This window comes from Puma concolor, chromosome F2 (genome assembly GCF_028749965.1).
Source record: "Puma concolor isolate L17-30 chromosome F2, mPumCon1.1.hap2, whole genome shotgun sequence".
Lineage (NCBI taxonomy): Eukaryota > Metazoa > Chordata > Mammalia > Carnivora > Felidae > Puma > Puma concolor.
The window spans coordinates 46,465,810-46,526,757 of record NC_141684.1 but is presented as its reverse complement, the minus strand read 5'-3'; the positions used below and the strand labels follow the sequence as shown (position 1 = coordinate 46,526,757).

At 36.4% G+C, this 60,948-nt stretch overlaps 1 protein-coding gene across 1 annotated transcript; it reads right to left on the bottom strand.

Annotated features, from left to right (window-relative positions):
• Window positions 1–1,011: 1,011 nt before the first annotated feature.
• CALB1 (calbindin 1) lies at window positions 1,012–24,635 on the bottom strand. Its single transcript, XM_025922712.2, has 11 exons — window positions 24,329–24,635; window positions 23,715–23,791; window positions 19,427–19,501; window positions 9,984–10,067; window positions 9,813–9,869; window positions 6,547–6,624; window positions 4,260–4,315; window positions 4,137–4,176; window positions 3,955–4,008; window positions 3,035–3,106; window positions 1,012–2,704 (listed from the first exon to the last, which is right to left on the bottom strand). Exons 1-11 carry the CDS (start codon window positions 24,405–24,407, stop codon window positions 2,591–2,593), a joined length of 786 nt encoding a protein of 261 aa, XP_025778497.1. The 5' UTR covers window positions 24,408–24,635; the 3' UTR covers window positions 1,012–2,590.
• Between the last annotated feature and the right edge of the window lie 36,313 nt (window positions 24,636–60,948).

Genomic DNA, 60,948 nt, shown 5'->3' with positions numbered 1-60,948 from the left:
GTTTTTTCATAATTGGTTGTTAAGGAATCTTTCCATGCATGAGGGATGGAAGGTATTCTAACACATCGTCGTCTGTATACCTTTTGCACATGGGTTGATAATGTACCTGGAATGAATTTTGTTTGTAATCTGAGGGAGGTGTGCATAAGCTACCTTACATCTGCCCTGTCAGATTCCTTTACTCTCTTCCGTTTTCTGCTCCAGGAGGCAGGCCCATTACTTAGAAGGAAGTGTGACTGATTTAGCTGAGCTATAAGAATTTCTTTCCCTGATAGAGCTCAGGAGTTCAAGTTCACCATGATAGGCCAAGTGCTAGATTCATGACCACTATTCCTATGGGCTTTCTAGGAAGTGACCCCAGATATCAGACTTTTATCGCTGTTGTTTTCCTTTTAAAAAAATTATATGTATTTATTTTTGAGAGAGAGGAAGAGAGAGAGCGTGAGTAGGGGAGGGGCAGAGAGAGAGGGGGACACAGAATCCAAAGCAGGCTCCAGGCTCTGAGCTGTCAGCACAGAGCCTGATGTGGGTCTCAAACTCACAAACAGTGACATCATGACCTGAGCTGAAGTCTGACGCTTAACCGACTGAGCCACCCAGGCACCCCTTATTTTCTTTTTCAATACTACAATGGTAAGAGTGCCAAGCCTGCCCTCATTTTGGTATATACTTTGTAATTAACAGCTATTTTCATCTGTCATGAACAGATGAATGTAAGAAATTCTGTATATTCCTATTCCTTTGGAAAAAATCTTTCACAAAGAACTATTTGATTATGTCAGTTGGGCAAAAAACTTCAAATATTTGGATTTTTTGGGATTTCTTTGTTTGTAAATCTTATTGTTGGAGGCTTCTCTTCATACGACATACAATGATTCACTGACGCAGGCAGATCTACATTTATTTAGATTTCTTAGGCCATAATAACTTGAGCATCCTACATTTCCACCTGGATTGATTACCAGTTACATGTCCACTGACTTTTTGAGGAAGAAGCAAAAATACAAGCAATGAGTTATTTTCCTCTTTATTCTTAGTCGTTAAATTCAACCTAAGGTCAGTGCTTCCATTTACACACTAGAAGCAAAGCCAATCTAATACATCATTTTGATAAATTTTATTTTTTGACAGATCTATTTTCTGTTCATCCTTGAGGGAAAGAGATACCTCACTTTTATTTTGTCGTGATTTCTATGAATTGAGAAAAGTAGTGCTGAATTTATAGAATTGGGGACATTTAAACTGATCTAGAACCATTAATTCTTTGGCGGTAACTTTGTAAATTTCATAAAGACACATAACTCTTAGCTCTCTGCTTCACAATCAAAGAATCTGAAGTCACCAACCATTACATGTCAGGTGTAACCAGTATAGGATATTCTAGCTACAAATATATGAAACTGACTTGGATGTAGGTCAAAAGAACGTTTTAGAATCTCCCTTGCTAAGTATGATAAATGATTACATTAGTATTTCTCTTCAGATGTTATTTTTAACTAATTTGAAACTATTTGCAGATAGAAATAGAACTATTTTGAATGCTGATCTCAATATGAAATATATGGGATTCACAGAATACACAAGATTTTTGATGATATAACATTCAACAATCAGGGTGCTATGAATTTAACATTAAAAGTTAATTATGTAGTAAAAAATAGAGTTGTTATAGCTAGAAAAAAATATTTTCAGAGGCAGCAGATACCCTTGGTGGAAATGGACAGTCCTACATGGAAAGAAAATCCAGGAAGTATGCAAAGTAGACACCAGGATACTCGGCATATATAATTTAATCAGAGATCACACAATATGACATAAAAACAGCAGTTGACTAGAATAATTATAATTTGCAACACGTGAAAACAGTTTAGAAAATGGATTAAGGTCATACTCTCTGACAGTAGGCTTGTTGGAAATACAGATGTAGAATCAGACAGATTTATGTTTCATCTGGTGCTACTCTTCCTTGTCATCAAATTAACTTGAACCAATAGCTTGGTATGGATTCAAGCAGTAGACGTGTTGTTGATTAATTAACTAAGTCTTGTCTAGTGAGACTGTTAACCTCATAGAGCCACAAATAACTAACTATTGATTGATATTTTGGTATTTTAGATGCAAAAGCACATTCCTCCTAATAATGGGAAATACAGCTTAAGACTATGTTGTGGGACAGACCTATGATTGTCTGAAGCGGTAACTTGTTAGGTATAATTCTCCTATTCAGTGACAAATGTGCATTTACACATCAGAGACTAGAATTTTAGAGATTAATCCTAGTGGAATTTTTAGGGAAATCATGTCCAACTATATTTGTGACAGCAAGAATGTGTTCAGTTATTTTTTGTTCCCAGTTGGGTGTATTGGCTGGCCTGAGCCTAAGACGTTCTTTTCCAATCATGTAGTTACAAAAACTGTACATTACAAACAGTGTAGAAACAAGCTGAAAAGAAAGTGCCACACATCCTGGGTAATTAGCTATATGCAGTTAAATTTACAGATATAAAAGAAAATACAGCCTACTCCCTTATAGTGCACAGTTATTTTTTAGATACAATGTATCGCTAGTAAGTGGTCATGGTCATTAACTCTAGTTGTCTCCAGCACAGAGAATGAGAGCAAGATCCGTTCGGTACAGCTTTCCTCCATCTGATAAAGCCATTATGCTCTTCTTGTATGTTGGAATATTATTAATATCCAGGTCCTGTATAGAACATAGATGGCATTGTTATCCAGTTAAATATGGAAGTTAATTAACCACTGTCAAGTGATAAAACATAGGATGAAAACTGCTTGCTACATCAATCCATTAAGAGCTGGATTGAAATCTTACACTAAAGTGAATAATCACAAGGTTGTTTTAAAATATATTTATCACACTTACGCTGATTTAGGCCAGTGCCAAACCAGGTTAAGAATTGAATTCTACTGCTGTTGCTGTATAAATCTTTAAAGTAGACTTCCAAAAATGGATGTGTGGTGGATGGATCCTTATAGTCTGCCTAAAAAGTAAGTGGCATGGTAACAAAATTACCTGTTTATTCTTCTCACACAGATCCTTCAGTAGAGCATCCAGTTCATTTTCATCTATGTACCCATTGCCGTCCTGAGGGAGCAGAAAAAAGCCAGTTTACAACCAACTGAACAATAATGGGGGATGTAATAAACAGAAACAATCGAAATCCTCAGAAATCTCACTGGCAGATATTCCAATGTCTTCATGTCCGACCCTCAAGATGCTTAATTGCTCCCGAGGTCCAAAATACATGTGAATTGCCTCTCATTCAACACCTTACATTTATAAAACGCTTTGAACTTTTCAAAGCACTTTCAGATTTAATATTTCATCTTATGTTAACAATATCACCTCCTGTTGAAGTAATTAAGTGGTCATAAATACGTTCATGTGAATGAGGACCCTGAGGCCTGGGGAGGCTATGTGACTAGCCTGATGTCACAGCAGGTAGTGACAGAGCTATGCTAGAGCCCAAGAGGTCAGATTTGGTCCAGAAGTAGAGAAATTAGAAGAAAATAAAGGACGTCAACTATTGACATTACTAACAAACTTTCCTCACGTGCATGATGTTACCATCTATCACATGGTGGGGAGGATTTTGCTGGATGTTTTCAACTAACTTAATCCTCATTCCACCCTGTAAAGTGGGTATTATTATCTCCTGTTTACAAATGAGGAAACTGAGGTTCAGAGGAGTTTGGTGTCTTATTTAAAGCCGCAAAATAGATAAATTACAGCATGAGATTGGAATCAAGATTCGTCTGATTGGGACATACCATAATACATTTCCTGTGACAAGAATGAATTGGCTGAGTAATTTTAATAGCTCCTTTTACTTTTAATATGGACCTTTAGTTTGAGAGATTTTTTTTTCACTGAAGTGAGCATTTTCCAAACTCTCCTAAACAATCAAATTATAGATAAAAATGAACTTTTACCTGATCATATAACTCAAAAGCTTTATTGAACTCTTTCCCACACATTTTGACTCCCTGGGTGATAGAGAAGAGAGAAAAGGTTAAAATGCTACTATTGTATTTCATTGTGTTTCCCTTGGCAAATCCCCCACAGTCTAACTTTCCAAGGAAAATAATATTTACAGTAGGGAAAAGAGAAATACCTGAAATTTCAGAAGAAAATTCTCCTGTACTGGTAGTAACCTTTTGAGAGAGAAATATTAATAGATGAGATTTTCCGGACAAGGATCAACTTATTATAATATCCATGTATTTCCTAAACTCACCTGGCCATCTCAGTTAATTCCAGCTTCCCATCATTATTCGAATCAAATAATTTCAGCTGAAAGACAGAATATTATTGTGGTAGCCATTGAAGAATGATTTATTGCAGGAAGGAGAAGAAAATTAAAAGTAAAGCACTGTGAGTTATCAATTACTTATACAGGCAGCAAAATTCTAGAAACTAGCTTTTATTAAGCTTTGAGTGTAAATTTTTAGTTCTGTAAGTTGGGTCAATTGCCAGAGTATCTCAGGACAATGTAGAATTGTCAAACAGAGCAATAGTGATCTTAGCTAGATTCTAGAATACCATCATTTATTTTTCTTGCAAGTATGTGTATGTATCAAGATGTGAGAGAGAATGTGTCTGGCAATATATAGCACACCCTCAAACTCTCCAAAGAATGATATGAGAATAAATATTTGTTTCCTTCTTTTAGAGCATAAACTTACAGAGAGAAGCAATAGATTTCTACTGAAGAAGAATGAATACATTCTTAGAGAATAGAGTTTTTGCATCATTCTCAATTGTTTTATTTACCCTCGGATACTAGCTACCTCCTCATTGCACTTACATGTACATCATACACCAAGACATGTCCAGATATATAAATACACTCCTACCCTTATTCAGGAAACATTCATGTTTTTAGAAAGTAGCAACTACTGCTGTACTATATTACATGGAAGGATTATAGATGAAATGTGTTAAAATATATAAAGTTTGCACATTACACATGTGAAAAAGCAACACTATTTTGTTTTTAAAGAAAGGGATGTTATCAGGGTCATAATGGATATAGGTTTAGTGAAGTCTCTTTAGGGAGAAAAAGAAGAGTCTATGGTTTCAGATGTTCTAACATGCCTTGTAGGAGACAGATTTTTTTTCAGGGTCTGATACTGACACATTTTACACTCTATTGACCATGAGTCCTAATATTGTCAAACTGTCTACCAAGACATTGGACTTGATCACACAATTTAGTGTCCATAGGGGAATATTTCTCAACATATGTATTTAAATTTTAATTAGTTCTTGATTAATTTGCCTCTCAGATTTGAACTGGTTTATGACATTGAATCAGATACGCCAGGCCAATCCAACAGGGGGGAAACTCCCATCTGAGTGGTTTTTAAAAGACTGCTTCAAATTTCCACCTGGAAGGAGTCTTTACTTTAAATAGACATCCCATAAGACTGGCACAAAACAGAAAACTGATAAATGTAGGTTATTGTCCATTTCCAGAAGTTATTCAGATCTGTCCACTGTGACACATTTGTATGCTAATGCTATGACAAGTAGATAGAAAAGGATACTTCCTTGCAATGAAAATTTTTAATCGTTTTGAAATTAAAGATTAGTCTCACTCCATAATCTCACTGTATAGTGAATAAGACAACAGTAAAGTTCTAGTGTTTTTCTTTTCCCTACATCAAAGTAGGTGGATGGGCTGAAAGTAAGCCTCCGTTACATCAAATATAATCAAACCTTTTATAAGATGACTTTCCAGGGTAACTAAAAAGTCTAACCCCTTTATCAACCTAATATAACATAATTTTTATAATATACACTTATATTTTATGGGTTTTTATTTTAAACCTGTAAGAGTTTACTGTACGTTTACAGTACTTAAAGCACATATATGTACTGATATGGATAATTTAAAATTTTGCCTGAATTTCAAAAACTAATTAAAATGTTTCCAAAATAGTGGTCCATAGTTTAATCAGTTTGGCAAAGAATTTTCTTCATAGTCTTAATTCTGTGAGTCAAAATGAAGAAACTACCCATTTGAAATTAATGACCTTCATGGGCTGGATTATTCTACCTAGAACTTCATAAATGTGTTCATTCCTAAATCATTAAGGGCTTATGTGTTAAGCAAGTTTCTTGGCTCTATTATCAATATTCTATAAGAGGTCTTGGTTATACTATTTATCATAGCATCAGGCTCAGGGTACATTTGGAATGCCTCACTCAAAGTTTGGTGATATAGTTACACTGGCTTTGTAAGAAAAATGATGTTTTATAGATAAAAATTACCCAGTTCCACAAGAAAAGAAATACTCGTGTTGATTACTTATGTTAAAGCCAATGATAAGAGCTCTCACTCAGCCTCACAAGGTGTAAACTTCCTGAAGTATTTCACTTTTCAAGTGAAATGATACCTGTGTGCAAGTGATGACCATACCATGGTTTATTTCATGTATCCTCCATAGCCTTGGGAATTAACAAGAACATAGTAATATTTCACAGGCCCTGGGCTACAGTCTCTCCAAGATCAGTCTTACCATCAGGTCTGTATACTCAGCTAGTTTTGTATCATCAACAGTCTTGTTTGCTTTTTCCAGCAGGTCCTTTAGAAAGTTCTGTTAAGACAAAGAACGCTCAGATAAATGTCATCAGTAAACCACAGTCTGCTTTCATTTCAGGCTGCCCTGAAACGGAACATCCCAAGAATGCAAAGAAGGCCTCTTTTTGAGGGTAGAGCTGGGCGAGGAGAAGACCTTAGAAGGGACATTATTCTACACGGTTCACGTGGCATTCCAATGATGCCGCTGCCTTTGACAGGTACATCTGCCTTATGTGTTGTAGTCTGTGTTGCACTGCTTTTGTGACTTCAGTTAAATGAGTATCTGGGTTGTGCACCGTGTAGGAATCTGAGTACAAGCTTGTACACCAACCAGCCCAATGGATGCATTTCTACATAATGTTATCTTCACAAAGGCGCGTATGACTTTTCTAAGAAACACAAGGGCCCCTCTCTATGCCTTTGTAATGGGAGTCAAAATTCTTAGTGAGCCAGATGGAGAACTACCTCTAATTTCTAGTGGATTTTCTTCCCTTGCAAGCTGCATTTTCACATCAGCTTTTGACTACTAGGAAGCTTGTTTCACTGAAGGGCCAGTCAGTTAACTTTTAGGCTTGATGCTGTCCCAAGCACCTTGGAGAGAATGCTTCAGCTGGCTGTTCAGACTAAAACAGCTGGCCACAGATGATATTATCTAATCCTTGAAGGATATATGAATCATATTAAAATAGAGATTATTGTGGGAAGGATGAAAAAAGATGATTATTAATTTGACAGTTGGAGTTTAGGAGTGAGTTTACTTTAAAAAAAAAAAAGAAATAAAAAGCTTTATGAAAGCCACATAAAAGTGTTAGCACTCAGGCATATGATAATCATTTTGTCTAGTGCTGTTCATTTGCAACTTCTTTATTATTTTCAGAAAATGAATTAAAGCAGTTATGGAAAACTGAGCAAATACTATGCTTGGATATTATTGAAGGATTGGGTATCTTTGGTTCTGTAGTGGTTTTTCTGTTTCCCAAATGTACCAGTTCTGCTGGGCTGATTTAACTTCATTCTTTCTGAGAAAGGAGACCTTTTTCTTTGTTTGATTAAATTTATTTTCATTTCAAGCATTGCACTTCAAAGCCAAAGTGAAGCATGGAAAATTCAAAGTTATCTATTGGGGGTGAATTTTATTTTTGAGCCTTATGAGCCTTTTGTCAGAGATTAATTGGGTTAAAAAGCCTCATCAGAGACTAAAATGGTGGTCACAAAAATAGCCTGGGAGAAACCTCGGGACGCTGAGATTCAAAGTCGTGTCTGAGAGCAAGTGATGTTTTACTCTATTATGGATCTTAAAATTAGCTTTCTTGAAAGATCCATTAAAAAAGAATGCCAACTTATCTTTAAAATTCCCCAGAGAGGAGGACTTCTATTTAGAATCTCTTTCTGAGAATAAAATGTAGAACAAAGAAGGTCAGTATTGGAAATGAGCTAAGGTTTTCATTATGAACTTAAAAACGATTATTTTTTTGGTCCTGTAGAATAAAAACATAAGTTTAATTGTCACCTTGTGAGCTCTAGATTGTTGTGTTGGACGTTTGTGTAAAAGACCTTGTTTTCACATTTAAAATGTTTATATTTCCAAGAAGCTGCTGTTGAGTGTGTTTTAGCAATTTTACAGTGGTACAAACATCCTAGTTCCATCTCTAAAACTGAATGTGAATGGGGCCTCTGGGTGGCTCAGTCCGTTAAGCGTCTCTTGATTTTGGCTCAGGTCATGGTCTCACGGTTTGTGAGTTCGAGCCCCATGTCGGGCTCTGTGCTGTCCTTGTGGAACCTGCTTGGAATTCTCTCTCTCTGCCCCTCCTCCCATCTCAGAATAAACAAAAATAAAAAACTTTAAAAAAAAGAACTGTATGTGACTTAAACCCTGTTAAACCATGATGAGGAAATGGTATTTGATATTCCTATCTCCACACAGGACGACAGGAGAGGTAGCTCTTGATGCCTGAAGCTTGGAAGTATGTGGCGTTGTGGGGGAGAAAAAACATCATTAACATTGTCAGATCGTCTAGATTCTTTTCATAAGCAGCTAGGTAACTTTGAAAAATTATCCAGTCTCTGTAAATTTCACCTTCTCTGCGTGGTGGGAATGATAATACCTGCCTTGCAAGTTTTCTGTGAGGATTAAATGTCAAAATTCATTTCAAGTGCCTAGTACTCTACCAGCCACATAGTACTGAGCACCACATAGGTGCTCAGTAAGTATCAATTTGCCTCCCTTTTAGTTATTCTGTTTCCTGCAGATAGACAAAATAGGGTCTTCTGGACTGAGAAGTCTTGGAGACGATTTGAGGAAGTGAGAGAAAGATGTTGCCATACTTCTGAAAGACTAGTAAATTACTGAGTTCGTGAATAATGTATTTTATTGTGCCTTGTGAATGTCACAAAATCTTTCATGCACAGAATTTTACTTGAGCTTCACGATAAATCTGAGAGGAAGGTATTATTACCCCCATTTGAAAGATGAAAAATCAGACAAAATAACTTGATTTCTAGACCACTTTGCCTTCTCCTTTGTATCTTCTTCCTCCCCCACCAGCTCCTCTGTACGTTTGTGAGAGGTAAGTTCCTAAATTCACTTTCAAAGTTGCAACTTTTCAGAAGTGGGATCGTGCGAGGACTCTGTCGTTCTTGTTGAGAGGCAGAAGGTGGTATGGACTGTCGAGGGAACTTGGAGGCAGAGAAGTCTGGGTTTAAACACTGCAGCCCCGTGTCTTCATTCAGTGTCGCCTTAGCGCATCACTAAACTTCTCTTTATCTCTTTCCTCAGGAGCGTAGTACTAACTTCAGAACTCAGGTGGAGATTAGGTAAAAGAATGTGCAATAGTCGTTTCTCTTTCTCTTGAGAGAGAAATCTCTTTATATTAGTTGTTTAATTTGTAAAATAAAATGGCAAATTTCAATGAAAAGGAGTGTCTTCTTTGGCTTAGTATCCTGTTATATCTTGTCTATCTAGTATAACAATTTGTTTGCACCACAGAAAGTGCTAATTTCTTTTGCATTGCTGAACAGAACTGAAGACGTACTTGAAGTCTCTTGTTTCATCTGGTACTTCATTAACAATGTGGAAGAGTGGGGGAAAGTGTGCCGTTGCTCAACAGTTAGTTGCTTTCGTGAGAGGCTTTTTAAAATGTTACAGAGTTCATAACTGTATTTAAAAGGAAAAAGAAAGCCTAGCACACGTATTTATTTGCTTACCTTAAGCTCCTCCGTTTCTATGAAGCCACTGTGATCAGTATCATACTTTCTCCATGTCTGTAAGTAATTTGGGATAAGGAAAACCAAACACATTAAAAAAAAAAAAGCCACCGTTTTCCTGCGTTAAGTAGCTTTCTGAAGACCTCCCTCATTGACAGGGCTCTGTTTTACCTTCATGAATTCCTCACAGGACTTCAGCTGCTGGCATCGGAAGAGCAGCAGGAAGTTCTCTTCTGTCGGTAACACGTGAGCCAACTGAAAAAGTTGTGAAAAGTTGTTGTAAAGAAAGCAAGCCTCTGTCATTACTTCCTGCTTAGTTCTTTTTGAACATATTTATTCGAAGCAGTTTTATTGCTTAGAAAGCCGGGAGAGGAAAAACGTTAGGAATGACCTTCCCTTGCTGATACTTTGTTCCTACACAGAGCCGGTGTCTTTTCCAATGCTTGGGTGGCCTTGCCTGTCTGGATGGCTGGCTGGTCCGTGTGCGCCCAGAAAGCTCAGATAGGACTGGTTGGACCACTCCTCATCTGAGCAGATTCATCCCGGCCTTCACCTCTTCTGTGACACAGAGCAGTCTTGTTCCTCTCAGGGCGCATATAATGTGGGGTACATACATGTCAATGTGGGGACGTACGTGTCATGTAGAAGGAAAGAAACTATGAGAAATGTGAATGTAGTGGAAAGGAAGAAAGGGAAGCAATGAATTCCCGGGTCTGAGGAGAAAGCCTAGAGATGCGAGGAAGATACACTAAAGATACTTGTAAGGCAGTGGAAAGAGAGGTGGGAAGACAACTCAAGATGAACAGTGGAACTAAACAGAAAGAGGGAAAATCTGTTCTTAAACTGTTGGTTTCATCCAAGAGGGTGCCCACTGTTGGAATCCAGGGCCCGGGTTTATGATCTCCATTTCAACACTATGACCTGTCTCCTTAGATCTCATTTCATAACTTCAGTTCTCTTGCTCCCCTCCTTTTTTTTTTGGAAGATAAAAGGGCTCCAGATCCCATTTTAAGATGAATGTAATCTATCTATTGCATGCAGGGAGGGTGGGAGCTGGATTGATGGCCTCACTGCAGGCATGGGTTCTATTCTTGGCTCAGCTGCTAATTAGCTGTGGTCCCCAGCAACTCCCTCAGCCACCTCTGGAACTTAGTACTCTCATCACTACAATAAGGAATTGAAGTAGAAACCAACATCTCTTAAATGTACTGGGTTCAAAAGGACTTTGAGAATCTTGTAGAATCACTACATCTTCACCATTAAAGAATGAACCTACACAAACTATATTTCATCTGATTTCCAGAAGTTGATGATTCACTTGAAATTCAGGCATGGACGCTCATCCCTGGATTTTAGCCCAAGAACCTGTGGTATGGATCAACTTAAGTTCAGTAAAAGCTCCAAAATTTCTACTAAATTATAGGAAAGACTAGCTCCCCACCCCCTCCTTTAAAAAGTTTCATCCACTGAGGGGTATTAAAAAATAAAATTTAATAGAAAACATATCATTCCAACTTATTTGCAAGTAACCTCTGCTTTTTTATGCCCATACAATATGTCCTTTCACTTGTTTTTGGGTCTTTAAAATGATACCTCAAACCAGATCCATTCACTTTGTAGACACTACATATGGAAGTGAAACTAAGAACAGACCCAAATATCTTACTAGAATATTAATATGACTCAGTCAGAAAACGTTTCTTATTTTGAAACAAAGGTCACTAGTATAGTTGTATATTAACATAAACATTCATTTAGGGAATAGGAAATAGCAAATAGCAATTCTTCTATTTATTGGTATGTAACTTGTCAGATACCACTTTGTAGGTTGTCGGACCATCCATTCCAGGAGGGCAGAGGCCACTCTTTGTCTTCATCTGCTGAATGCCCAGTGTGTGCTCAGCCATGCTTTATGCCTGACATAAATGCTTGTGGATTGGTTGATAATTTCACTTCATTAAAAATGCCTACTTAGCATGACTTATAGTATTCGTTTTTACGGTCTCCATTGTAATTTTCTATATTGCTTGTATTTTAATAACTCAGTATTTTGAACACAAAATAATTTTTCTGAAAAAATTACACTTATTAAAATCCTCCAAATTCATGAAAACAGAAAAAAAATAAAAGAGTGAACTAGCAAGCAATTACAAAATGTAAAATAAGGGAGAATCTTAACCATCTTTGTTTTGAAAATTAAAGTTCATATAACTTGCATTAAGTTTAGACGTCTCTAGAATGTCAAATGTAGAGATGGTAAAAATTGTTCTCCATATCTAGTATAAATGTATGTTTCTTTTGCCATGACATTTTGGTCCTACTTGGTTTCATTATTTAAAAAAATATAGATTGAAACTACATATGACATATTCAACCTATTAGTTTGAACTATTAATGTTAAACTGAATATAGAGCCATCCCATTTTATAGACATTAAAAAGGAGTCTTAAACATGTAAATGATTATAATAAGACATTACTATAAGCTAGCCATTAAAAGAGACACAATGAGGTGAGCCTGGGTAGCTCGATCAGTTAAGAGTCCGACTTCGGCTCAGGTCATGATCTTAAGGTGCATGGTTTGAACCCTACATCAGGCTCTATGCTGACAGCTCAGAGCCTGGAGTCTGTTTTGGATTCTGTGTCTTCCTCTTTCTCTGTCCCTCCCCCACTTGTTCTCTCTCTCTCTCTCTCTCTCTCTCTCTTTCTCTTTCTCTCTCTCTCTCTCTCTCAAAAATAAACATTAAAAAAGTTATAAAACAGATTGACACCGGAATAAATGTGAATAGGATGTAGGTATAGTGAACACAAAGAAATCCTCTTTTTTTAAAGGTGTGTTTCACAATGTAATGGTCCTGCTATTGATGTTTCCATCAACACACTGTGCATCAATGTTCAAATTTCAGAGCTGGGTGCAGAAGCTCTCCAACTCTGGTGTCTAAGAGCGTATCTACAAAGTGTGAGAGGTCTTTTATTGAAGGTGTCAAGTAAGGCTGCTTTATTCTCAGATTTGCTAAGTCTCTGCGGTCTGTGCAAGTATTCGGTACTGCCTGTTCCAAGGTTTTTGCTAATTTCTTAATTCTTGGGCTACCTGCCTGCTTTTTTATGAACTCTCAAAACTCTGTTGTGGGTTGGAAAAGAGAGCAAAGAATAATTGAAGGGGAACGAATAGAAGGCAGACAGTTGTGACCAGAAACCCTCAGAGCTTCAGTTGTGAGAACTGGTTACTTGTCACTGAGAGTTGGGAAGGAAAAGTGTATTTGCCTGTCTCTCCTAGATATAAATGCAGACTATATATGAGGATAGTGTCCGTGTCTTATTTACTGTTTCTCTGCCTAGAACCTGCAAACATTTCAGTAAATATCTTACTAAACCTATGAGTGAAGGCAATTGACTATGGTCTACTGTCAGCAAAGGCTGTATATAAATAGAGATTTCCTTTAGAGATAATTCAAACAACTTATTACTGAATTATGGATAGAGATTGGGATGGATATTGTGGTATTCCACCCAGAGCTCCCTTTAGGTCCTGACAGTGTTACTTTGAGAGAGCCTTTGGGGGTGACTTTGGGAGATTATCTAGGCTGAAGAGAACTGCCTTCCCAAGGAGACAGTGTCCCAAGAGTGATCCACGTGGAGATAAAAAACAAAACAAGGGGCGCCTGGGTGGCGCAGTCGGTTTCAGCGTCCGACTTCAGCCAGGTCACGATCTCGCGGTCCGTGAGTTCGAGCCCCGCGTCAGGCTCTGGGCTGATGGCTCAGAGCCTGGAGCCTGTTTCCGATTCTGTGTCTCCCTCTCTCTCTGCCCCTCCCCCGTTCATGCTCTGTCTCTCTCTGTCCCAAAAATAAATTAAAAACGTTGAAAAAAAAATTTAAAAAACAAAACAAAAAACAAAACAAAACAAAAAACCACAGCCCTGTCACACAACTTGGGACTGGCCATCCCAGCTTTAGAGCCCACTGTAGCATCAGCTAAAGCCTCCGTTGAGACTGTATCACAGCCCCTAGTTTCTCTCTGCCCAGTCCTGTTCTTTTCATTTCCTTTCAATAGGTATTGGTCCCAAGAGCATTTCTGAATAAACTTCCTTAAACTGCTAATTTTCAACTTAGATCTGCTTCCCAGAGAACTGAACATGTCACAGGGTTTTTTTTTATTTTTTTATTTTTTTTACATCTTTCTTTTATTCCTAGGTATTATGTAGAACTCCTGCCTTACATTTTGAAGTAGGTTGAAAGTCCTTGCTATAGCTCATGTAGCTGTGATTCAGAACCTATTAGGCACTGCACTGGATGCTGGGGATTCATAGTCACTGCTGGTAAGAACCTTATAGGGAGGCAGATAATTTCAAACATTTTCCCTACAATTTCAGAAAAGTAGATATAGTGATAAAGGTAAGTGTTAGGTGCAAGGAGAGCACATACGAAGGGCAATTTTTACTAGAAACCTAATGCCCGAGCTAAATAAGTCAAAGCACATATGAGGCATAATTCTTAACTCTTGAAGACATTCATGGTACATGTTAACCTCCTTCAGCACATATTAACAAAGCATTCACTTCTTTCATTTGGGAACCAGAGAAGTATTTTTCCTAGGCAATTAAGTGACTCCAGGAAATTTGGAAGGCAAATAATCTTATATAAATTTAAGACAAGTTGAGTTTAACAATTAGAATATGAAAAATTATATAAGAAGTGGGAAAAAGGGTTGGCATTCAGAAGAATGGTGTAGATTTTTAGTTTTTTTTTTTTTTAAATATATTCTAGCAAATATATTTATTGAGCTTTTACAGTGTGCCAGGGTTGATCCATTTGTTTGACATGCTTTATCAAATTTGATGTTGGTCCTCCTATACCATCCCTGTTTACAGACAAGGAAACAGAGGCAGAATGGATAAATGAACTGCTATCAGACAGTTTATAGTTTGAGCCAGGTTTGAAATCAGATAGTCTGACTTTCTTCACTTTTAGGTCCTCGTCTGTAACCTTCATCACCCTCCATTAAAATCTTCAATCAAAACGTTTTCCTAATCATTTAAAAACACGTAGCCAGAGGGAAGTTTTTAATCTGATTTCATTGTCCATCATTTCCCCAAATTCTGAGGTGGAAAAGTAGTCTGCCATGAAAAATTACATTCACTAGAGCTCAACTCATATGCTCAAATCCCACTGTGGAAGAAAAGAGGGAAAGTCTACAGAAGTGTCTGCTTCCCTCGGAGGGTTGTTACAGTTTTAGGATTAAAATAGCTTTTAGATCTATTTTTTTCAGTGGATGTACTGACCTGGACAAATAGAATAAAACTGGAGAGGATGGTATATTCTCACATGTTGCCCAAGGGATCAGGTGAAAAGCTTACATATTTGATATCTATCTAAGGGAAATATCTTATGCTTACTAGAAATTTCTTCTCTGGTGCTCACGTTATCTGCTGAATCATTCAGCCTTCCTGTTTTAATTATTTTAATCAGCCTTCTCTGAAATAGAGCTATTAGTCTGAATAAATTTAGAACAGTTTTTTGACTGTCATGGTATTTGTTAAGTTTTCTCAGAATTTCAGTGCTGCTGTTTTCAGTTCGTATTAGGAATCTCTTTATATTTGTGTGAATTTTAAAATCTATTTAAAGACATGAAATTTAAAAGTCCAGAGGAAAGATATCTATATATTACCCTTCATTTTAAATATTTCTAGATAGCAAAAGTGTGTTGTTGGCAAGGTCAGTGCACTTCAGGACAGAACTTTGAAAATTAATCACTATATTTTCTGATCTTTTGAGCAATGTATTTCACTTAAAGCCAAATCACTTTAGCCCATTTCCAACAGGAAAGCAGACTACCACATGAATATCATTTGGCTTACCTTGATTAGATTTTGATGAGCCCATGAATACACCTATTAAATATATAGGCAAATCTACTTTCTTTTCCATTTGAACACCAAAGTTACAGTATCTTGACACGAGTAGGTAGATTATCACATATTTTGGAAAACATGGGGTTTCCCTTTCCCGGCTAGGATTTGTGTGTTTGTGTCCCATATTATATATAGGATTTCTTAGCAAGTGATATACGTCAAGTTGAAAAAAGAAAAGATGAACTCCATTTTATACAACTTCCTAGTGACACTAGAGGGCATGTTATAAATTCAGGCATCCCCTACCCTTCCCATCCCGGTTTTCTGCATGTAATCTGCAACTTTCAACTTCTTTTTTCCAATGATTTTCAGAACCTCTCTTTACTCTCTTCACTCCTACTTAACCACCCTAGACTGAATCAACGTGCCTATGAACTCCTGCATTGAGTACTCTTTCTGTTCTCCATTCTATAATTTTCTTCTTTTCAACTAATTACCACTCCACCCCTCTTCTTACACCATGGCTGATAACTCAGATTAATGAAAAGAATTCTGAAATCCGAGTCCAATCTAGGCTTCTCTGCAGGTGTTGTCCTTCCTGCCAGTGGGACCTTGGACACATCATTTAACCTTTCTGGATTTCAGTTTCTTCATCCTTAAAATGAGGGTTTTTGGCTAGTTATTCCCAGGAGTCCCATTCAGCAAAAAATTCTGTGTCCTGGAATGTTAAGTGAGACACATAAGAATTTATTAGAAGGTTTTCTCTTATTCTGCTTCAGCTGATCTGAAAGTTTTGTCCAAATCATGTTTCAAGTGCTTTGGTCTGGTAACTTCTCTATACTTTGTGCATCCTGTTCAATTGGGCTAAACATAAAGCCTTGCCATAAGAAACCAACCTACTGATGATTGAAACTATTTTCTTTTCATGCAGAAAATTCACAGATCATTTATTAATTAAAAAAAAAAAAAGGCCAACCAGTTTAGAAGAAATTGGCTGGTTTCTGGCTGTTCCCCCATTTATTTCTTATTTTTTCCTTAACATTAGTCAAATTCTTTTGAAGTCTCAGGTTCCCCAACTATAAAAATAAACCTTCATATTGTATTTAGGCTTACTTTATTTTGTTGTGAGGATCAAATGAGAGAATGTATTTATTTAGAAATTGTATATTGTCATACTAATGTAAATTTTATTATTGTGACTGCTATAAAAGTTCCTCAATTCTTTATTTCAACCTTCCTTAACTTTATCCTCTTCTGTTAACTATCTTTTCCCACACATGCAACCTTTACTTTCTACAACAGTTTCTTTTTTTTTTTTTTTTAATTTTTTTTTCAACGTTTATTTATTTTTGGGACAGAGAGAGACAGAGCATGAACGGGGGAGGGGCAGAGAGAGAGGGAGACACAGAATCTGAAACAGGCTCCAGGCTCTGAGCCATCAGCCCAGAGCCCGACGCGGGGCTCGAACTCACGGACCGCGAGATCGTGACCTGGCCGAAGTCGGACGCTTAACCGACTGCGCCACCCAGGCGCCCCTCTACAACAGTTTCTTATCTCAAACTTCTAGAGAAATTTCTTTCCTCATACCTCCAGGACAATGCATCTGCTAGTGACCCCTGGATACTCATTCAAATAGGACTTCAAATTATAATTCTTAAGTGATTGTATCATAAATAGTAAAACCTGGATTCAAAATAGATTCTTTTAGTCCTTTAAAAAGTATAAAATGCATGTGAATTGGATCCATGCTTTTTTATAATACTGTTTAATCTACTGTAACTGAAGAAATTAAGTAAAATAAGTAGCTGCGACCATTGGAGTCTTTCAAGGTGAAATATATTAAATATAAAATGATGGTCCTTCCTCTACTGGAATGATAAAGTGTACCAAACTCTGAGATAGGCACATCTATAATTTCACTGATTTTATTTATTTATTTATTTATTTTTAAATTTCAATTTAAGTAAATAAATTTTATTTTATTTTTTTAATATATGAAATTCATTGTCAAATTGGTTTCCATACAACACCCAGTAATTTCACTGATTTTAGATTTTCCAACTAGTTTTAAATAGATTTGCCTCATATCATTTATGTTCATTTAAATGTTATTTTCTTGTCCTCAATGATTTCATACCTTGATTAGTTGGCCTCTATGTCAATCTGTAAGTCCCAGTACTGTTAATTTATCTATTTATATAGTAATGAGTTACACATAGGCAAAGGGGAATGTGTATACTCCAGGGAAATATTTTAATTACAAAGATAATAATAGTATGTCCTTCCTTAACTCCGTTTGTAGTAGCTGCTTGAAAATAAGTATTTCACACTGACATGAAAGATGTCCTATATGATCAAGTATTTGAAAACCAGGTTAATTCTCTTAATCAAAGGTAAATTATAACTACATGTTGTTGGCAGCCAGAGTACATCACAACCTAATCTATTAAGAATATTATAATAATATTATACTTTTGATATGGCATATTTTAAAATATGACCTTATTAATTTTTCTAGACAAAGCTGTCCACTCAATTTCTCTAAGAGGTTGCAGAGATAGAGTAGCTGGGATACCAGAGTTTCAAAAAGTACAAGTAAGTGAAGCAACAGCTCTTGCACAAATCTGAGAATGTGGAAGAATTGAGGCATAATCAAAGTTTTGCTTCCCTGATTCATAAAAAATATTTGTCCCCCACAGAAATAGTCATTGTCAGAAGATAAGATTTGACACCCACAGCTATACTTTTAGAGACTCAAGGGAAATCCTTACCTATAACACATCATAAAATATTCACTAACTTTGTTTACCTCTTGTGTTTTTATTAAGGTCAATTGCCAATCTAGAATAGAATTTCAGGAACCAGGATGCAGCTTTTGCCATCGTCATAGGGAATACAAATATGTCACTTTATATTTTAATAGAAAATTCTACACTAGGGGCGCCTGGGTGGCGCAGTCGGTTAAGCGTCCGACTTCAGCCAGGTCATGATCTCACGGTCCGTGAGTTCCAGCCCCGCGTCAGGCTCTGGGCTGATGGCTCGGAGCCTGGAGCCTGTTTCCGATTCTGTGTCTCCCTCTCTCTCTGCCCCTCCCCTGTTCATGCTCTGTCTCTGTCTGTCCCATAAATAAATGAAAAAAAAAATTAAAAAAAAAAAAAAAGAAAATTCTACACTATTAAATAAAAATACCATTAAACAATGCACTTGGTGTTTTATCCAAGTGAAACAGGGTAACATAATGGCATAGGTACTCATACAGAAGTCTGGGACCTGGGCTTCTAACTGTATCGATGCCAGCAAATATGCACATGACCGAAGGCAAATCATTTCACCTCTCCATATCTTGGTTTCATAATGTATTAAATTTAGGCTCTGGATTAGGCAAACTCTAGGTTCTCTTTCATTTGTGAGCATTTAAACTTTTTTTTTTTTAATTTTTAGAGAGAGTATGAGTGGGGAAGGGGGGAAGGGGGAGAGGGAGAGAGAGAATCTCAAGTGGTCTCCATGCTGAGTGTGGCGCTTGATCCCACAACTGTGAGATCATGACCTGAGCCAAAATCAAGAGTCAGACACTTAATCAACTGAGGCACCCAGGTGCCCCACATTTCTGATGTTTTTTATTTCATAGTTTTGAAAAGAAAAGAACATGTTACTTAGGCAAAATAACCCTCTCCAAATTGGTCTTGCCACATCATGTTTGAGTTGGTCGCAACTACAATAAGCTCACTTATTAAAAGTAGATCCGAAACATGCATAAGTTTCTTACCTCTACAATTCCTATTTTTCCATCCTCTCTCTGCCCATATTGATCCACAAAGGTTTTCATCTCCGGTGATAACTCCTAAAATTATATAAAAGTAGGTAAGAAGTTTATTTAAATAAAATACCAATTATGCTTGTGATGGTGTTAATGATATATGCAAAAAAAAAAAAAAAAACACCTGGAATTGAAACCATTTATAATTATGCATACCAATTAACTATTCTCATGAAAATTAAAGGCATAGCTGATACACAGTATTTACTGGTTTCAAATGAAAGGGTTACGATGATCACTTCTGATTCAATCACTGAGTTATTATCTTCTATTACTAGTTTTGAGAATATGCTATACTTTGAAAATATAGTCAGATTTATTCAGTTCATAACTGTTAGTGAATTCAAATATAATGATCACTGTTGATTACTTTAAACATTGCTTGCTTCAAGAAACGTTCTTTTATATTGCTCCAACTAATTGCCCTATAACATTGCCCTTATTTTAACATGTTTTATCCATGGAAAGTAATAATAGGTATTTTCAGTTTGGACAAGCAAAAAATGTGAATGTTGAAGAGTGACTCACATTGTCACTCTTCAGTGTTTCCAGTGTCTTCTGTGTTTCCAACATAGAAGTGGCATTTATTGATTAAATAAATTGAAAAATTAAATAAAAAAAATAAGTCAGATAAAAAAATGACTTGACCAATTTGTACTTTCATTAGAGACAGACAATACTGATGACCTTATTATAAACCATTGGTTATATGTTTTGGATCTTTGCCTCCAAGAATAACTTAGGGAGCATTTTCCAGGGTTTCCTTGTTTCCATTTTTTTCTGAGATGTTTTCTCTCCCATGTATTTTAGTATGAGAACACATGTTTAATAGTGACAAAGTGAATGCTTGGATCTCATTTGAATTATTTTTTTCTAATCTATTGCTTACATAATCTCTTCACATATTGACAGATTAGAGGGCCGTGAACTGTAAACTAGTGATCTGAATATAGAACTAGTATTCAGGAAGTTGCATTTATACCCTTGGGTCTCCAACATAGCCCATTTTAAATAGCCCTGTTGCATTAACTGAAGCCTATTTAAAATAGGTCAGCCTTTACTAATGTCCTATTCTATGTCCTTGGGAAAGTATATTAAACTCTCAGTTTTTGTTGTAACTAACAAAATGGTGGTATTATCTATCACATGAGTTTGCTTTAGGGATAGATAGGTTAATACAGTTTAAGAGTTATATTTAGGCTAAATATTATTACTATTAGTTGTTATAGAATCCTTTTTGAATTAAAGTGAATATCTTTAGTAGAACTGAGGTAGTAAATAGTAATCAAGCAACTTAATTATAATGTAGTCTTTAAAACAAAATTCTTCTGTGGATTAATTGTAACTTGCATTTATTAAATTTTATTACAGCAACAACTGTAAGAAAATGAAAGCATTTACCTCTTGGCAACAATGGGACTGTCAGTTATATTTTATGCACATACCTTAAGCAAAAACCAAAGCATTTGATTTTAAATCTTAAAATTGTATAGTACCACTAGTTTATCTAGCAGACTTTTTATTTTAATGTTTATTTATTTTTGAGAGAGAGAGAGACGGGGTGGGGGGGGGGTGGAAGGAGAGAGAGAGAGAGACAGAGCATGAGCAGGGAAGGGGCAGAGAAAGAGGAAGACACAGAATCCAAAGCAGGCTCCAGGCTCTGAGCGGTCAGCACAGAGCCTGATGCAGGGCTCAAACCCACGAACTGTGAGATCATGACCTGAGCTGAAGTTAGACGCTTAACCAATTGAGCCACCCAGGTGCCTCAACTAGCAGACTTGGCATTTAGTTTGTGAACTTCTTGGGTTGTAACTATGTCAAAAATCTATGTTTTAAACAGTGCAAAATGTAATGATGATGACAATAAAATAAAGCTTTATAAAAATTAATGCAAATTTAAAGACTAAATACTGTGTTTAGTGTAAAATGTAGTTTTCCAACATATTTTGGGTTGTTATATTTCATTAATGTTATATTCACTTATAGTTAATATCAGTGAAATGTTTAAAATTTCACATTATTAATCTGAGAAACCAAACAATGTTTCTATTAATACAATGAAATTTGTTATTCTGTGGCCAGAAATGAAAAGAAACCTGGTTTTTAAGGTTGGTTGTTATGTCCTAAAAAAAGAGAAGAAATATGTAAAGGCTTACTACAATGGGGTCAATAGTATAGTGAAATATTTGTCTAGTACATGAACCTTTCAACCTAGATCTCAATTTAGATTTTAACTATGCAAAGCCTGTATATATATATAACCCAGAAAAAATGCAATAATCAAAATATTAAGCAACTTGATATAATCTTGTACCTGTGCTCAAGTCTGTTATGTTTGGATTAATATCTAATATATAGAATTTCTAATATTCTATTAGAGACTGGACAGTAGAAAAAACTTTAAAATCTTTAGAACTGCAGCATGAAGTTATTTATTTACCAAAAAAGTGCAAATATTAAAATGAGAAGAGGAAAAGAAACATCTGAAAAACTATAGTTTCTAAGTATTTGAATTTCTAAATTGAAAATAAATCACAATGTTAAAATCATATCTAGAAAAATTAAAATACAATCATTTAGCTGCTGGGGGCATCTTACAATGCTTTAATTCAAAATTTTATGGCTAGTAACATTTTCCAATCAGATATTTTAAACATATATTTTTAAATGAGAGAAGGAATTGTTTTTGCTTTATTAGTCAAAGATATATAGAGCTGTGATAATATTACAGGAATCTATATGTGGTAATATATATAAGGAGGGGAGGGTATGGAGAGAGTATATAAAACATTTTCTATTTTATTTGATCTCATTCTATTATACTTTCAGGTTCATATAATATTAAATTGGGGTAAAACAATTCCCAGTGTGTTGATTTCGTTCATGCTTTAGCAATTGATAGTTCTGCAATACATTATAATACATTTTAGAGTCCTCTGTTAGTCTTTTGAATATGTTGTATAGAGCTGTGTATCACACAATTTTCAATTTAGATAGGAAAAAAAGGTAATTCTATTAGTTATTTATATATTTATAAGATATGTAAATAAGTATATATATATATATATATATATATATATATATATATATATATATCAGTGCTTAAGGTGTTGATCTGCTAAAGAATCACATACACCTATGTTTTCCTCTAAAGACATAAAAGATGTATCTAATCTGTAATGTAAAATCTCTTTCTAACCAGTAGTTAAAAGCCAAAGATCATTAACATCTAACTAGCCCAAATCCAACAGTCTTTGGAAATGTAGTCTTACATAAACTCCAGTACATTAGTAAAATTCTTATCCTATTTTCCTCTGCATAATCATCTCCTCTGTATTCTCAAGCTGGGTATATTTTAGTTTTATGCTGACAACATCTTTTCTTAACAGGTAAATTTATGCCCAAAAGTAAGTCATTCATAATTAGTAAGAACTGTCATTTACTTAATTACCTATTGCTTAAATCACAAATATAGCTTGTTTACAAGACCCCATTAATTGTTTCCCATCAGAATATAACTTTGCTTTTTAAAAATACATGAAATTCTTAAAATTGTTTTACTTGTTACATCTCTGACTTTTGGGTTTCTCCCTCTCAACACAAATCAATACCTTTCTTGTTAAATTCTTGCTCATTATTAGGTTGCAAGTTGTTCAACTTTGCCCCAGTGAGAAAGATCAAGACAGAACATTTTCTTATCTGTCCAACCACGTCAACAATAAGTGGCAATAGAAAAAGAGATCCATAATCTGCAGATCTGTTTCCTGACCACCAAGGGGCAGAAATGTGTTTTTACCCCCCACCTCTCATGGAGTTAAGGAGAAGTTAAAAATGACCTAATAGAACTCAATCGAAGAGGTGGTGATCTGCTAAAAGAGCTCATGCACCCACATTTTCCTTTTAAGCATTATTAAAGCACGTACAAGTATAGAATCTATATTTTAAAAGCTCTGATTTCAGATGTAAGGTTGTTGTTGTTGTTGTTGTTGTTTCCCCCTTTAGGGGATTTCTTTTTCTCTCCCTCCAACACCCCCCACCCCCTAAGCCTGATCTCATCTTCCCCCCTACACAATTGGGAAAGGCGCTTTTTCTCTCCTTTCTCAGTCAATAAATCTACATCCCCCCTGTCTACATTCCCTGGAAACCACTTGATCTCGGTGGCTCATTATGAAAACTCTAGAATATTTATATATCAAAGGTTGAAGGTCTTTTTCCTCCGTTGCAAACTTAAACCTACCAATCCAGCCTTCTTCCGTGCTTGCTGGAGCTCCTGAATCAAGTTCTGCAGCTCCTTTCCTTCCAGATAGCCACTTCCTGCAAAGACAAAGAGGCACCCAGGTATCAGACATCTCATTCTGAGTTTCATCCCCTTTCAATTTCCATGACAGCTATTGTCTGGCCACCCGCAAGGCTCTCTCTTGCCTCTACATTGATTAACCCTGAAAGGGCGGCAGCCCTGCGCTCTGAGTGTCAAAGTTTAGACCCACTAAAGGCAAAGAAGGATGGTAAGGATGTTAAGTGTAGCCATAGAAACTTTGGGGTGCAGCGTCCCCCAATCTCTTCTCGCTCTCTCACTTTTCCTCCTCGTCCCCTCCCCCTCCCCCCCCCCCCCCATTTTCTACTATTAACGTTCTTGGAGAGGAAAAAAAGTTTAAGGTTTTGGGATAACAGAAAAAAAATATATAAACTTTCAAGTTGATGGTTTGGCAGCCAGCAGGAAAGACAAGATTAGAGAGGTGGGAGAAGTAAAGAAACGAGGGATAATAGGATCAGGAGGCTTAGGGGAGGGGGAAAGGTGGAAAAGGGCAGGAACAAGGGGTCTTCAAACAGTTAAAAAGAGAAGATAATCACCATCTGCGTCGAAATGAAGCCAGATCTCGAAAAACTGTGAGGCTGTGATCAGGGATGATTGCAGGTGGGATTCTGCCATTGTACAGCCGAGTATGTGTCTGCGTGTATGCGTGTGTGTGTGTGTGCGTGTGTGCGTGTGAGTGTGTGTGTGTGTCCGTGCGAGTATGGGGTAAGCAAGAACCTCAGTGTGTGTGTGTGAAAGAGATCTGGGCTGCGGAGGAAGACGGGGGCAGGCGCTGCCGGGAGCTGTCCTCGGTGCTGCTCGGCTCAGGCGTTCCTCCGGAGTTCTCTCTCAACACCCCGCACCCAGTTCTGAGTATTTATCCTGACGGCCCGAGCTGGGCCACGCCTTCTCCTGCCTCCCATTCCTCATTCCCGCCTCTTGCTCACACAAACCTTCTTCCCCTCCCTTCCAGTTTTCTCCTCTCCTCCCAGAAAAGCTAGCTGGAGCAGGAGTTTGGGAGTGTAGGAAGCAGCAGGTGGTGGGAGATCCTTAGCTCAGAGACTGGAGGCTGAAAACAGACACATTTGCCCCCACATTCTCCTAATCCATAAAGTATGTTTATTCCTGAATGTTACAGTGAAATAACAGAGAGGGGTTTCGATTTTCAGATGCAAAAGGAAAGCTGATAAAGAATACAAGCATATAAATGATGCATGTGTGTGTGTGTGTGTGTGAATAAGAGAGAGAGAGAGAGAGAGAGAGAGAGAGAGAGAGAGAGAGAGAGAGAAGAGAGAGAGAGAAGAGAGAGATTTCTCCAAGACATTTTAGCATTTGTTTAAACAAAGTCAGGTGAAAGCTTGGCAAGTATTAAATTACTTTGATTAATGTGTACGATTAATTTATTAATATCAACCACCCTATTTTTTTGCTGGAGAGTCATCATAGGCATGTTTCTTAAAATGGTTTTTATGAGCAAGACTTGCCAACATGATAAAGTAGGATTATGTGGGTTTTTTTAGCTTGAAGTAGACTTATAATTGGAAAGTGATAGATTTAAGTTATACAAATGTTAGAGAAAGTATGGTTTACTTAAAACAACCAAGAATCTGGTCCAAGTTCATACTTAGGTGAGTTAGTGACCTGGCCAAGGCCCTATTCAGAGGCCTTAACACATATACCTCTTCTCTCTATGTGAAGCAATCCTCGTTGAAGAGTTTTTCAGGAACTGGAAGTGACCATCAGAGTTGGAAAAAACTACCTAACTGAATACATGTTATGTAACAAATGTAGATAATTTATTATTTACATAAATGCTTCTGAAGTGTTTAGTTTTGAATCTTTTGAGACCTTGAAGTCCTCTGAAGGTATATCTTAAGGGGTTTATAATGGTAGAAAAGCAAAATGAAAGAACAAGAGAAAATCCAAATATAGCAAATATAGACTTCAAGTGAATTAAAATGAATTCACCAAGCTCTATTTTTTAATCTTGTAATTATGAGAACCCTTAAATTTGTTTCTCAGATTATGACTCTACCCAGTAGTAGACTCATGGAATTTTTTTTGTGTGTATCTGTTTCCCAGAGACCCATCATTTGAAAGCTGGTCTCTTTCAATAATCTTCTCAATACAGTTCTCTCTTCTGTAATAATTTGTAGTACACAAATTATTTGAATTTCAGTTACCTTACCTGATTTTCACTTTTAGTGACTGAGACTGTTATGCAGAGCAATACTATTATTCTTATTTTACACAAGAGGCAAATAACTGTTCGTGGAGTAAATAGGCATTCATTAAATGTTTAGTTGTTTGTATTTGTATTCATCCAGAGAATATTTATTGATACTTATTACATAAAGCACTCTGCTAGACACTGAAAAGTAATGAGATAAAAAGACATAGTGGCTGCCTTCCTGAAACTTAGACTTATAGGGATGCAGTCACATGCACACAGATGACGGTACATATGAATATAATAGAAGTATTATGCATAAGTTAATGTCTGCATAAGCCTCCTTGTTTTTCTGCCTGTGAGAGTTGAAGCTTAATTTATCTAAATTTTCTTAGATAACAAGCACAGAGAAAACTTTGTTCCATGATGGGCACTTCTGGTTATAAGGCGAACCAGTCATGGGAGTGAAAGACCAATTAGCTGGTGCAAGCTCATCATAACTCCTGGAAAACGAATTCTAACAAATGTCCTGTTTGCCACTGGATTAGCGGCAGGGTCTTTGTATGAAAAATATGGTATGTGAACTTGGAAGGAAATACTAGAGGGTAAACTTTGAAAAGAGGGTGAGAAAGTATTTGCTATGGAATGATTTGAAGAGGCACCCTGACCCTTTCTGGTCCTAAGAATAACAATGTCTAGGGTCTGGGTACAGTTCTGAGACAAAAAGGACAATTAGGCAGTAAAAGAACATGAGTTAAACAAGACAGTGAAAAGAAAACTAACATTTCTATGCTTTTCACTAATTACATCTAATTTCCTTCCTGAAACCCACTTCTCACCCCCCATGACATGCCCACGGGCACACACACACACTCACACACAGCCTAGTATAAATTCTTAAATAGCTCCACCACAACTTTTTTTTAAGACTTTCATTTTAATTTGCTAAAATATTACATGGCTTAAAAAAAAGATGTATGAAGACATCCAGATGGCCAACCGACACATGAAAAAAGGCTCAACATCACTCATCGTCAGGGAAATACAAATCAAAACCACGATGAGATACCACCTCACACCTGTCAGAATGGTTAACGTTAACAACTCAGGCAACAACAGATGTTGGCGAGGATGTGGAGAAAGAGGATCTCTTTTGCATTGTTGGTGGGAATACAAACCGGTGAAAACAAAAAGCTAAAAAAAAGATGTATATGAGAAAGCCATCTCTTTGCCATTTCATTTCTCTGAAGTTATGATGACTTTAGAATTTCCATGTGGCAATGTTTAGGTGTGGTGATTTCATGGTGGGAGGGTAAGAAAGGAATGGGTATCTTTCTTGTAGCTGTATTCAAATAGCAAGCACACTGGAATTTATCCAAGGGACACAGGAGTACTGATGCATAGGGGCACTTGTACCCCAATGTTCATAGCAGCACTCTCAACAATAGCCAAATTATGGAAAGAGCCTAAATGTCCATCAACTGATGAATGGATAAAGAAATTGTGGTTTATATACACAATGGAATACTACGTGGCAATGAGAAAAAATGAAATATGGCCTTTTGTAGCAACGTGGATGGAACTGGAGAGTGTGATGCTAAGTGAAATAAGCCATACAGAGAAAGACAGATACCATATGGTTTCACTCTTATGTGGATCCTGAGAAACTTAACAGGAACCCATGGCGGAGGGGAAGGAAAAAAAAAAAAAGAGGTTAGAGTGGAAGAGAGCCAAAGCATAAGAGACTGTTGAGAACTGAGAACAAACTGAGGGTTGATGGGGGGTGGGAGGGAGGAGAGGGTGGGTGATGGGTATTGAGGAGGGCACCTTTTGGGATGAGCACTGGGTGTTGTATGGAAACCAATTTGACAATAAATTTCATATATAAAAAAAAAAAACAAAAAACAAATAGCAAGCATACTTTTTAGTTTTTATGTTCATGTGAAGTGGCTTTTAAGGGAACTAATGTAGATTATGGAGATCTAAAGCCCACTTTTAAATCACCATTTAGTACTGCCGCTACCCTGTAGTAATCCATATTAAATGCCCTGTGCTTATACAAACATGCCAATACACACACATGGGTTTATTATTGTTGACACTATTTGGTTTCACAGAAAAGAGGCTATATTCTGTATATTACTCTGTAAATTTTATGATTAATTCAAGGAAATCCCTCTAATGTTAACATCAGCATCTAATTCCTTCTTTTTTTAATAAGTAATTTTTTTCATTAGCCATCATTATAGACATTTAGATTATTTCTGTTTTTTTTTTTTAGTAGGACAAATAATGCCACAACAAACACCTTTATCCATTTATCTTAGATACGTGTGTTTGTAATTGCAACAGGACAGAGTCCCCAAAGGGAACATTATTGAAGAAGTATGCATATTTAATTTTTTTTTAGGAGAGAGAGAGAGAGAGAGAGAGTGAGAGAGCAGGAGCATGTGGGATGTGAAAGAGGGGGAGAGGGAGACTCTTAATCAGGCTCCATGCTCAGTGTGGAGCTCAACACCGGCCTTGATCTCATGACCTGAGCAGAAATCAAAATCACCAACTGAGCCACCCAGGCACCCTGCATATTTCAAATTTCGATTCACACTTCGAGATCATTCCTCCCAGTTTGTAGCAACTCCTACTCAAATGAACCAAGTGTGAGGACTTATACTCACTAGTTATAAATGTTACTGCTTTTAAACTTTGTGTTAGTCTAATGGGTAAAAAAAATAGGTATTATTTCCCTTAATTTGCATTCACTATTTTTAAAATTTACTTTCTGTTTTTCTAAGGGATAAACACTCCTCTCACATGCAGGTGTGCTCTGTCTTTATATATAGAATTTTTTTAGTAGCAGAAATATAATCCCATAGACAATATTTTTCCTTTGGACTATTATTGATCTATTGTCCCAGACTCTCACCTTCAAAGAATATCTTTTTTCAGACTATTTTCAGACATTTCTTGATTAAATTAGATTTTATGTTTCCAGTTAAGAAGTGTATATTCTATATAGATTTGAAGTAACTTGAGAAATACTTTCCACTACTGTTTCCAAATTCTTTGGTTCCTTAATTGAGGTAGGAAGGATCTTCTAAAATGCATGGGAATCCTTTCATTTCTAGGATTTTTGAATTACAAATGATTTTAGTAGCCAAGAAAGATTTTTTTGTAAGATTGGAGTTTCTAAAAACAGCATTGCTAACAAAGCATTTTTATGACTTGCTTTATAGTCCTCATTGCCCAACATTAAGGTGAATGGGTTCGTGATCCAGTATTGTCATAAAAGTAGAAGCAATTTATTTGCAAAAAAAATTCTCCAGGGTAATTAAACTGCATTTCCCATTTCATGTTACTGAATTACCTCATCTCCATTCATATTCAGGCTACTGCATATCCAATTCACTATGCAGATTACAAGACTCAGAACCTCCCAGGTTTAATGAATGCTTATTTAGCTTCCATTCAGAAAAGAAAACTCCCAGAAATCTTTTAGTGTGGCTCTAGTTGCAAGGGGGAATATAGTGCATCGTCTTTCTTTGCATTCCAGCCCCTCCTACAAGTGTCCTTAATAAATGAATTAAGCCTTCTAGGGGAGTGCTCATGGTTTTACCTACTTATGTTCTCTGAAAGATACCTTCTCAGAATCATCTTGCTATTTGATATGATTTTCCTAAGGATTGGAGGATTTGCATAGATTTAGTCACAGAAAACTCTGTACTTTGGATCAGGTAGGCAACAATGGGAAAGAATTATATTTCATTCTGGGTGCCCCAGGTTCTAGAAAAATAAGTGACAAAATGTAGCTCACATAGGGGACAGTAGAAAGTCTTGGAAACAATGATATGTGGCAAATTGTGGAATGAAATGGCAAAGTTTGGCTTGGAGACGAAATTGCCTGTATTTGCAAGTCTTACATAAGGAAGAGGGGACAGGCTTTACCAAAAGTGACCAGAGGTGGCTTTTCATGCAGTTTCAACAGACTTCTCTTTTGAGTTGAGCTCTTCCACAAAGATGGGCACTGCATGGGTTGCACAATTCCCCCACAAGAGCACTTACTTGTTCAGACATATTTATTTAAAAGAAAAAAAATTTAATGTTTATTTTTGAGAGAGAGAGAGACAGAGTTTGAGTGGGGGAGGGGCAGAGAGAGAGGGAGACACACAATCCTATGGAGGCTTCAGGCTCTCAACTGTTAGTACAGAGCCTGACACAGGGCTTGAACTCACAAACCGTGAGATCATGACCTGAGGCAAAGTCAGATGCTTAACCAACTGAGCCATCCAGGCACCCCTGTTCAGACATATTTATTGACGTCAATATATGATTCATCATGCTACAATGGTGAAGAAGACAGAGTATCTGTCTTGATGGGGCGTTACAGTTTAGCAGGAAAGAATGTGGAGGTCAAGGCTGAATGGCAGGCTGTGAAAAGTGTTGTTGAGGGAATAGTTGCACTGGGGGGATTTGACTTTATAACTCCTGTCATCTCTCCCAACTCTTCCCTCCTATAATTTTGTGATTCTGCTTGGCCTGTTGTTTTTGTGAATAGTGTGCATTTGCAAAATAGATATCTAGTAAGGAGTATTGGCTGTGACCTTCAGCGGAACTGATTTTCTTAGTGATTAACTGGTCTACTTAGGATAATTCTAAAGTCTGTGGCTTCATTAAACTCATGATTTAACCTTTTGAGCTACAAATACTAGTAAATATTGTCACAAATATTTTCATTTACATTAACAGTATTTTCATTTCTTCGGACACAGAATCCCTTGATTTATTGAAAGAAAGACATATAAAACACAGGAGACAGATTTTATCAAGTTTTTTGTTTTTCTTTAGATATCTAAAGTCTTCAGGCTTCTGCTGTTGATAACTTTCATCAATTCTAAACTCAATATTTTTTCACATTTTAATATCTCTGCTAATTAATATCTCTGTTAGTCTGCTAGTATCCCACAATTGGGAAGCTGAGACCTGATAATCGGGTGTCTTAAATCAATGGTATTTCAAACTCGATGAAATTTATTAACTTCCTTCAGACAATTTTAGTGTGTACCTATTTACATGAAACATAGAACTTAAATCCCTCAGCCTAGAATCCAAACACCTATACGGTATACTTTGAGCCTTATTTCCAATTCCATTCCTGTAACACTCAACTCCCCAGCCACAAAAATCTATGTATTTGGAGTATATCTTTGCTTATGTTACTCTTTTGATGAAAGGGAAATTTGCCTTTTCCCTTCTTCAGTATTTTTCTGTTGGGGCAGCTCCCCACAGGTATAGCTCTTGCTGGGTTGGTCTTTACTGGTCTCTCACCAAGAGATAATGCTTCTGTCTGTAAAGTAACTTTGAGTAGCTTACTGTTCTCTATCTTCTCTGCCTGGCCTCTCAACTGGATTAAGCAGTTATTTATAAAGTGGTTTAAAAGGCCCAGATAAAAGGAACTATATTCAGAAACTATATTTGGCTACTAACAGGCAGGAAATTTATCACATCTTGATTTTAATCTGAATTAATACCTGACTAGAAGAAAGCTATTATATGTTAATATCTTTGAATTTATAATTGTACTTTTTTCTCCAATAGACCTTTGTAACATTTAAAAGTATGCAAGGTGGAAAGTTCTCAATACATGCAATGAATTTAACAGATGTCCTAGGAAATTGAAAATGGATAACTAGTTAATCAATGAAATGAGTATGTACTGTTCAAGAATTTCAAAGTCATTAACAATGTCTGATGTCTGACTTTCTTCTAGAATAAGTTTATTTCCAGTATACTTGCTCTATTATATTGTGTGCCCCATCTGTACCAAATCATTTTTAGTTCTTTGGGAGTCTTTTTTTCTCTAGGGTATTTGCATATGTGCTTCCCTCCTCCTCCAGTTCTTCCTCATTTGCCCCCTCCCCCTTCTTCTCCTCCTCCTCTATCTCCTCCCTTTTCCCCTCTCCTTTCCCCTTCCTTCTCCCACTCCTCCTTACCTTTGCCTTCCCCTCTCATTGCACTCCTTAGAATCTCCAGAACAATTTGAATACATCTGGTGACAGCAGACATTTTTGCCTTGTTCCTTTTCTTCGGGGAAAAGCATTCAGTATTTCTCCGTCAAGTATGACATCAGCTATAGATTTTCTTTCACAGATATCTCTTATCAGTTAAAGTTAATTTCTATTCCTTATATGATGAGTTTTTACAATCATGAATTGGTATTGGATAAAGAAGATGTGGTTGTGTGTGGGTGTGTGGGTGTGTGACAGAATATTACTTAGCCATATGAAAGAGATCTTGCCATGCTACAACATGGATGGACCTAGAAATATAATGCTAAGTGAAATAAGTTAGACAGAGAAAGACATATATACCATTTGATTTCACTTGTGTGTGGAATCTAAAAAAAGCAAATGAAGAAGCAAACAAAAAAATCAGGAACAGATCCATAAATATGGAGAACAAACTGATGATTATCAGAGGGGAGGAGGAAGAGCAAAATGGGGAGTGGCAGGTGCAATCTTCCAGTTATGGAATGAACAAGTCATAGGCATGAAAGGTACAGCATAGGGAATATGGTCAATAGTATTATAACAGTATTATGTAGTGACAGATGGTAGTTACATTTATTGTGAGCAGAGCATAATATATAAAGCTATGGAATCACCATGTTGTCCACATGAAACTAATGTAACCTTGTGTGTCAACTATACTGCAATAAAAAAAATTATACGGGAAAAAATCATGAATTGGATCATCAATCGGGATGACCCACATAAACACACAAACCACAAATATGGTTCTTAGTCCTTTATTAATATGGTATTTATGTCAATTGATTTTTTTTGGATGTTAAATCAACCTTACATTCTGAGGGTCAAATCAGCTTGGTCATGTTGTATGATCTTTTACTATATTGTTCAATTCAGTTTGCTAATATTTTGTTAATTAAAAAAATTAATACTTTATATTTTTGTGAATATTTTTGCATCTATATTCATGAACAATATCGGTCTGTTGTTTTCTTTTTTTTAAGTTTATTTATTTATTTTGAGAGAGAGAGAAAGTTTGAGCAGGGGAGGGGCAGAGAGAGAGAGAGAGAGGGAAAGAGAGAATCCTAAGCAGACTCCACACTGTCAGCAGTGTGGAGCCTGATGTGGGCCTCGATTCCACGAACTGTGAGATTATGATCTGAGCATGGTCATGAGTCTAACCAAGCCTAACCAAGAGTTGGGTGCTCAACCGACTGAGCCACCCAGGCACCCCTGTAGTTTTCTTTTTTTATGATGTCTTTATTTGCTTTAGGCATCAGAGTACTTCTAGCCTTATAGGATGATTGGGGAAGTATTCTTTCCTCTGTTTTGAAAGGGTTTGTAAAGGATTGGTATTATTTTTTATTTATATATTTGAAAGAGGGACACCTGGTGTGGCTCAACTGGTTAAGCATTGGACTGTAAATTTCGGTTCAGATCATGACCTCACATTCAGTAAGATGTCATGGTTAGTGACAGCATAGAGCCTGCTTGGAATTCTCTCTCTCTCTCTCTCTCTCTTTCTACCATTCCCCTGCTGGTGTGCTTGCTCTCTCTCTCTCAAAATAAATAAACCTAAAAAAGTAAAAATAAGTAAATACTTTCTAGAATTCACCTATAAAGTCTTTAAGACTGAAATTTTATTTTGGGAATATTTTTCATTACTAATTCAACTTCATTACTTACTATAGGTTTATTCATATTTTCGACTCTTTCTTGATAATGTTTTTTGTGATTTGTGTCTTTCTAGGAATTTATCTATTTCATCTAAGTTGTTTAATTTCTTGGCATAAAATTGTTCATAATATCTTATTAGAATGCTTTTAATTTAGGTAGGAATGCTAGTAATGTTCCCTTTTCATTCTTTGTTTTTGGCAATGTGCATTTTCTTCCTTATTTTCTAGATTACTCTAGGTAAGGGTTGGCCAATTTAGTTGATATTTTCAAGGGACCAACTTTGGAATTCATTGATATTTCTCTATTGGTTTTCATTTTCTAGTTCATTTGTTCCTGATTTAATCTTTATGATTTTCTTCCTGCCTGCTTTGAGTTTAATTTTCTTTTTCCAGTTGTTATGGTAGAAGTTTATCTTGAGATTTTTTTCTAATTAGGTGTTGGTGTTTGCAGCTATAGATATCCCTCTAAATACTGCTTTAGGTGCATCCCAAAGGTTTTGATATGTTGTGCTTTTGTTTTCATTCAATTCAAAATATTTTAAGATTTCATCTTTGATACTTTTATGCTATGCATTATTTAGAAGTGCATTGTTTAATTTACAAATATTGTCAGCTTTATTTTGTTTCTTTCTGTTTTTGATACCTAATTTAAATCTATTATGGACATAAAATATATATTACATAAATTCAGTTTTTTACATCTATTGAGACTTGTTTTATGGCCCATCAGATGAACTTTCCTAAATAATATTTCATATACATTTGAAAAAAAATGTGTATTTCACAGTCATTGAATGGTCTGCTTTAACATTATAAGTTCGGTCAAATTGGTAGATATTGTTGTTCATATATTCTATATATTGGTTGAATTTCTATGTAGATGTTCCTTCAATTATTGAGAGTAGGTTGTTGACATATTCCACTATGGTTCAGTTATCTCTTTTTCCTTTTAACTTTGTCAGATTTTGCTTCATATATTTAGACAATCTGTTTTTATGTGTAATCTTATGATTGTCATGTATTACTGATATGTTGATGATTTTATCATTATAAAATTTCCTTCTTCATCTCATAATATTTCTTATTTTTAAATCAATTTTATGTTAATATGTCACTCCACTCTTACGGTTACTGTTGCATATTATATATGTGTTTTCTATACATTAATTTTCAACCTATCTGTAGTTTTTGAATCTAAAGAATGGTTCTTCTAGCCAGCATGTTCTTGGGTTTTGCTTTATTTTCCCATCTGACAACTTTTTCTTTTTCTCCAGTGTATGGTGAATTAAAAAAAAGTCAACCTCTTTTTACTATTATTTTACTATTCACTAAGTGATAACATATTTCTTATTAGGAACTATAGGATAATAGGAAAAACATAGGCTTTGTGGTTGGAAGACTAGTTTAAAACCTGATTTTGCTACTGGTTAATTTTGTGACCTTGGTTAAGAGTAGTTCTAAAATATGTAAAAATGATGATATCTATTCTACATATGGTATTGTGAGATTTCAAAAGGAGCCATTGGTAAAGAGCCTGGTAGGGTACTGGCTAGATCAAGTAGTTAGCAATTAATGCAGTTATAATAAACATCTATTAAGGTTAACATATTAAAGTGCTCAATTATATTCAAGATTCTTATCTTAAGATGCATTAATCCCAATCCATTACAACTGACTGGAGAAACCATTCCCATGTCCTTTATGATAGCAAAACTCCATGGCAATTTTATTGGTGCACGATTATTAGATTGTTATTGTTAATTTCCATCCATGAGTCACAATTCATTAACTAGAGGTGCTGTTTTAAATGACATTTTGACTTTTGCATTGCAAACAATGCCAGCATGAAGCAAACCATGAAGGTGAGAGCAATTGATCATGGTAAGAGCTCTTTATATTTCTGAGGTACTTTGTGATTATTAAAGCTGAGCGCAGTCTTAGTGACTTTGAGGATATCCCCTTCCAATTAACCATGACACAAAATCAAGAAATCTCCTGGGGAAAAATGCTCTCATGGAAGATTAAAAAAAAAGGAGTATTTTAAGGTCTCCACAAAAATGAGAGTAAAAAAAGAGAATTGGTAATGAAACAAAACAAAAGCAAACAAAAAGGATCCACCTTACACAAAACAAATTTTATTCTAGTGCCTTTGTGAGTGTATCTACTGGAAACAGAACATTAAGAATGTTCTCTAGTGGGGGGGGGGAATTTAAAAATTGAATTCTTGTTTGTTTCTTGGAATAATAGAGCTTTGGTATAGTAAGAGCTAAATCAGACTGAGAGATTTTACACTATACTCTTAATTTCCTCTAGGAAAATGCTGTTACAATTTTTTCCCCCTGAACCATTATGTATGTGCCCAGGGAGAGCAGTGATGATCAGTTAAACAAATATCTTGATAGGTAGATAAGAAGCAATTAGAATGTACTTAGAGATACTACTCTCAGCACTATGGTGTTTGGTGCCATGAAAATGCAAATTAACTAAAGCAACAATAGTCATAACGTTAATGATGATGAGCATTGTTAAAAAAATTATTTGAAGATGAGTAGACAGAACTTTGTCTAGAAGTAGGCACTAAGTATATATATCCATGTATATGTATGAAAGCATATGTAGTTAAACAGCCTTTCTTCTCTTTATGAAATATATTTATGCTAATGAAGTTGAATTTAAAATAATTTTTCCATAGAGGTGCCTGGGTGGCTCAGTTGATTAAGTGGCAGACTCTTGATTTTGGCTCAGGTCATGATCTCATGATTCATGAGATTGAGTCTTACATCGGGCTCCATGCTGCTGACCGTGCAGAGCCTGCTTGGGATTCTCTCTCTCTCTTTCTCTCTCTCTGCCCCTCCCCCCTCAAAAAATAGAAATGATTTTTCATAAAGCAAATCCTATTTTGTAATCTATCCCTTTCATATAATTGGAAATGTGTTTTCTATGGAAGATAATGAAGCTGAGAAGCAAATACTAGTCTGGAATTTGTTAATAAAGGTTTTATTCAACAGCAATTTTTCGACAATCATTATGTGCCCTCCACTGTAGAAGCTGAGGAGGCAATGCTAAATCAGAAGCTCTCTATTTTCAAGGGTTTTATTCTTAAGTTAGAGACACAGAAAAGTAAACAAGGAATCTCAACACAATGTAATATATGTTATGAAAAGATAATGTTAAGTACTATGAGAGGATGCAGAGGGTACCCAATTCAGTCAGCTGAGGCAGAAAAAGATTCCTGGAGGAGATGGTATATAAACGTAAGAAAGAGTTTTCTAGGCAAGAGTAGAATTGAAGGTAAATACAAGGGGCCTAGTGATGGTGCTGGATGTAAGGGGATGGTGGTGTTGGTGATGGTAGAGGGTGTTCTAGGCAGAAGGAACAATATGTAGAGGGGCGCCTGGGTGGCTCAGTCGGTTAAGCGGCCGACTTCGGCTCAGGTCATGATCTCGCAGTCCGTGAGTTCGAGCCCCGCGTCGGGCTCTGTGCTGACAGCTCAGAGCCTGGAGCCTGTTTCAGATTCTGTGTCTCCCTCTCTCTGACCCTCCCCCGTTCATGCTCTGTCTCTCTCTGTCTCAAAAATAAATAAATGTTAAAAAAAAAAATTAAAAAAAAAAAGAAAAAAAAAAAAAAAAAGAAGGAACAATATGTAGAAAAGCATAGAGGTGAGAGAGAGCGTAGAGTGCTTGCAGCCCGGCACATTTTAAGTATTACCTTTAGAGGGTTTAACGTGGGCGAGTGGAGAGATGTTGATGGTAAAAGATGAAGCCAGAAACATATGCAGGGGCTAGAATATGAATAAATCTGAAACCTATGGAATGAGAATTGCTGTTTTGTGGTGGGCTGGTAAGCTGCTCTATGGATAAAATGATCTGTTTTATATTGTTTGTCCATTTCTGTAATGTAAATACTCCCACTGTAGCCAATTTCGTGCTACCACTGGTTTGACCATTACCTTTCAAGATTCCTCAACATTTAAGTGTTGGCTCTTGAGAGCCAGTAAAAGCCAACTCTGTCCAACACACAGCAACTAGAGACTAAATCTTGATTGGTGATCTGATACTAGGATGGAGACTTTACAGAGAGAGGGAGTCAGTTTCACTTGCTATTGTAATTCATCAGTAGTTTATTAGTAAACTTTTGTAGGTTTTAACTGGACCTCACCTTCCCAACCCCACTGTGTACCTATACACTCACAAAATCGGGAGCTTATTTTACTATGTGACATTTTGAGTTCTGTGGGGGGATGAAACTAAGAATCATAGAATTTGAAGGGATCTTTGAAATTGGTGGGCACAGCTCTTTCAGAGTTCAGGAAACCGAATCTCAGGTTACTGTTAATAGTTGCAGAGCCAGGTGTATAGCCTATGTATCTTTTTCAGTCCTGCTCAGCTCAGCCACTTGCCATTTTTCAGCATCCTCTGAACCCTAAATTTTCTCCACACTGTCCATAGCTAAAGCTTAGTTCTTTACTCCTTTTCTATATATTTATGACTCAACTGAAGTAAAATGTCATACTTTACTGGTGTCAGAGTCCTCTTACTTCAACATTTTAGGTTTTTCAAGTTAAGCTGTTTCCTAAATTTGAATTTTTTTTTAAAAAAACCGGATTTTTGTGTGTGCAGGTTTTCAATAAATATACATGTTCAGTTCAGTTAGTAATTTTTTTTAGTTTTTTTTTTTGTTGTTTTTTAATCATTTTAGGGCATGCACAAAGAGGGGGAGGGAGTGGCAGAAGGTAGCAGGGGAGAGAGAGAATCTTAAGCAGGCTCCATGCTCAGCACAGAGTCTGTCGCAGAGCTTGATCCCATGACCTTAGGATCATGACCTAAGAGCAAATCAAGAGTCGGACATTCAATCAACTGGGCCACACAGGCGTTCCTCAATTAGTAATTCTTAAAACAATGTTAACTGTCTTGCTTTAACTGTCAAACATAATTCAGAAAACTCAAATGGAGAAAAGTTCATTGTATATAGTCACAATTTTACTTTTGCCATTGTTCTATCTTCTTTTCTGATGTTCCACGTTTCCTTCATTACTTCCCTTTATGTTTCAAAAACTTCATTTAGCTCTTCTTTTAGAGTGTGTCTGTAGGTGACAAATTTTCTTAGTTTTCCTTCATTTGAGAATGTCATCTTCTTCATTTTTAAAAAATATTTCACTGGGCATAGAATCTAGAATTGATAGTTCTTTTCTTTCCGTGCTTGAAAGATGTTTTTCCTACTTCCTTTGGCTTCTATGGTTTCTGATGAGAAATGAACTCTTATTTCAATAGTTTTTCCGCCACAGTTAAGGTGTTGTTGGACTGCTTTTAATTTTTTTCTTGGTCTGTAGTTGTCACAAATTTGAGTATACTATGTCTTGGCATGGATTAATTTGGGTTTATTTAGTTTGTTGTTTTGTTTAGCTTCTTGAATCTGTAGGTTTTATATTTTTTACCAAATTTGGGTATTTTAGGGCATTTTTAAATTACTTTCCCAGGCCTGACCTCTTTCTCCTATCTTTCTAGGTCTCCAATGGCATAAATATTATGTTTTGTTATAGTGTCTTTTGTTATAGTCCCACAGGACCTCAAAGCTCTATTTGACTTTTTTAGTCTATTTTCCACCTGTTTTTCAACTTAGGTAATTTTCCCCCCAATCCCCAAGTTCATGGATTCTTTCCTCTGTCCTCTCCATTCTGCTATTGTACCTATTACTGAATTAAAAACATTAATGATTAGTTTTAATTTTAAAATTTTATTTAATTCTATTTTATACCTCCTATATATTTACCAATACTTTCTTTTTTAAAAAAAAATTTATTCTTTATTTATTTTTGAGAGAGAGACAGAGTGTGAACAGGGGAGGAGCAGAGAGAGAGAGGGAGACACAGAATCCGAAGCAGGCTCCAGGCCCCGAGATGTCAGCACAGAGCCCAACACGGGGCTTGAACTCATGAACAGTGAGATCATGACCTGCGCTGAAGTCGGACACTCAGCCGACTGAGCCACCCAGGTGCCTCACCAATACTTTCTATTTTTCCACCTAAACAGTATGTTATTGCCAATTTGAACATTTTTATGTGGCTGCTTTAAAATCCTTGTCAGATAATTCTGCCATCTGGGTCATCTCTGTGTTGGTGCCTGTTAGTTGTCTTTTCTCATTCATTTTGATATTTTTTTTTGGTTCTTGGTATGATGAGGGATTTTCAGCTGTATTCTAAAGATCTTGAGCATTTTGTAATGAGGCTATAAATCTTATTTAAATCTTATGATGTGGTAAGCCTCTTCTGACAATGTGCCTGTAGACAAAGTGAGGTGTAGTCTAATTGCTAGCATATGAGGGTGGAAATTCATATTCTCTATTCAGCATCCACGGACAGCCTGGGGTACAGCTGAAGTTCCTCATTCTTGCTGGGTATGAGTGTGAATTCAAGCTCCCTTCTACACCTGTAAACGTATGTGGCCGCCACTGCCAATATGGGGAGTGCTGGTCACTGCCATGCCGGAATGAAAGTTCTCTCTCCACTCTAACTACCCTCTTGAGCATCACCCAAATCAGGGGGTACCTTATTATAGCCAGGAGAGCGTGAAAGTCATCTTACCTAGCCTTTCCTGGCAAAGGGTGTGTGTGGTCATTCTCTGTGATGTTTGGTTGCAATATGGTGGTTATTTTCTAAAGTTTAATGCTTTTCTTTTTTTTTTAAGTTTATTTATTTTTGAGAGAGAGAAAGAGAAACAGAGCACAAGTGGCAGAGAGCGGGGAGTGGCAGAGAGAGATGGCGATACAGAATCCGAAGTAGGTTCCAGGCTCCGAGCTGTCAGCACAGAGCCCAACGTGAGCTAAAACTCACGAATTGCAAGATCGTGACCTGAGCCAAAGTCGGGTGACCCAGGGGCCCCTAAAAATTTACTGTTTTCTCTAGGCAGTCCCTTATTGATCCTTTGGTAGAGAGAGATCTTTTCTTGTTTGTTTGTTTTTCCTGCTTTCATTGACATTTCTGGGTTGTTGGCTTCTTCAGCACTTAAAATGACTTACACTACCTGCCTGTCTTCTTGCCTTTTATTTAAAATTTATCTTAGAAGGCCAAATGGTTGGAAAATTTGGGAATTTTTAAAGTTTGAGAATAAGATTAAAAGTGAAGACTCTCCAGAAATAAAATCTTTGTAGGGAGATATTCTGTATCATGGACCATTGAATATGAAATGCAAGAACCAAAAAAGGGGTTGAACTAACTGGCATTTAAGGTCACCTCCAATTCTAAAATTCTATGACATTCTGAAACTAGCACTTGGAGATTCTTACCCAATGAAAGGGATTGTGGCATTGAAGCACCACTACTTGAATATCTATTCCATGATCCTTTCATAAGAAGTTCTCTTATCTGCACCGTCCCTATAAGAATAGCAGAGGGAGGGTGGGGGTGAGGTGAGAGGGAGATGGAAAGGGAAGAACATTCATCATAAACATAGAATACATATATTTGACTAATTTTTTAGAACTCAAGAGAATGGGCTATGTCATCATGTTTACATTGTGTTCAGCTTACTGACTGGTCATAATAAAAATATTTCTAATATTTAGCCCAAATAAATTTTGTATGTATTAGATAATCCCCAGGACAAAAGAAGGCATTGGCTTTTATGTAAAATAAATGTGTTTATTAACTTAAAACAAAAGTATTTTGAGTTAAGAACATTTGGATCTCAATTAATGAAATATTAAAGTTTTGTTTACATGTACATAACATAATTACATTAACGTACTTGTCAGTATCCAAGAGGTCGTAATTATCCCTTGAGAAAATAGTCATTTTAGTAACTAACACATTGGAGCTAGAGGGATCTTTAACAAGGAGTAACAGGTCTGAAATGAATACTAGAAATTCTGAACTGTGTAATTCCAAATGCTTCTATTATGGAGATGGGTCAATTACATGTGATTCAAAAACAAACGCATTATATAACTGGCATCTCAATAAAGTGTTGCATGGAAAAAACCAGTAACTAAAGTACAGAGCCTGAAAAGGTTAACTAGTTCATCACTTGACCCCCGTGAACTTGAACTAGGTTTGTATTGCCATGGGGGATGATAAGGAAACTAGTTAGTATAATTAGAATGTGCTAGTGCAAATTTATTATTCAGCTGTGGAATTACTACCAAGAGATTAATTTACTATGTCATCACCTACACATATTTTCAGCTAGCCACTTTGAGGGCTCCGGCAATGCTAAAGACAAATTTGGCATTTTCATTAACATTAGTGGGTGTGAAGTGTAAATAGTGAAGAATTATTTCCTTTTGCATTTATCAAAAATTGCGAAATTAGAGCTCTTGCAAAACAACTGAAATAGGTTTCTTTTTATGTGCTGAGAAATAGTGCTGGAGGATTCTTGTTAATAATTAGAAGACTAGATTTTTCAATATTCCTTTATATCCAAACAATGAACCTTATATAGTTATTAGTAATGTTTTACGCAGGAAGAGATTAAGTGACCAGAAGTCATAGCCTGGTTTGAATTTTGTTGGTTAATGAGGGTCTTAATAATATAAAATTTAGGATTCAGTGAGACCGGATTGACAAGTGAAGAGAATTAGAATGAACAGGGTTTATCTACCTATTTAATCTGTATATACACATGAACTATATATATATATATATATATATATATATATATATATTACATATATATAGATGTAATACATACATATATACAATATATGTATATATATACATATATTTTGAATATATATATATATCTTATATATATATATAAAATCTACCTATATACGTATACTCATAAATATACATGCATACACATGGGTGTGAACTATTAGAATATAAATTGAGGCATTAACATTTTTTAAGAGTTGACCAGACCCTTTACAGGGTCTGGAATTGGGATAGCCTTTTGATTATTCAAGCTCCCTCTCTCTGTCTTGGGTCTTTTCCACAGCCTATACTCATTCCTGGAAATTGTCAGGTTCTCCCAGATCAGCAATGGGTTGTCCAATATCTTAAATGTCTTGTTCCACTGACGAGGCTGGGCTCAGCATGGATATCAGCATCCCATACTAGGTGCTAGGGGCAGACTGGAGTATCAATAAAGTAAATGTGGCTGGAATAATGCCTTCAAAGCCAGGGTTATAGATGGCCTTTCTCATTCTTGACTTTCTAAGAATTACTCTACTTTCTCTATAGATTTTCAGAGTACCATGTGTTCAGGGAGGTCCCCTACGTGGAGACAAGCCCCCCTTCAGGCTAGAATAATCCAAAAGGGTGAGTACCTTGAACCCCCTGAGTGAATGCCATGAAGTTGCTACCAGAGGGCAGGGTGTGTGGTGATATTGCCCATTTTCTCTGCTTCCTGCCCAGTCGGAGGAATGCCATCAACCCCCACCCCCCATATCCAATAGCCATGCCAACCATGCCTGAATAATTTTCCTGGCTTTTTTTCTGGAGCTTAACAGCTATATCAGCAAACTTTGCAAGAGTATATTCTCTCATCATGAACTTTTTCTGAATTGGAGGCTGGCCTACAGGCTGAGGTTGTTGTCACTGGGCTTTAGCTTTCCTTTGTGTTAGTGGTTGGATGGCAGGGGATGTTTTGTCCGTTTCGCTGTCAATCACAACATCCCCTTCTGTGCTCTCTTCCCTTCCCCAGGGATTCCATCTCTTAGTGTCCCATTCAGGCCTTGTCATAGTACTCGGACCTTAATTCAAGGCAGCTTGTACCCTGCTAGCTTTGCAAAATGATACAGGAAGGTCTCCGGTTTCTTTCCTGTTCTCCCATGCATCTGCCGGCTTTGAAGCTAGCAGAGTGGTGGGTATCCGCCTGTCCCCTCTCACCTCAGCTCTCCAGCTTTCTAACTCAAGTTTCAGCCTTTAGTTGGGTATCTCTGGCCACCAAAATGCCCACTGTGGCAACCATTCATTTCCCTTTGACACAATGCCTGAAACAAGTTCATTAGACTGGCATTTTCAGGGTAGCCCCCTACTCACGCAGCGGTCCACAAGCATCTAGCATACAGCCTGCTCCTCGCCACATGGCTGTTGATGGCCAACTTGGGATATGCCTGCAGATATCTCTTTCCCAAGACCCATTTCTTTGTATTTTGGCTGGCTTGCCAATTGTTGATTTAAAACCTTGGGAACTTCCCAGGTGAAATCTGGGCCCCCATAAATGGAGAGGAAGGGAGACCAAAGAGAGAGATAGGGCACTCCAGATTGGTAGGTGACAGGTTTTAATGAGCTAGGGAACTTAAATAGGAGGTTTATCTTTGGTGGCTGCAAGACAAATAGATCTTTTCACTTGCCTGCCAGAATCTTAACAGTGTCTATGAAGGACTTACCCGGGTTCAGTCATGTCACCATCTAGATGGTCTCAACAACACATTGCTTTTTCAAGTCTGTATCCTTAAAAATACTTCTGAATGTGGGAAGAGTGGGCAGGATATACATTCCAAGGATGGGGGTGGGGGTGAGGGGCCTCTCATTGTCTGGGTACAGCTCGCAGGTCAACCGGCAGTCAAGGTTTCTTAGGGACCTGCTCCAACAGCCTGCCAATCTGAATTTGGAAAGAAAGGGACTAAGTGAAATGTTGCCTTCTTTTTTTCAATCAGGCACCATAGACAAAAATCTGGGAGAACTGACTTGGTAAGAATTCTCACCATTTGCTTCTGCCAGTTTTCTCAGGATCCTGTCTGTAGGCTCTGGAGTATGTGGGATGTACTAGCAAGTCTCATCCTAATTACCAGAAACTGTAGAGGAGGAAAAAGAATTTTCCCTTCACATTTTATGGTGAGTCTTTGGCTGAGACTCCCTTTCCTCTAGGGTACCTCATAAATGGGTAAGCTTATCTAGGTTAAAATTTCTTTTTTTTTTTTAAACACGTTTGTTATTATTATTATTATTATTATTATTTTTTTTTTTTTTTTGGAAAGAGAGAGGGAGTGCAAGTGGAGGAGGGGCAGAGAGAGGAGAGACAGAATCCCAAGCAGGCTCCATGCTGCCAGCACAGAGCCCGACTCTGGGCTTGAACTCATGAAACATGAGATCATGACCTGAGGTGCAATCAAGAGTCCGATGCTTAACAGACTGAGCCACCCTGGCGCTCCTAGGTTAAAAGTTCTTTACTGTAGCCACTGTAATTCAAGATCGTCTTTGGTAAGGTTAACTTGTTTGCTCAGCCTTAAAATTTTATTCATCTAAGGCCTCACACTGATCCCAGTCCAGCCTAAATTGGTCCCAGTGTGGTTTCCAAGTTGGGCCCAGTCTGACTCCAGGTCCAGTCTAGTTTTCCAGTTGGACCAAGTCCATCTCTAGACCCAGTGTGGTTTCCAAGTTGGAACCATTCTGTCCTTGACGCAGTCTGACTTGTAAATTGGCCCAGTCTGACTCCAGTCAGTTTCTGGACTAGTCTGCAAAAAGAAATGCTCAAAATCTGAATGTTCATAATGCAAAAGCTGTGGAGCTAGCGTCTGAGTGGGACCTACCCATGATCTCCAGAGACAGTGAGAAAGCAGCAAGCTCAAGGGGCTTGACGGGTACCTACAACTGGTTGTTTGTTGCTCCTGGGGACCTGCAAGCATTTCCTTTGGTTTCCTCTTCTGACACCAGACCTGTTAAAAGATAAACTAAGGGTATTAAAAATGTTAAGAGTTTCTTCGAACAAAAATTGATTTGAATCAAGCAGCATCCAATCTAGCAGATAGAAAGGAGCTCTGAGTTGCTGTAAAAATGAAAGATTTTTATAGGCAGAAGGAAGTGGGAATAAGGAAGTGACATAAATAAATATCAGGTTGGTTATTGTAAGGTTACTCTCCTTCAGAGGATGGCAGAAATCTATCAGGCAGATTTGCTAACTAATGCCGATCAGGCAATTCCTGAGTGACTAGTTTAAGATTACATTTATGGAAGAGCTGGAACTATAAGGACGTTAAGTCTTGGTTTGATGACATGGACTTAGCATAAGTACTCCACTGGGGACTAGTTGTCTTGTTTTTAACAGTATGATACATATGTAACTTTATATATACATAAAACTTTGACCCAAAGCTTTCTTCTTGTTAATTTCTCACATTTGTTTCAGTGAAAGCACTATTTTCTTATCTTGTTATTACTTTAGTCTTACATGTTGAAATAACTTTGTTCCTCCTTGTAAAGTTTTGCCATAAAATAAATGTGTATTTTTAGATTTTTTTTTATTTCCTGTTTTCATTGCTGTGAATTTTATTTAAAAAGCCCTTATTAGAGGAATCCCTGGATAGCAGTCTGAATTCTCTTTATTCCAAATAACAGCATGAATTCAAATTTAGATTAGATGAATCTTATTGCTAACTCTTCTAGGGACCCATCCATCCAATTAGAGACAAAATCAACTCTTTTGACTTAGCTCTAAAAGTTAATTTTAAAACTTGATGAAGTAAAAATTTGAAACTTCTACTTCTTTCATATATCTTTAAATTTGGAATTCAAAGTCATTTTTATTTAATACAAACTCCTAAATTCAAGCAACCTGTGCCACTGGCATAGAACAAGGTCTCTGAAAAATAAAGGGTCATACAGTAATACCAATAGGAGTAATGCTGATGTAAAGAGAAAGGAGTGAAAACAGAAATGCAACTTCAATATTTCCTAGAGTGATATAGCATTGTGAGTTTTCATCAACTCTCCAACCCATGTTCCCCAAACCACAAGTTTATTGTTTATCAGCTATCACTGTGAAAATGTGTTTTCCAAGGTGGAAAAATTTAAGTCTGATCTATGAATTCTAATTTTGGTTATTATCACATTAGTGGTATGGTCTTAGGTAATCATTTTATCCCTCTGTCTCAGTTCTCTTGCCTATAAATTGAAGAAGTAAGAATGGCCCATCTTTTAATGTGTTAACGCAGACTAAGAATTTAAAAAAAAACTTTTTTCACTGTTTATTTTTGAGAGAGAGAGCACTTGAGCAGGGAAGGGCAGAGAGAGAGGGAGACAGAGCTTCCCAAGCAGGCTCTGTGCTGCCAGTGCAAAGTCAGATGTGGGACTCAAACCCATGAACCGTGAGATCAGGATCTGAGCTGAAGTCGGACCTACTGAGCCACCCAGGAGCCCCCAGACAAAGACTTGTTAAATTTATAGGAATTGATGGTCCTTGAACCATAACTGAATCCTTCCAGGAGATAGAAAGTCTAGTCTGTAGTTAAAACACCTCTTTGTTCTATTTTGACCTTTTCCTATCCTTATTCTAGCATTTAATGACCTTCACTTAAAATGAAACTTTCCTTACAAGTAGAATTTAGATCTTTTTCCTTCTGTTCTTGCTCTGCTGGAGAAAAGAAATACATAGACTTTAAAATTAGAGTGTCTCACATCATTGCTTAGAAAAGATTAAATGGTTTAAAGTGTTATTAATACTTGGTGATATTTTACTATCATGGTATGGTTAGGGCAAAGGACATTTATGTAGATAACTCAAAGTAAGCAATTTTAGCTAAGAAAAAGTACATTTAGTGAAATAGTATCTTTGAGTTTTAATCACGTTTGTTTATATATCTTCTAATCTGCAAAATGTAATTTTCAATGCTCCCTATCTTCATTAGTGCAAATTAGCAAGTGAATTTCTCCAAACTGTGATTTCTTATTAATGGGAAAAAATTTGAAATTACATTGCTTACTGGGACATAAAGTACTGCAACCAATGGGAACCCAGGTTAACAGAGAATACAGTACTGTTATTCAAGAAATTCAAAACAAACCAATGTACTATGAGTAGTAATCAGGGCAATGGAAAACTTGTTACCCAAAACAAGATGCAGTATGTAATATGCCAGTAGTGTATTAATAGATCCCTAAAAGAAGTAACTGACTGAAATCCTAGAGGGGTTGTTAATCCCAGGAGAGAACCAGGTTAAGCCATTTTACCTTCTCTCCTTTTCTTCCATCAAGTTACGGTGACGTTGGAGCAGAAAACTATTTTTGCTTTTTAAAAAACTCTTGAGAGGGACAGATTTTATTTAGGATGACATAATTTCTCCCAGTTTCTAATTTAGTTCCCTCTTGTTAATTTAGCAAAAATAGAGACAGCAATAAAGTGCCCAGTATTTTATACCCTTTCTTGCTGAGGAAACTGAGTCTGAGGCAGACAAAGCAATTTTCCCCAGGCTACTCTGAAGTTAAGTCAACTACCTGATATATGTGAAATTGGAAGTTTTATTTTATTAATATTTTGTTCTGTTTTTGTCACTATAGAGAATTTAAAAGATTATTAGCCCGGTGCATGGAAGAGATGGGTTTTTATTTCTAAATCTTAGACTGGTTTCTTGCCAACCAAAGAACGTATGGCTCCTAACAATTTTATTCTGAGACAATTAGGCAGAGTTAACCAATGTGAGAAAATTGACAGTGGAAACTTACTCAAGAACCCTTGGCTTTTAAAATCAAGTAACTGTTAGCTGATTTTTTCCCCATCAAATTAGTTGCTTTTTCCACTACTTAATGAAAATGATAGATAGGCACTTTGGTTATTGAATAGCCTGAGGTGTTAGGAATATTGTTTCTTTAACCTGGGGTTGCATCTACAAATTAATTTACTAAATAGAAATCATCAACTAAGAGTTTGTTTATGGAACTAAATTGTTCATTACACAAAGTGAATTCACAGAGTCCCATGTCTTCCAGATAAAACTATTCCACTCAACATTTCTGCTTTTGGAGAACCTGTTGTAAATATAGTGTTTAAAATAGGTATTTTTTATATTTTTTCACAAAAATCCCCTTTATTAGCTTATTAAGATGAAACCTGAGATTGATTTAAAGGATAATTATATAACTCTGAATTTTCAAAGACTGTAAACATCATTTATGTAGCAGACAGTGCTGTTTTTACTAACTATTGTGTTTGAGGAGGTAAATATACATTTGGAACACAAAAATATTTTTACACTGCTAGGCATAGAACATTTATTTAAAGGATTCTAACAGGTGTGATGTGATAATCTCACTGTGTTTTTGATTTGTATTTCCCTGATGATTAGTGATGTTGAGCATCTTTTCATGTACCAGTTGGCTATTTGTATGTTTTCTTTGGAAAAATATCTATTCAAGTATTTTTCCCATTTTTAAATCAGATTTTTTTGTTATTTAGTTGTAGGAGTTCTTTATATATTTTGAATGTTAACCCCTCATTGGATGTATGGTTTGCAAATATTTTCTCCCATTCTGTAAGTTACTTTCTCATCATGTTAATTTTTTTTTCTTTTGCTGTGCAGAAACATTGTCTTTTATTTCTTTTTTTCTTATTGAGGTATAATTAACATTACTTTCATATGTATAACATATGAGCTCTGTATAATATTCAATATCTATGCATATTGTGAAATGATCACAATAAGTCTAGTAATACCTGTCATCATACGTAGTTACAAAACTTTTTTTGTGATGAGAACTTGTAAGATTTACTCTCTTGAGGCACCTGGGTGGCTCAGTCAGTTAAGCGTCAGACTCTTGATTTTGGCTCAGGTCATAATCTCATTGTTTGTGAGGTCAAGCCCCACGTTTGGCTTGCACTGACAGCACTGAGCCTGATTGGGATTCCCTCCCTTCCTCTCTCTCTGCCCCTCCCCTGATCTCTCTCTCTCTCTCAAAATAAATATGCAAAAAAAAAAAAAAAAAAAAAACCAAAAAAGATTTACTCTCTTAGCAACTTTCAAATGTGCAATACATCATTATTCACTGTAGTCACTATACTGTACATTACATTTCTGTTATTTATTTTCTAAAACTGGAAGTTTATACATTTTGACCCCCTTTACAGATTGCCTACACCCCAACCCCTGTCTTTGGCAACCACCAATCTGTTCTCTGTGTCTATGGCTCAGATTTTTTAAATTCCATTTATAAGAGAGATCATACTGTGTTTGTTTCCTTTCTTTGTCTGACTTATTTCACTTAACATGATGCTCTCAGGGTGCATCCATGTTGTCACAACAGCAAAATTTCCTTCTTTTTGTCTGAATAATATTCTATTGTTTTTGTGTGTAGATATATATCACAGCTTGTTTATCCATTCATCCATTGATGGACACTTAGGTTGTTTCCAGATCTTGGCTATTTTAAATAATGCTGCAGTGAAAATGAGAGGACACATGCCTTTTAGAGTGCATCTTGTATTTTCTTCAGATAAATCTCAGGAAGTAGAATTGCTGGATTATGTGATGGCTTTATTTTTAATTTTTTTGAGATACCTCCATACTGTTTTCCATAGTGGCTGCACCAATTTATATCTCCACTGACCGAGGGTACAAAGGTTTCATTTTCTCTACATCTTTACCAACATTTGTTATTTCTTTTTTTTTTTTTTTTTTTTTGATAATAGCTATTATGGCAGGTGTGAGGGGATAGCTCATTGTGGTTTTGATTTGCAATTTCCTGATTAGTGATATTGACTACCTTTTGAAGCTTTTTAGTTTGATGTAGTCCCAATTGTTTATTTTTTTTCTTTTGTTACTCAGGCTTTTGGTGTCATGTCCAAAAATATCATCACCAGAACCAATGTCACAGAGCTTTCTCTGTATGTTTTCTTCGAGGAGTTTTAAGGTTTCAGGTTTTATGTTTAAGTCTTTAGTCCATTTTAAGTTAATTTTTGTGAGTGGTGTAGGACAGGGATCCAGTTTCATTCTTTTGCATGTAGTTATTCAGTTTCCTCAATACCATTTATTGAAGAGACTGTCCTTTCCACATTGAGTATTCTTGGGTCATTCTTCTTTTTTTTATTCTGTAAATTGTTTTGTTTAATCTTTGCCTATTTTCCTCTAGGGTACTATATATTATGAGTTAATATAACATAATACTAAGGTACATAATATTAGAATCTTATATACTGTACACATTGTGATGTGTTTCTGCTTTTAATTTTGTTCATAATGTTTTTGCCTTAAAAAGGTTTTAAATTAATGTATAGTACATAACTTTATAGTTTTGGGTTTCTTATGCCTAAGAAAGATCTCATCTTTTTTCTTAAATATTAAAATAATATAATACTTTGACTCTAATAATTTTATGTTAAAAAGAATTTAAATATTAATACATCTGGATTTTGTGTGAGGCAGAGACTTGATATTCTTCCAAGTGTTTACCCAGCTGTGCAAAATTATTTATTCTACTTATTCATCCTTTTTCCTGCTGATTTGAAGTGCCACATTTATAATAAAAAAGTTTTCATATATTTATGGATTTGGGTCTTATTACATCTTTTTCATTTATGTAATTATTCCTATGCCGATGACAAATTGTTTTAATGATTGTAGCTTTTAATCAATTTTGCCCTGTAGAACAGTCTCCCAATTTTTCTCTTTCAAATATTTCTTATTCTCATAAATTTACTCTTCTTCATGAAATTAACCATAATTTTGGTGTATTCCATGCTGCATTTCATTTTTATTAGTTTTTTAGGAATTTAATGAAAAGTGCATTAAATTTATAGATTATACTGGAGAAAACTGAAACCTTTACAATATTGAGTCCTCTCATCTAAGAATCTGGCATATAATCCACTTTATTTAGAAAGTCTTTTTATGTGTATCAGTAAAGTAGTATAATTTTCTTCACAGGGGTTTTATGTGGTTCTTTTTAGGTTTATTTCTAGAAATAGTATAGCTTATATTTCAATAGGACTGTGACTAGAACTATTGCATTCAAACATCTAAATGATTAGTGCCGATGTTTGGGATTTACTAATTTTTGTGTATTGATTTTGTAACGTAGTCACTAAATTTTGTTATGGATTTCAAAATTTTTAGTCTGGCCTTTTTTTGGGTAGAAAAGTATATCATTTGCAATTCATGATAACTTGCTTGTTTACCTATGTGTACCCATCTTCTTTTTCTTGTCTCATTGTATTGACTAGAAACGTCAGAGCAATGTCAAATAATGGAAATGATAGCAAATATCCTTGGTTATCTTTGACTTTAATAGAAATGCTTTTAATTTTTTCACTACTAAGGATGATGATACTAATTTTTTTTCTGTTGGACTGAATCACGTTAAGAAAATTTTATGCGGGGCACCTGGGTGGCTCAGTCGGTTGAGCGTCCGACTTTGGCTCAGGTCATGATCTCATGGTCTGTGAGTTCGAGCCCCGCGTTGGGCTCTGTGCGGACAGCTCAGAGCCTGGAGTCTGTTTCAGATTCTGTGTCTCCCTCTCTCCCTGACCCTCCCCTGTTCATGCTCTGTCTCTCTCTGTCTCACAAAAATAAAACGTTAAAAAATTTTTTTTTTTAAAAGAAAGTTTTATGCATAATATAGGAATAGATAAATCGTGTAATTTTTAAAATCATTTTTAGAAATAAAAATATAGTTTTAATCTATGGACCTATCAACATAATGAACTACAGAATTGAATTTCCTAAGTTGAGTTATCCTTGTTTTCCTAGAATAAAGTCAACTTGGTCATGTTGCAATATGCTTTTGATTTAATGGTGGATTTGATTTGCTAATATTTTAATTAGATTTTTTTTTTTGGTTATACTCCCAAATGGTGGATTTGATTTGCTAATATTTTAATTAGATTTTTTTGTTTGTTTGTTTTGATTATACTCCCAAATGAGATTTTTTTTGTAGCTATTGAGTCTGTGGGTGGATGCGCGCTCACAGGTAGGCATACAAAGTCAATTAGTTTTTTGTTAAAGTTTTACTAGCTTCATAAAATCAATAGTGAAAACCTCTATTTTCTGTAACAATTTAAAGAACTTAGAATTAGTCTGTTCTTTGAATTTGTGATATCCCGGTAGTCTGTTGCTATATGGGAAAGCCAGATGTTTGATAATGTTCTCATCTTTATGATTCATTACATCAAACCTGCAATTGCTTTTTCAGGTCCCCGGGTTTGTTACTTTATGTATGCTTGGCCTATCAAGTTCTGAGAGAGTTTTCAATTTCTAGTTATACGTGTGATCTTTCACGTATTCATAACAGTCTTCTTATAAATGTTGACTAATTATTTGGAGCAGAAATGTCATTTTGGCTTGGATCCAGTGGCAAGCAGTTTCTAGACAGCACACGTGAGAGAATGAGGAGTTGAGACAGAGAAGTTAGGGAGGTCACTAAGGGAAGTGTCAGCAAGCAATTTAGCATTGTGAGCAACTGTAGCTTCCTGCCTCTGGGAACTCCCAGGAGCTAGTGTAGAAAATTAACTTCAGAGTTATCATTGCCAAACTGGTGAGGGAGCTGGGATGTTTATCCACCCACTCTTGTCAGTTATTAGTTGAAGCCTACTTCAGGGGTGGTAAGCATTAATTCTCCAGAATTTCTAGCCTGCTTCATTTGCAATCAGCGTGGGCTCTGGTAACCAGAGAAAGCAAGCATTAAAAAAAATAATAATAATAAAAGAAAAATTCAGGTGTAGGCAGTTGAAAGTCAGTCCCGAAGGAGGGAGGAGAAACAGCATTTGCTACAAGAGTTCACAATTGTTATAGGTTTGTGATACTTTGTATCTTTAATTAATTCATTCTTCTTATATTAATTCATTCTTTTATTGAACAAATGTTTGCTTTCACACAAGAATAATAGTCTACTGGTACATAATTGTAGGATCATAATTCTTTTCTGGAAGAATTTCTCAAGATCTGACTCATAGACTGGGTTTTGGAACAATGCTACTTCTGAAAAATCGTTACTTCTATTGATTTATCTATCTTGCCAGTCATTTGTTAAATTACTAAAATGTCTGCCCTTGTGCTCTTTTTAAAAGTGGATGTTTACTCAAAATAACCAAACACAATGCAATATCTTCACATCTTATTGAGAATTCTACTTAGAATTTTGAAAAAGTTCTCTCCTGTTTCCAGAATTGCATATTCACTGGTAGTTAGTTGTTTGTTCTGATGGCCCAGCTTGGTCACCTTCTCTTTGGCTTCTGATTTTCTTTTCATTTCTAAATATCTTCTATTTGTCGTATTGATTTTGATTAATATGATTAACTTAGACTAATAATTAATGTTAGCAGGTAGATTAGTAGTTCCAGACCTTTCCACAGAGAATGAAATTTTTAAAAACTGGGGAAAGACGTAGTATTGTAACTTTTTATATTTACCAAATAAGTTAATTAAAAAGCTATTATCTACTATTATCATAGTTAAAAAAAAAAGAAAGGATATTTTAATTCCCCTGAAGTAGGGAAGATATACAGTCTCTTAAATAGTGCAAGTTTGGCTGTATACATTCTTATAACATTGATCTTTATTTTCTCACTTCGTAGTTTCATGGACATTTTCGCCCTCGGGGGGTAGAGACTGTCAGCTGCTGTGGTCACAATTTCACCCTCAGGCCTCACTTATGGTGGTCTGCTCCGTGAATAGTGGAGGATGTTTTCAGGTGACAAAGCTCTGTTTCATTCAGGTGCACAAGTAAGTGTAGCCTGGGTGCAAATGCTGTGGTTACATTCTTTGCCTGAGGGGCTTTGGTGGGTTTCCTGAAATCTTTTTGTTTAGATTTTTAGATTCTAAAAATGTTTAGAATGTTTCCTTGAGACTAAACCCTTAATGATGTATAAGGCTTTCTCTGACTTTACGATATTCTTAGATCCCAGTAGTTAATGGGAAGTGTAAATTTTCAAGACCTATATTTTATATGCTACCTAATATGCTCTGTCTTTCTGAGACCGTTAATATGTATATGTGGCATATACTATCAACTGTATTTTTTTACTTCTTACCTTTTAGTTCTCCAAGCTCAATTACCTGGCCTTTCCTTAACATTTTCTCTCCGGGGCCACAATGCCCTAGAGGTTTACATGTTAAATTGTAGTTGAGTTTAATGACCTTACGGATAAAAAATTATTGAATCATAATGAACTTGCTAGCTTAGCTTTCTATTTGGAGAAGAATTTCAGGTGGGCAAATCCTTGTACACTGGTTTCTCACAGGATACGAAAGTCTGATATTCTTTGTGCTTGTGCCTAAGTTATAAGAACTACTGTGCAGGGCAGGACTTTTAATAAAAACTCTCCAAGTTGCTTTTGACTACATGTGATGAAAACAAAAAGAACCATTAGTTTTAATGGGGGAAGAACAATATGTGTATTTTCTATCCATTTCTGAGACAGGTTATATAGGCCATTACTAAAATGCTGTTCCTTATTAAAATTCCTTCACACATTGAAATATTTCAGCATCTGTTGATGAGGGTACATTCATGTAATGTAGATAAGTTACTGGATGAACCCATTGTTTCACTATTTCTTTAAATGCCAAGCAGTGCTTTTGATGGATAATGGCTATGCATAATTGATTTGCTTAAGAATTTATGAGATCAGGCTCTGCAGCCAAGTGTAAGGTTAGGAAGATGTAGGGTAGTTGGATGAGGGTCTGAATTCATATGATATAAAGACCTGACTCAGCACAGAGACCACAAACCAGCCATGGGCTGGAAGCAGCCCCAGCCGTTTTGTTGTTTGGACTGAACAATGTTTTAAACACGTGTTTTTCAACATGTTAAGATTGGGCAGTTTTATAGAAAATTCCAGGTTTTTGCCTTTCATTGAAAAGTCAGAAGATCTGAAATCACTGGCCTGATTTCTTTCTTTCTTTTTTAAACAGGTAGCCACTAGTATTTAAGTAAAAATATTTTTTTAATGTTTATTTATTTCTTAGAGAGAGAGAGAGTGGGGGAGGGGCAGAGAGAGAGGGAGACACAGAATCTGAAGCAGGCTCCAAGTTCCACACTGTTAGCACAGAGTCCAATGTGGAGCTTGAACTCATGAACTGTGAACTGAGAAATCATGACCTGAGCGGAAGTCGGAGGCTCAGCTGACTGAGCTACCCAGGTGTCCCCCAATTTCTTGAGCTAAGTATCAGCAGCAGAATGAAACAGTTTCCTTCTTGTTTCTGTGATAGAGATTGAATTTCAGTTGCCATGTATCACTGCATTTCTATTATTATTTTCTTTTGTAGAGAAGATGAATGATTTCTTGTGCCTGTATCTTTATCAAAAGAAAGAAAATGAATGATAAGCTCAGAGGGTAGCATATGGGAGAGAGCATGTTTATTTGCAAAAGTGAAGATTATTCCTATGTGTTTAATATGCAAAATGTGCTTTTGTCCAAAAAATGCAACTCAAAATACCATTATGTAAGGAACCATGATAAAAAATATGATTGATAGGTGGAAAGCTTGTTTAATGAGAAACTTAATGATCTGGGAAAAGATTCCGTTTTTTTTTTTTTTTTTTACTGAGTTTGCTTTTGGTTAAAAAAAAATCTGAGCAATACTGCCATAAAATTGTTAAGTAGCACCTACGAAAATTTAAACTGGCAGCAAGATTTAATTCCAACAAGAAATGTGAGCTCAGAGTGTCAAAGAAATGGCTGATAACTTAAAGGATAAGTTGGAGGAAGAAGTTAATTTTTTTTTTAACGTTTATTTATTTTTGAGACAGAGAGAGACAGAGCATGAACAGGGGAGGGGCAGAGAGAGAGGGAGACACAGAATCTGAAACAGGCTCCAGGCTCTGAGCGGTCAGCACAGAGCCCGATGCGGGGCTCGAACTCACGGACCGTGAGATCATGACCTTAGCTGAAGTCGGACGCTTAACCGACCAAGCCACCCAGGCGCCCCAAGAAGTTAAAATATTTATGTCATGTTTATTGCAGAGGACGAAAGCCCAGATGTAACAAATACCACCTGGTTAGCTGATTTGTATTGGTTACAAGTGAAAATATACATGAGACTGAAGAAATTTGGGATATGAAGCCCACAAAAGGCATAATATCAAAAAACAAACTATCTGTATTGAGGAAAGTCTTCAAATGCTTAATGAAGACTGGCTAAGAAATATTAGGGAGTCCCTCTCATATTAGGTGGCACCTCCATGGAAGTTAACATCAAACTCCTGAGATGAAAATCTCAGATGGTAAAATTTGGAGGGACACATTGTAATTTGTCAAGAATTACTTCCTACCAAACCGGTTTAACAAAATGGAAGCTGTCTTGGTTGGAAGCAGGGACATTGCAAACTGGAAGTGCTTCTGTGGTTTGAAAGGGAGAGAACTCTGTTGGACTTAACGCCCCGAAGCACAATTCAATAAGTTGTCTGCAGTAGTAGAGGCTAGGTGACACTTATGACATTTGAATGACATTGAAAAGTTTCTTATTTTCAAGAGTGGAAAGAAATTGGCTTGCTCGTGTCATCTCGTGAAAATTACTTCAGTTCAGCAGAGTAAGGGATAAACCTTGACCCTTTTGGTTGAGTTTACAACCCATCTAAACCCCTTAAAAGGACCTTCACAAGTGGTTACCAATGAATTTATGTGCCCATTGAAAGCAGAACTGTGTCTTTGGGAAACTCATCTGACAAGGAATACTGTGGTTTACATTCATTTGATGAAAGCGGCTCCAGAAGTAACACTTACGGCTTAAACTACATTCCTGAAATATGAACTGAACTCCAGAAGATATTGTCTGCTTTCAAAGTTTATAAAGATGCGCTAACATTTAGTTTTAATCAAATTAAGCTCCCTCAATTAACTTTAATCATGTGAACAAAGAGCTTCAAATGGAAATTTCTGAGTTGCAGAAATGTTTTCTGAAAACAAAACAGAAGTTCTAGAATCCTGGAATTCTACAAATATCTCTGTGCAGTAATTTTCTTAATTGTAAAAAACATTGTGTAAAGATTTTATACATGTCCAGATGTACTTACGTTTGTGAACAGCTATTTTCATTTGTGAATAAAACTAAATAAAACTCTGTGCTAAATGCTGAATTCTGTATTGCATGTAGCAATGTAAAATACTCAACTAGACATAGCCATCTTGGTGTGGAAGAGAGGATGAATTTTCCAGTTCTAAATCAAAGGAACAATGCATTAGGGAAGACAAATTTAATATTTAATGGCTTCTCTTTATTAAATATGTATATTTAAGGTACAATGTAAAATACAGGAGTGCCTGGGTGGCTCAGTTGGTTAAGCATCCAGCTTCGGCTCAGGTCATAATCTCATGGTTCGTGGGTTCAAACCCCACGTTGAGCTCTGAGCAGCCTGGAGCCTGTTTCAGATTCTGTGTCTCCCTCTCTCTCTCTGCCCTTTCCCCACTCACATTCTGTTTCTCAAAAAATGAACAAATGTTAAAAAACTTAAAAAATAAACACTAAAAAGTAAAATACAATCTCCACTCTAATACATGTTTGCATTAGTATATATATTCTAACCATAATTCAAAAAAAATGAAAAATATTTATTAGCAGTTAACGTCTTAAACAAAACCTGGTTTACTTCACTCTTTTATTACCTTCCTGAGACCAAAAGGATTGAATTTGAGACCCTTTGCTCAGTATTTCATCTTAGCAAATGAAAAGCAGAAATCTGGTTTTGCCCTCTATACGCCTTTCAAATAATGACTGGATGCTGCTAATGATTGACTTCTCTCAATGGGCACAGCCTGATTATTATATTTACCATGACAGTGGCCTTTGGCTGGGTAGTAGACTATTTACTTTTTCATTCACCTTTTCTCAAACCTGCTAAAATTGTTGGTGTTCCTTTTAAAGTGCTGCACCTTTCAAATAATTTGAACCAAGTCTTAAATCAAATGTCAATAAATTATATATTCTCACTAATGTAAACCTATTCTAATTTTGTGATTTTAGAAAAAACCCTCACATATAAATAATAATGTCCTTAATATTTTTATTACAGTATCCCCTATATTTGCCAATGTTCTTTGTACTTAATGGTCACAATTATTGAGAGTGATTTTGATTTTCTTGATTAGAATATCAACTCCACAAAGACAGTACTTTACATAGGTTAACTGATGCATTCTGAATACCCAGTATAGTTCCTTGCACACAACAGATACTCAATACATGTCTGATGAAATGTATTTCAAAGAGAGCTGAAAAAAAATCCAGTATTTCAGTAATACGTATTAACCAGACTAGGTTAAGTTGCATTTTTTGGTAACAACCTCCAAATCTCCATGGTTTCACATACTTTATTTTTTGATTCTGTCACTGGGGTTGACACGGGGCTCTGCACCTAGGTTGATGGGGTCTCTGCCAGTCTTCCAGTAGCACCATCTAGAATAGAGGTCTCCATTCAGGCACCTTAGATTCTCTGTTCTTTCCCTCATATCACAGCTGGATGCAAATCGATGAACTAATGGGAAATTCCTGGAGCCTCGTTTGTTACAGTTCTCACTTTGCAGATCTAAGTCTTAAGAGAAGGGGCTTTGGAGTTTGGCAGACTTTGGTTTGAATCCTGATTTGGCACTGTTCAAGCCAAAGTAACCTCTCGGTGTCTCTATGAAAATGGATCATATGTGTGAAATTTAAATGAGGTTATGTACAAGGGAGGTGCTTAGTACACGGTAGAGCTCTGTGCATCTTCACTTCTATTCACAAGGCTGGCAGGTACTGCACACAGGATTCAGTGGCAGAAGGAGGATTTGAATAGGCAAATATTTCCTTTGCTGGGGAAGAGAGAGACTGGGGAATCATATACAGGCTTTTCTCCATTCGTCTTTGTTTTGTTTTGTTTTGCTTTTTCCCACTCATCTCTTTGGACATAAGTAATTATAGGTCTTCACTGAGGTGCAGAGAGCCTGGGACTATAATATATAGGTACAGATAATTTATAATAAATAAACAGAATATTTGATAAGTGTTACTTTCTCTGTTACAGCATGATTAATAAACCAGTGACTAATTATTACCTGAAGTTGCTGTATATCACTTCTAGCACTGTTGTTGGACCCTTTGGTATAAATTTCCAGATATGAAAAGAACCTCATCTCTTAAAAAGACTATAAGACAGGCTATTGTGTAACTCGTGAGGGACTCCTGGAAATGTACAGTTGTGTCACACTTTTTAAAAGTTTTTCTTATTTATTGGGGTGTCTGAGTGGCTCAGTCAGTTAAGCGTCCAACTTTGGCTTAGGTCATGATCTCATAGTTTGTGAGTTCAAGCCTCACATTGGGCTCTGTGCTGACAGCTCAGAACCTGGAGCCTGTTTGGATTCTGTGTCTCCCTTTATCTCTGCCCCTTCCTCCATATGTGTTTTTTCTCTCTTTCTCTCAAAAATAAATAAACATTAAAAAACTAAAGTTTTTTAATTAATTTACTTTTTTTTTTTTCAACGTTTATTTATTTTTGGGACAGAGAAAGACAGAGCATGAACGGGGGAGGGGCAGAGAGAGAGGGAGACACAGAATCGGAAACAGGCTCCAGGCTCTGAGCCATCAGCCCAGAGCCTGACGCGGGGCTTGAACTCACGGACCGCGAGATCGTGACCCGGCTGAAGTCGGACGCTTAACCGACTGCTTAACCGACTGCGCCACCCAGGTGCCCCTAATTAATTTACTTTTGAGAGAGAGAAGAGAGAGAGAGAGAGCATGTGGGAGGGGCAGAGAAAGACAGAGACAGAGAGAGAATCCCAAGCAGGCTCCACACTGTCAGCATGAAGCCCAATGCAGAGCTTGAAGTCATGAACCATGAAACCATGACCTGAGGCAAAATCAAGAACCAAAATCAAGAGTTGGCTGCTTAACTGACTGCACCACCCAGACACCCCGTGTCGTATTATTTAAAGTGATAATTTAGAGAGCTCTTTGAACCATATGGGATTGATAGTACCATATGGACAAATTGACCCAAGGTAGTGGCTTCTTTTGGAGGCTAAGAGGGTAGGTCTCCAAAGTGGATTCAGAAGTGAATTCTGATGGACTATCTCCCCCCTTTCAAGTAAGCCTTTCTTTTTTTTTTTTTTTTTTTTTCCCCTGAAGTAGGGATCTCAAAAATAAGCTCTACAGAAACGATTTCTAGTTTTGGATCATTCTGATTCTGCCAAGGATGCTGGAGTTATCCTCGACACTGATGATAGTTTTGGGGTCCGGATCCATCTTTTCCCAAAGGTAATCTGATCTCATTCCTGGAACTATTATATCTTGCATTGACTTATCAAAGGATTTCCTTCTCTAGGGGGAAATGTGGTACTAGCTCCTAAGTCAGTATTGTCACTTCTTTACATGTTTACATGAAGATATGTAAGACTTCTTTCAGGTCTCTATTTCTTAGTAAAATCTGTTGAATGTGTATAGTTTCTTTTTAGGCTATTTCTGTAATGATGTGAAGACTCTACAAAATGATTTATAACCCTTTGCATATAGGTAAGGAACAGAATTATTCACCCAATAACTGTTTATTGAGAAGAAAGTGTGCATAAAGAATGAAGATAACTGATGATAATTACTGAATACACAAAGATGAGGGAGACAAATGACTACTTTGGAGGTGCTCAAATTCTGGCTGGAGAATGATGTCAATGGATAAGTCTGGCACATTGAGATGA

Excerpts from the sequence above, each read along its gene's own strand:
- CALB1 (XM_025922712.2), bottom strand. The coding sequence starts at position 24,407 with ATGGCAGAATCCCACCTGCAATCATCCCTGATCACAGCCTCACAGTTT. Across the intron at positions 10,068-19,426 it reads GAAAAATAGGAATTGTAGAG|TTGGCTCACGTGTTACCGAC; the intron begins GTAAGAAACTTA and ends CAACTTTTTCAG. Across the intron at positions 4,177-4,259 it reads GAATTAACTGAGATGGCCAG|GTTACTACCAGTACAGGAGA; the intron begins GTGAGTTTAGGA and ends CTCTCTCAAAAG.